The 71,910-nt window shown below is 36.3% G+C and overlaps 5 protein-coding genes across 8 annotated transcripts; 2 read left to right on the forward strand and 3 right to left on the reverse strand.

Moving 5' to 3' along the window:
• Window positions 1-5,694: 5,694 nt before the first annotated feature.
• LOC306884826 (putative histone deacetylase 1-B) lies at window positions 5,695-11,251 on the forward strand. 2 transcript variants are annotated; one of them, XM_079441041.1, is made up of 14 exons: window positions 5,695-5,818; window positions 6,636-6,748; window positions 6,835-6,952; window positions 7,111-7,185; window positions 7,314-7,452; window positions 8,089-8,230; window positions 8,316-8,408; window positions 8,500-8,608; window positions 8,690-8,830; window positions 8,917-9,025; window positions 9,306-9,433; window positions 9,592-9,750; window positions 9,905-9,953; window positions 10,533-11,250. In XM_079441041.1, exons 1-14 carry the CDS (start codon window positions 5,767-5,769, stop codon window positions 10,558-10,560), a joined length of 1,455 nt encoding a protein of 484 aa, XP_079297167.1. In that variant the 5' UTR covers window positions 5,695-5,766; the 3' UTR covers window positions 10,561-11,250. The 2 variants fall into 2 exon arrangements, with proteins under 2 accessions (XP_079297167.1, XP_079297168.1); XM_079441042.1 differs by having other exon boundaries at window positions 5,721-5,818; window positions 9,592-9,738; window positions 10,533-11,251.
• Window positions 11,252-11,660: 409 nt separating this feature from the next.
• LOC306885026 (eukaryotic translation initiation factor 3 subunit I-like) lies at window positions 11,661-17,206 on the reverse strand. Its single transcript, XM_079441337.1, has 11 exons — window positions 17,064-17,206; window positions 16,752-16,844; window positions 16,582-16,669; window positions 16,365-16,430; window positions 15,045-15,194; window positions 14,839-14,966; window positions 13,975-14,085; window positions 13,804-13,893; window positions 13,624-13,697; window positions 13,434-13,526; window positions 11,661-13,335 (listed from the first exon to the last, which is right to left on the reverse strand). Exons 1-11 carry the CDS (start codon window positions 17,064-17,066, stop codon window positions 13,254-13,256), a joined length of 978 nt encoding a protein of 325 aa, XP_079297463.1. The 5' UTR covers window positions 17,067-17,206; the 3' UTR covers window positions 11,661-13,253.
• Window positions 17,207-17,423: 217 nt separating this feature from the next.
• LOC306885763 (alpha-taxilin-like) lies at window positions 17,424-25,955 on the reverse strand. 3 transcript variants are annotated; one of them, XM_079442550.1, is made up of 11 exons: window positions 25,505-25,955; window positions 24,771-24,941; window positions 24,425-24,694; window positions 22,809-22,900; window positions 22,298-22,468; window positions 21,832-22,026; window positions 21,318-21,437; window positions 21,051-21,125; window positions 19,685-19,777; window positions 19,408-19,503; window positions 17,424-19,330 (listed from the first exon to the last, which is right to left on the reverse strand). In XM_079442550.1, exons 2-11 carry the CDS (start codon window positions 24,919-24,921, stop codon window positions 19,025-19,027), a joined length of 1,569 nt encoding a protein of 522 aa, XP_079298676.1. In that variant the 5' UTR covers window positions 24,922-24,941; window positions 25,505-25,955; the 3' UTR covers window positions 17,424-19,024. The 3 variants fall into 3 exon arrangements, with proteins under 3 accessions (XP_079298676.1, XP_079298677.1, XP_079298678.1); XM_079442551.1 differs by having other exon boundaries at window positions 25,453-25,514; XM_079442552.1 differs by having other exon boundaries at window positions 25,438-25,514.
• Window positions 25,544-27,915, forward strand: LOC306885765 (THAP domain-containing protein 6-like). The gene is made up of 4 exons (XM_079442554.1): window positions 25,544-26,063; window positions 26,851-27,043; window positions 27,121-27,222; window positions 27,316-27,915. Exons 1-4 carry the CDS (start codon window positions 25,984-25,986, stop codon window positions 27,541-27,543), a joined length of 603 nt encoding a protein of 200 aa, XP_079298680.1. The 5' UTR covers window positions 25,544-25,983; the 3' UTR covers window positions 27,544-27,915.
• Window positions 27,916-31,884: 3,969 nt separating this feature from the next.
• Window positions 31,885-45,888, reverse strand: LOC306885762 (importin subunit alpha-7). Its single transcript, XM_079442549.1, has 14 exons — window positions 45,771-45,888; window positions 41,389-41,522; window positions 41,049-41,144; window positions 40,738-40,837; window positions 40,565-40,659; window positions 40,353-40,484; window positions 40,164-40,252; window positions 39,909-40,008; window positions 38,254-38,417; window positions 37,050-37,128; window positions 36,824-36,949; window positions 36,484-36,611; window positions 33,564-33,742; window positions 31,885-32,884 (listed from the first exon to the last, which is right to left on the reverse strand). The coding sequence occupies exons 1-14, from the start codon at window positions 45,772-45,774 to the stop codon at window positions 32,697-32,699; spliced, it is 1,614 nt and encodes a 537-aa protein (XP_079298675.1). The 5' UTR covers window positions 45,775-45,888; the 3' UTR covers window positions 31,885-32,696.
• Window positions 45,889-71,910: the final 26,022 nt, after the last annotated feature.

The raw sequence follows: 71,910 nt of genomic DNA on the forward strand, positions 1-71,910 counted from the left end.
GAGGCACCAATACTAATAAATGTTTATCACCCTGTTGATTTGTGCAGATGGTCTTATTTAAGCACTAAATTACAATATATAACCCCGTGTCTGTACTTTTTGGGACTTTCTTCCTTGACTCTTTATCTTCTTTCTTCTCTGTATGAATAAGTTAATAAGTTTATAGGCCTATGCATCATCTGGCTGAATTCATTCTAAAATAATTGGATTAAATACATGGGGAAAACCATAACTGAGAGTGTACTGATTTGTCTATGTTCAAATTACTCAAAACCTACCATTTAGGGTTGCTTTTAATGTGATTAATGTGGTGTGCTATTGGTTTTATTATATTGCTTTTGTTATTTTTATGCGTTTGTTTTACTGGTTTTGTGATTTTTATCTTTCGTGAGTATACTTTAAAAAGAGCTCTAAGTAAAACTGTATTATTATTTAAATTTCAGATGCTTTCAGATAGATTATATCACAACAATAACTTTGATAGGTAAACTGCAAGCACTGCAAAAAAAAAACAGACAAACAAAAAACTTTCTTTAATTGAGATGTAAAATATTGATAGAGATCTGTATTACATAACCAGGCTCCAAAAATAAGTATCTGTAATTAGATTATTAGATTATATTACATTTTGAAATGCTCATAAGAGTTACTTTATTTATTACATGTTGTGCACAAAAAATGTTATATATTTATTACATGTTATGCATAAAAATGTATTGATTTCTAGCCACACGCTATAGCAACTGACAGGTGACCACTGGATTTACAGAAATTGTTTCACTTCGAAGGAGACACATGGCAAATACATTACAGAATAAACTTTGCTTGTGCATCTCTATCAACTGCATAAGGTTTTATATTAAGCCTTAAAAAAATAAATAAATAAACATTTAGTATCATTGATATCTCAAAATTGTATATCTAATCAACCCCTGACAAACATATGAATTATTATTTGCATTAGCAGTCAATGAGTCATTTAACCATGCGTGTTTGGAAGGCTTTTGTCTTTTAAACACATTACAATGCACAAAATCAGTATAATCCACACATGCATGCCACAGCAACTGCATGAGTGTAGTAAAGTTTTTTTTTTTGTTTTGGTGAATTGGTAGTGTATTCTGCTTCAAAAATGTACAAAAATGCACTTTTGTGATATCTTTTTTAGACAGCAATCCATGCTTCTGAATTTTGGGACAAAATTACCATCAAAGTAATCAAAAATAGTTTGAATACATTACCTTAAATGCCTTAAATGGGGAAGTTGTGGCCTAATGGTTAGAGAGTCAGACTTGTAATCCAAAGGTTGCGGGTTCGAGTCTCGGGCCGGTAGGGATTGTAGGTGGGGGGAGTGAATGTCCAGCGCTCTCTCCACCCTCAATACCACGACTGAGGTGCCCTTGAGCAAGACACTGAACCCCCAACTGCTCCCCGGGCGCCGCAGCATTGGCTGCCCACTGCTCCGGGTGTGTGTTCACGGTGTGTGTGTGTGTGTTCACTGCTGCGTGTGTGCACTTTGGATGGGCACAAATTCTGAGTATGGGTTAGGCCGTATGTCACTTTCACTTTTATGTTATAGGATAGATTACGTTACTAACTACAATTTTCATCATGTAATTTAAAAATTACGTTTGGACTACAATTTGTAAGTAATCTACCCATTGCTGGGTAGTAATTGATGCTAATCAAATTACAGTTACTTTTATTGATTACCTGATTACATATTATTCACACAATAGTAGTAATTAATATATGCAACAGAATAGAGAATGGCCATGCAGCTGAATGTGATTTACATTAATTTGCGATCCAGGCTTCTGAATTTCAAGTATGCCATGTCTGAAATGAATAATTATGCAAATTAAACTAAACACTGCTGATGTATAACTGCAAATATTTAAAACCTGGAAGACCGTGACCACGTCTTTGCTATTTTCATGTTCATTAAAGGTGGGGTAACCGATTTCTAGAAGCCAATGTTGATATTTGAAATCACCAAAACAAACACTCCCCTATTTTGATAGCTCCGCCCCACACATACGTAGCCTACGCAACCCAGGCAACGATTAGTTCTGTGAAACAAAGTAAAACCAATGTTACACCGTGTCTACACCAGACGCGAGCAGCGCGACAAAACACTATATGAGTCATTATAATGATTTTTTTTATTTTTTATTTTACCTTTATTTTACCAGGAAAGTCCCATTGAGATACAAAATCTCTTCTTCCAGGGAGTCCTGGCCAAAAATGGCAGCACAAAAAGTTTCACAATAAAACAATTTCAAAAACATAAAACAAACAAAATCATATGCCCTATATCCAGATGATTACAAATATGTAATTTACTTATAGCAAGTACATGTTTCCTTCAGAGTAGACCATAAAAGGTTTTTTAAAATATTTACAGAAGGAAGTGATTCCAGCATAATAATACTCTGCAGTTCGTTCCATAACGAAGGAGCAAAATAAGAGAAGGCAGTTTTGCCTAACTCAGAATGTACTCTTGGAACATTTAAAAGAAGTTTAGCAGAGGATCTAGTACTGTAGTTACAAGTGTAAAAAGATAAAAGACTGCAAATATAAGTAGGTAATTTTCCCAACAATGCCTTAACAATAAACAGCAACATGTGCACTTTCCTTCTTTGAAACAAAGAGGACCATCCCACCAGTTCATACAATATACAATGATGGGTGCGTGAAGAGGCACTCGTCACAAAACGTAAAGCAGCATGATATACATAGTCCAACTTTTTAAGTGAAGATAAACTTGCATGCATATAGATCACATCACCATAATCTAATACTGAAAGGAAACAACTCTGTATAATTCTCTTTCTTGCTTTAAAAGGAAAACATTTCTTTAAACGAAAAAGAAAACCCAACTTTAATCTAAGCTTTTTTAAAAGTTTTTCGATATGTATCTGAAATCCTAGTTTGTCATCCAACCATATACCCAAGTATTTATAACAATTTACTCTTTCAATAGATTCTCCTAGTAAAGTTAAAATAGGACGAACTGTTTCAGTGCGACGAGTGAAAAGCATGTATTTTGTTTTCTTTGAGTTTAAAACCAGTTTTAAGTTGGATAATGATAATTGCAATAACTGAAAAGATTCTTGCAAGAGCTCAATGGCTTGATTCACCGAATGTGCTACTGTATATATAATTGTGTCATCAGCATATAAATGAATTCTAGCTGAGGTTATCCCACAACCAATGTCATTAATATAAATAGAAAATAAAACTGGGGCTAAAATCGAACCCTGTGGAACACCTTTTATTATTTTTAATTCATTTGAAATAAAGTTTTCGACTGAGACACATTGAGATCTTTCTGTTAGATAATTATTGAACCAATTTAGAGTCATTTCACTAAAACCTATACAACTTAATCTCTGTAATAAAAGTTTATGATCTACAGAGTCAAATGCTTTAGAAAGATCTACAAATAATGCTGCACAATGTTGTTTACTATCTAGATATTTAACAATATCATTTGTAACCAGCATAGCTGCTTTAATAGTACTATGACCTGATCTAAAGCCTGACTGAAATTCATTTAATATTTTATTTTCGGTTAGAAACGATTTCATTTGATCATTGACAAAAGATTCAAATACTTTTGCCAACACCGATAACCTACTAATTGGCCGATAATTATCCAAAACTGATGGATCACCAGCTTTTAACAAGGGTAAGACTGATGCGGATTTCCATGCACGAGGAATAACATTTGAGGTTAAACTCAAGTTAAAAATAGATGTAATGGGCTCTGTTATAAGATGTGCAGAAATTAAAAAAAAAATAAGGTTCTATTTGATCCGGCCCTGCTGATTTTTTTATATCCAAATTAGATAGAACTTTATGAACTTGAGTAGCTAAAATAGGAATAAAATTAAACTGCTGGCTCTGAGTAATATAACATGAAGTGACTTCCACATTTTCTTGTTTCCTTAAATTACTACAATTGTGGGTCTCTCCCCCCGAAATAAAATGTTTATTAAAAGCATTTACAATATTCTCTTTATCCTTAATTATACTCTCATTTAATTTTAAATAATCAGGTAGACTGGTAAAAGTTTTTTGACCAGAAACTGATTTAGTCAGTTTCCAGAAAGAAGATGGATCATTAATATTCTCATTTATCATATTTAAATAATAATCACACTTAGATCTTTTTACTAATTTTGTGCAATTATTTCTTAGTGTTCTATAATTTATCCAGTCCATTTGACTATTAGTTTTCTTTGCTTTAGCCCATGCAGCATCTCTCTTTTTTATAAGTGAAGATATGGCTTCTTTAAACCAGGGATTATCTCTATTTCGCACTCTAAATCTTTTAAAAGGTGCATGTTTATCACTTATAGTCAAAAAAGTACTTTTAAAAAAATCCCAGGTGCTTTGTACACTGAATGCTGTGCGGTGCAACAAATCCCCGACAGAAAACTGCTGCTGCGTTCTGTTTATGTCGTGCCGACAAATTTCAAATGATTTTCAACGGTTGCTTTATCTCGTCCAGTGTAGGCAGACTTTAGCTGTTGCGGCGCATCCGGTGTAGACACGGTGTTACTCACCTATCGAGAAGAAACAAAGCAACCTCAGCGTCTGATCGCAGGCCTTCCGCTCCTTGAGTTCTCTCCAGCGCTGGAAAGCTGATCCGATATTTACACGGGTCCTACTTCTTGCCTTATCATCCCGCAGACGTGTTCCTCTTTTGTTTTTTATCTGCCATCTCTATCTTTCTGTCACTCGGCTCGTCTGTTCACTGAGCGCTCTCTCTCCTCCACATCATGAGTAGACACGTCCCTTACTGCTGATTGGCTACAAGTTTTGGTACTCGGCCCCGACTCAGTTTTCTAAAGCGTTTTTGACAAATTGCATACCCCACCTTTAATGTTTGTTTAGGTGATGCAGGGATTCCCAAACGTGTCAGTCAAACCATTTGACCTAAAACTTACTTGAAGACCCCTTGAGATTTAAAGTTAATATTTCAATAATTTAATACATTTGCATATTCACAATTCTCTGAAGCTGGTTAATGGTCACACTGTCATGCAGGTACAAAAATACTACTATTATTACTACTACTACTACTACTAATAAAAAATCTTATGTTTCACATGCATTTCATGTTGTTGATAACAAAGAATGGAATATATTCATTTTTTTCTCTTTTATAACAATACATTTATTCAAATATATACACAAATTAGATTAAAAGTAATCTAATGTAATCCAAAAGTAGTCCAAATGCATGGCCTAAAATGAGTATAGATTGCATTACTGACTACAGTTTTTATCAGGTAATTTGTAATCAGTAATAGAGTACAATTTGTAAGTAATCTACCCAACACTTTCTATCAGTTATCATTGTTGAGGAAAAAGGCCTGATTTGCCTACGTACAGACTTAATTTCTGTCTTTTTTGAGGTAAAAACAAGATAAGAAAATTTAATAAGTAAACTATTAAAAACATTCCGTGATTGGTGTATATATATATATATATATATATATATATATATATATATATATATATATATATATATATATATTAGCGGACGTTTAAACAGTTGTGAAGTATACAGAACTAAACCTAAATACATGATTAAGACAGAAAGAGAAATGATTGGCGGAGACACGCAAGAGCAACGCCCTCTGTGATGGAATCTGAAGTGTGATTGGCTCAAAGCTCCCCGAGACAAGTTGCTATTGAAGTTCCTCAGTACGCGGAAAGCCCGGTAGGCGCAGGCTGTAATTGGAGGGTAAAATGGCGCTGACTTCTCAAGGAACAAAGAAGAAAGTTTGCTATTATTATGACGGTAAGAATTGCATTTTTACCGGCGATATATCGAGCTGTTATTGTCAGAGAAATTAAACGCAGCGTGTGCTTTGGATAAATTCTGCATAACGCTAAAGTGCAACCTAATTGTTAGCCGGGTTTAGCCGCACGGCGCTAATGCTAGTGTTAGCTTAGCGTGCTAGCTGCTCTTCATCCTGTTGTTCTTCATCACTGTTAGCATCAAGACCACAGCATGGAGTTAATGCTAGCACAATGCAATAAGTGCAGTATATCAGTGTACACTTTACCACATTTATTCTTTATTTTCCGCAAATAGCGCCGATAAATGTATCTTTACGTTAAGGACTGTAAGAGTTGAGATGAATTGAGCTCGCTGCTTTTATTCATGTCTTCACTGCTAGCAGCAGTATCACTCCGAGCGTGTCTGAATGATGCTCTACTTTATAGTGCAAGCTGTTTTGTCTTCGTTTCCCCCTGTTTTTGCTCTCATCTGCACTTCTAGTCACGGATGAACGTTATGTTTAGGTTTGTGATGTGGTAATGATCATTTTGAACCGTGCAGCTGGCGTTGTGTCTAGTTCAAGGCCTGTTGCAAAAATTGATTAACGTTAGTCCATAAAGTCAGTAATAATTCTGATTTTTTTTAAAGAGCATATTTTCATAAAACAAATTGACTTTTGATGGATCATCTTTTTAGAGTATGTAGTAATATTTTGTCTTTTTATTTTTGTTCATATATATATATATATATATATATATATATATATACACACATGCATACACGCATACACACACACACATACTTTATTTTTATTTATTTTTTCCTTCTATCCCAGGGGATGTTGGGAATTACTACTATGGCCAGGGCCACCCTATGAAACCCCACAGAATCCGAATGACCCACAACCTCCTGCTCAACTATGGGCTGTATAGGAAAATGGAAATTTATGTAAGAGAAATTAATCACTACTTTTTATGCTTTATTATTATAATTATTTTGTCAAGGCTGATTTCTTCACTTGTTTGCATGTTCAGCGGCCACATAAAGCCAATGGTGAAGAAATGACCAAATATCACAGTGATGATTACATCAAGTTCCTCCGTTCCATCCGCCCAGACAACATGTCTGAGTACAGCAAGCAGATGCAGAGATGTAAGTTACTGTTTTGTTTTCCTTGCTCAAGCTGTTCAAATGTGAGGTCTTGTATACAAAAAGACCTCTGGAGGGTTTAACTGTGATGCAAGTTGCTTCGCTTTGGACTTGTTTCCGTGTCTTGGATGTACAGTGAACATGCTTTATCATCTCTGCAGTTAATGTAGGGGAGGATTGTCCTGTCTTTGACGGCTTATTTGAGTTCTGTCAGCTCTCAACAGGTGGATCTGTTGGTAAGTGTGCATCTTTTTTTCTTTTTTTTTTTTTTTTTCTCTCATTTTAAAGTTTACAGAATCTTTTCAGTTTGGGACAGTTAAATGTGTTTTTTTTTTCCTAACCATATATCCTAATAATCTTTTAGCTGGGGCTGTGAAACTCAACAAACAGCAGACAGACATTGCCATTAACTGGGCAGGAGGCCTTCATCATGCCAAGAAATCTGAGGCGTCTGGATTCTGCTATGTCAATGACATCGTACTCGCCATTCTGGAGCTGCTCAAGTATGCCCTTTAAAAGAAACTACTACAGATAACTTGTTACCTCATTTTTATTTATGCACACACACACTATCGGTCAAAAGTTTGGGATAATTAAAAGGTTTTAATGTTAAAACAAAAAAAAAAGTCTTATGTTCACCCCTGCTGCCTTTATTTGAGCAAAAATACAGTAAATCAGGAATATCTGTTAAAATGTGATTTTATTCCTGTGATGCAAAGCTGAATTTTCAGCATCATTGCTCCAGTCTTAAGTGTCTCACATATTGTTCGACGTTGAAAATAGTTTTTGCTGCTTAATATTTTGTGAAAACTGACTTCTCCCCCAGATTTCTTTGATTAGAAAGTTCAGTATAGCATGTTTGAAAAATGTTTTGTAACTTTATTCATCTTTACTGTCATAAATCTTTCTTACTCAAATTTTATGGTAGTGTATCATGGTTAGATCAAGCAGTAAAAGCAGTTTTCAACTTTAATAGAAAGTTTCATTAAAAACATTTATAAGTTGTAATTATTCAGACTTTTGACTGGTAATGTCTATATTTCATGACGTTTTTCAGTGAGCTCTTAAAGAAACATTTGTGATTACTTAAAAAAAATAAAGACTGCCATTTCAACCAAAGGCCTTATAAATCGTTCTAGGTACCATCAAAGAGTGCTTTACATCGACATTGACATTCATCACGGCGATGGAGTTGAGGAAGCCTTCTACACAACAGACCGTGTCATGACTGTGTCCTTCCACAAGTATGGAGAGTATTTCCCAGGCACTGGAGACCTCAGAGTAAGTACTTTCGAGTTAAATAAATACTTCCTGGTTAAAAAGGAGTGCCAAGCTAAATATTAACCCCCCCCCCTCTTATTATCAGGATATTGGTGCAGGGAAGGGAAAATACTATGCAGTGAATTACCCACTCCGAGATGGTATAGATGATGAGTCCTACGAAGCCATATTCAAACCTGTAAGTCTGTAAACCTTCTCAGGTGTAAAAAAAATGCTTGTCTTAATTAGCAGTGAAATTTGAAAATCTCCCGTTTCTGAATGCCCTGCAGATCATGGCCAAAGTGATGGAGATGTACCAGCCCAGTGCTGTGGTGCTCCAGTGTGGTGCCGACTCTCTGTCTGGAGATAGATTGGGCTGCTTTAACCTCACCATCAAAGGTATCAAACGTAATCAATCCACACATGCATCTCTAAAGTGACTGGTATTGGTGTCTAACCAAACCCTTGTGGGTTCCTCAGGTCATGCAAAGTGTGTGGAGTACATGAAGAGCTTTAACCTGCCCCTGCTCATGCTGGGAGGTGGAGGCTACACCATCAGAAACGTGGCCCGCTGCTGGACCTATGAGACGGCTGTAGCGCTGGACAGCACCATTCCCAACGGTGAGACACTCTGATTGTGTTAGACTTTCACATGTTTTGTTCTCTCTGCAGTGAACACCATTTAACTTGCTCTTTCGTTTTAACAGAGCTCCCATACAATGACTACTTTGAGTATTTTGGACCTGATTTCAAGCTTCACATCAGTCCCTCCAACATGACCAATCAAAATACAAATGACTATCTGGAAAAGATCAAGTAAGTGTGATGAAGGGCCATACATGCTCCATTCATAAAGTAAGTTTGAATGATTGAAAACGGATCTGCCGCCATACTTAAGACCATTTAGACATGTTGTTTGGACTGGGTTTGTAAATTTTGGATTCTGTGGGATGTTTTGTGCGTGTACAAAAAATAAACAAATTATTTTACTCTGAAATGCTAATTTTTACATGTAAAAAGGTAATTATTGTACATCCATGAGGTGTACTTATCTCCCTCTAACTGTTTTGTATCTGTCTCTTATTTTTCTTTACAGACAGCGTCTGTTTGAGAATCTGCGGATGTTGCCTCACGCTCCAGGGGTTCAGATGCAGGCGATCCCAGAGGATGCTGTTCAGGAGGACAGCGGAGATGAGGAGGAAGAGCCTGACAAACGCATCTCGAGTGAGTACCACCTTTACTCATTTGTTGTCCGCATGCTCCTGAACATGGAAACTTCTTGACTTGTCATTGTGGACCTTTTAATGCGTACTGATGCTGACAAATATAAGTCTGTGGTCTGAGTTCTGCAGAGCATGAGTGCTTGTTTTTCTCATCTTTAGTCCGTGCCCACGACAAGCGGATAGCTTGCGACGAAGAGTTCTCAGACTCTGAGGACGAAGGACAGGGCGGCCGGAGAAATGCAGCCAATTACAAGAAGCCTAAACGAGTGAAGACTGAAGAAGAGAAGGATGGAGAAGAGAAGAAAGGTGAGCCAACAGGTACAGCCGGTTTCTTTCATTTCAGGCTCATTCACATTAGTAAGAACAGCAGTTATACTTGTGTGAGGTTGGGCTGTTCACATACTGTATAAAAGCATTGTATTCTAGTTAAGAGGTGTCAGATTGACACACTGTCCCTCTCGTTTGATACCAGATGTCAAAGAAGAAGAGAAAGCTTCAGAAGAAAAAATGGACACAAAGGGGTAAGTTATCTCTCACATCATGGATTATGAAATGTTTGCTCACTCTAAATTGCAGGGGTTTCTTTATTCATTTTTAAAAATCCACTCAATAGGCTTAATTTATTTTTAAAAGGGTTTCTTCAGCCTGACAGCGGTTTTCTAAACTTTTAGTTGATTTTGAACGTATATAACAGTACCATTTCACCTTTTTTTTTTTTTATAGAAACTTTAGTTTTTTAATTGGTCAAAAGTGACAAAACATTGTTACAAGATATTTCTATTTCAAATCAATGCTGTTCTTTTGAACTTTCTACTCAAATAATTATGAAAAGTGTTTCATGGTTTCTGTAAAATTAAGTAACACAACTGCTTGTTTCTTGAGCAGCAAATCAGTATATTAGAATGATTTCTGAAGGATCATGTGCCACTGAAGACTGGAGTAATGATGCTGAAAATTCAGCTTTGACATAAATGATTTTTTTAAATGCAAAAGTTTTTCTATTGTAATTTTTTTTTTTTTTTTTTTTTCTCTCTCTTTTTGATTAAATTTAGCTTGATTTTGCTGTAATGTTTCTAAAACTTTTTTTTTATTATTTACAGGCCAAAAGAGGAATTAAAAACAGTCTGAGAAAAGGACGTGGTCCTCATGGATGCATGAACTTGTCATACACCCTCATCCTCTCAAACGTCAAACCCACATACACATCCTAGGTGTTAGCTCTAGTCCTGAGCTAAGGACTGTAAATTATTTTGTAAGACTCATTTTACTATTTGTAATCTAATGAAGCGGTATAAAAGTTTTTACATTTACAAGTGTGACATGACCGATGTTTCTCTTTCTTTATTTTCTTGTGCTTCTGAAACCATGTTTTTTTTTTGCCCCCCACCGGTAATCCTTTTGTTACTGTTTACCGACGATAGCACCTCAAACAGGACCAGGATAGCGCACATCCTTTTTTTTTTTTTTTTTTTTTTTTTTTAAATCATGGATTGACACACTTATTGGCCGCTCTTATTTAGTTTTCTCTGCGGATGCTGTTTGCAAACGATATCCTTTACCTCTGTTTTTAAGCGTTAAATGTTTTTTATTATTAAGATGTCTGCCTTGATGGCTCTGTATTGAACTTTTCCCTGTCTGGTGGGGCATGGCAAAGGCTTGCTGTATTGCTGTTAGATTCCAGATTCTTTTCTGTTGTGGTTACGCTAGCATGTCAGTCACCCGGCTGACCGGATATAGCCGTTTGGAGTTCCAGAGTTCAGTGGTTGTGAAATGTCCTTATTATAACAATGACTTTGGTAAATAAAAGAAATTCAGATATATTGTGGTTTTTAATTAATCTTACACAAACACGATTTGTGTTCACAACTTGTCTAGTGACAGCTTTATAGTAAGTATACATGATTATCATTGCTCAAATTAGGTGGTATATTTGCAAATGAAACCATTCAATCAAACACTGGTAACACTTTACACTAAGGTTCAGTTGATTCACGCTGGTTAGTGCAGTAGGTATGACAGCATTTCATGTTCATTTCTACTATGCTAAATTAACGTGTGATAAATACTGATAATAGTAATTAATTGTATTTAAATACCTCTGCAGAGCTGGGTAGTAACTGATTACATGTACTTTTAATCAGACTACAGTTACTTTTTTACTGATTGCATATTCACACAATTGTAATAAATTATTCATAATTTATCAATTCTTTTTTTTTTTTTTCTTTCTAAAACGACATACTGCTTAAGATAGACATTCAAAAAGTCAGTAACAGAATAAGGTTCCATTTATTAACTAACATGAACAAACAATGAACAATGCATTTATTACACTATTAAAGTTAATGAAAATAGTTGTTCATTGTTTACTCATGTTAGTTCAGAACTACATTAATGTTAACAAACACAACTTGTGAATTTAATAATGCATCAGTAAATGCTGAAATTAAGATTAATAAATGCAGTAGAAGTATTGTTCATGTTAACTAATGTTAATAAATGCAACCTTATTCTAAAGTGTTACCAAAAAGTCTTCCAGTTTAGTAAACATTTCAAACAAAGCCCAGTCATTAGTCAGGTGGTTACACAGCATTTGACCACTAGATTTACAAATGCCACTTCAGGTTTAAGTATTTGAACATTGCTTTAACTAATGATGAGCACATTAATTTTTATTGTAATTATCACACAGTAGATTATTAAACGTATTACTACTATGGAAGGCTCTTGTCTTCCACATTAAAATGCACAAATATACATTAACTTTTTTATCATCTGAACATATTTCACTTAACATGTTTACTTGAAGGATCTTAGATTTTAAAATATTCTAATAAGCATCACATTTGTATGTTCACGGTTCTCTGTTGGTAAATGGTCACATGACATGCAGGTAAATATTTATTTTTATTTTGCTTGGATGTCATTTTAAAATGACTACATATATGGACGTCGCTCAGGAAGTCCCATTTTCAGGAGACAAAATTTTAAATATAGTCTTGCGTTAGATCTTTATCAGAAAGGGTTTAAACTATGTTTTTCATACTTGTTCAATGAACCGTAAACTATTCTTACACATACACCTGTGAAACCGTTCTTAAAAGACTTACGGTTTACAGACGGCAGGCTGTTATAATAACTTAATATTTTAAGATATCTTTCTACTGATTAAAAAAAAAACCACACCAGAAGATGCCCAAGGGTTCCTGATCACTTGCATGAACATCCCATAGTCCTGCTGCAGAGACATGAAGACGGCAGATGTGACCAGAACAATAAACTGCAATTAAAAATATCTGTAATGTAAGATACCCAAGACAGTGCTACAGGCGGACAGCGTGTAAACTATATAATGTACATGTTATATAGCTATATATATCAGGTGGGTGTGTATGTATACTGTATATATGACGATGTATATATGACTTTTCCTTTTATGGAACAAAAGTGCTTTGAACTTTTGGTTGGTTACTAAACTTCCTCTGAAACACATGCAGGTGAGTTAATGAGATCATTTCCATTTTTGGATGAACTACATTAGTTAAACCAAACATATCCATTTCAGTATTTCTGATGGAACCAACATGTAAAAAGACAAGCAGTAACCAAACAGGCCACTTTATATCTCAAACCCAGTTTAATTAGAATGTTCAATGTATTAAATACACATCGCACGAAATGCTTTAAATGCAATATTTGTATGCAGGTGACCGTATAAAACGCAATCTCCATTTTCAGCCTCGTGATTTCGATCAGGTGTTACTGCTGTGATCAAATGGCGATCTGTCCTGGATGTTGGGAACGCTGACGTTCACTGGTTATTACGCCTCAAGCTCAAAATCAAAATACGGGGAATCAAAGTAATGAATTCTGACATAACCATCCTCTCCTCCACTGCTGTAACTGTGGGTGCAAGGGTGAAATCATGAAGGATAAATATAGTAAACTAATGACTGATAAATCAAAGTAAATGTTATAAGAGAACAAATGCAGGAACTAACCTTTTCCCATCCGGGTGGAAGGCCACACAGTTGATGGGGCCGAAGTGTCCCTTCACACGACCAAACTCCTCTTCATAAGCCGCATGGAAAAACCTACAAGTTTTTTTTATTTTAAATCAATGCATTTTCATGATCACATTTAAAAGTTCCTAATTATTTTCCACAGAATCACAGCCATGACAGCACTAACCTGGCCTCGAATTTGCCGATCCTAGTAGAAGTGGTTGTGACTTCCATGGCCTCCTGACCACCTCCCATCACCACCTGAGCAACACAGAACATCTCTGCTATTGACAATGTAGAAAAGGATTTGCTTGCAGTTCAATTAACTGTAGCATGGGACAAACTACAGTAGATTTCAGAAACTTACATGGTCCATGATGGGCGAGATGGCAGCGGAGTTAACAGGTCGTTCTGTCTTGAAGGTTTTGATGTGATCAAGGTTTGTGGAGTCAAACAACTGCACAATGAAGGAAGCCGTATGTGAGTACGACTAACCCAGCATCATTCCTGACAGTATCATTTAGTTTTCAACACAAACCTTGGCAGTACAGTCTTTGGAGGCAGTGATGACCGTCGTAAGATCCACAGACGTCTGGATGTCGTTGATCTGTTTGGTGTGTTCCTTCGCCTTCTTCAGAATCTCCCCTGTCTGAAGAATCACACATTAGATAACTAACATCTCTTAAATCGGTAAGATTTCGACCCCCGCTTTCACAGACCAGGCTTAAGCCTAGTCCTAGACTAAAATGTAAATCTGAGCTGTTTCAACTGAAAGAAACTTGCACTGATTGATCTTAAAACATGTCAGCGCTTTTGTTTTGTCTTAAGATGCACACCAGTAATGCTTTTTTCAACAGCATGTTTATAAAAATTACTTAAATGTCCTAATTAAACTATATCCCAATCCTGGTTTAGGCTAAGCCTTGTCTATGAAACCAGGTCCTAATGTTTTTGAAGCCTCTTTTGCCCACCAAGGCTGCAATTTTTTGGTCAAAAATACAGTAATACTCTAAAATATTACCATTTTAAATAGCCGTTTTCTTTTTAAATATATTTTCAAAAGTAATTTATTCCTGTGATGCAACCGTCGTTACTTCAGTCTTCGGTGTCACATGATCCTTCAGAAATCATTCTAATACGCTGAGAGAAACATTTCTTATTATCATCATGTTAAAAACAGTTGTTCTGCATAATAGTTTTGTGAAAACGTGATAAAAGATTCTTTGATGAATAGAAAGTTCAAAAGAACAGTATATATTTGAAGTAAAAATGAACAATGTACAGTCACTTTTGGTCAATTTAATGCATCCTTGCTGAATAAAAGCATTTATTTAAAAAAAAAAAAAATCTTACTAACCCCAAATTTCTGAATGGTAGTGTAAGAGAAAGAAAAGGCACAAACCTTAGCACTGAACTGGTTAATTTCTCCATTTTCATGGCCGGCAATCACAAACTCTCCCAGCGGACCCCACACAGCACTGGTGATCTTTGACTCATTGCAGGGAACAGACATATATGGCTGATTGTCCTCTGTAGGAGAGAAACTAAATATTATATATTTTGATAGAAAGCATCACCAGTATTGCTTTAATCACCAGTGGTACCAACCGATTTGTTGGGGGTCTCGCAGGTCGAAATAGTTGAGAAAGCATTGGTAGCCCATCTGCTTGTCTGTGGAAAACATTATGATGTTCCCACTGAAGTCAAAGCCGCACGTCCTCACCGCCGAGCTCGTCTCCAGCAGCGCCAGCTGCTTTCCTGAGGAAGTCAACACACAAAGCTCATTCAACAAGACTAAAGCTGTGTGTTCTGCTCGTTGACAAAGCATTGAAACTGATGTTAAATCAGTTTTTATTCATTTATATTCATGTTTTTGGGCTAAGTGGTTTGTGAAAGAAAGCTCAACTTACAACAATGTACAAATACAATAAAGACATGATGCTAAACTTCATACTAAAAACCCTCTTTTTTGATGAACATTTCTATTTCTTAATTTATTTAACAGGGTTTGAATTTTAATGTGCATGTTTTTTTGGAGATTGTATAATTAATATATTGTATAAATTATATTAATATTTTTAAAACAATTGTAAAAATGGTGAAATTGAGGAAATGCAGAACTATATTAATATTTTAAAAATAATATGCAGGTGGTATGACTGAAGAATGTAAAAAAAAAATATTAAAAGGCTGAAATTATTGGGAAAAATAATATGAGACTACAGTTTATAATTATTATTAATAACAACAACAACAAGCCTCTGTGATTTAAATTTAAGATTATTATTTGAAAGCAGAAAAAAAATATGCATGTGGTTTGAATGTCGGGAGATTGTATAAAAAAAATGTAAAAGGCTTGAATTATTGAGAAAATTAAAAACTAAATTATTATTTATTGTTATTATAATAAAAACAATATGTAGATGCTGTGACCATCTAAAGATGGCCTAAAAGGCTGAAATTGAGAAAATCAATCATTTAGTTTAATGATTATTATTATTATTATTTAATGATTATTTATATTTTATTTAAAAAAAAACATTTCAAACAAAAATCTTCAACTGGAAATTATATATATAAGATTAAGCATTTTAAATAATTTTAAATTGTTTTCAAATAAGAAGTGGAAGAAGAATGGAATGCTATTTAAGTTTTATTTTAAAATATTAATATCTAAAATAACTATTTAAATTTAGGATATCATTTAAAAAAATAAGACTATTTAACATTATTGTGTATTCATAAAAAAGAATGCTATGGAAGAACAAGGCTCAAATTCTTGACACAATTTAAATAGTTGTTTAAATAAGTTAATTGCAATTTTATTTTTGAAATATTAAAATACATTTGTCCTTTTATTAGATTTTTTGTCACGTGTCAAGAAAAAGAAAACAGAGAGGTATTAGTGTAACTGATATTGTACTAAACCTGTCTCACAGTCCCAGAGCCTGCAGCTGTTATCAGCAGATCCCGTCAATACGTTCTTAGTGTCCCCTTAGAAACATGTCAAGAAAAACTGACTCGTAGGAAAGAACCGTGCAGGTGAAATATTCATCTATATCCAAATGATTTTAGTAAAATCAGAAGTGAATGAGCCTGATCTAGCATTGCTCCAACAGTAGAGCAGATCTTTTAGAAAGGATACAGTCAACATCCACACACCAGACGGCCCCTGTGTGTCCATTGTAAGTGCCAAGCCTCTCTCCATTCACAGAGTACCACGCATTCGCAATCTACAATGACAACATACATGTAAAACATAATAATCCCCGAAAAACAAGATTGTGATGTTTCCCATTGTAGTTAATCACTTACTGGATCCTTGGCTACTGAGAACAAGATATCTCCTTCTCTGTTGTATTTGATCTGAGTGATGGACCTCTCGTGGCCCTGGAGAAGAATGGGTTTCTATGCGAAATATAAAGCATGAGTGAGTTAATGTTCATTTAATAAGCGATTATGTCAGTCACTGTAATTACACAAGACTGTATGCATTAATGTCTTTAAATGAGGTCTCAATCATATAAAGGATCTCATATTTGGCCAAATCTAATACCTAGCATCTGTTAGCTAAGCGGACTTCCGGCGTGTCCGCGATTCATTTAACATGCATAGATCCAGGCTTACCATTATCTCCGGTTTTGTATCGACAGAATATAACCGAAATGATATGTAAACCCGCGGTACGCGTGCTCAACTGCGCCCGGTTACAAACGGAAGAGACGGACTTCACTTCCTGTACAGACAAAAAGAGGTCCCCGCTGAACAACAAACAATTCTAACGGTCCGGTCTTTAATAACAACAAAAGAATATGATACATTAAATATCTTTAGTTTTTCTCATAACCAGCATGCCAGTTTTATTAGAATGGCCAATTAATGAAGCGTTCATTGTTTTGTGTCTTGGACGCTGTTAAATCAAGAGTACAAACAAATTCACACTTACGCAGTCTTGAGTTTTACTAATACAAATAAATAACACTCATATATACTTACTAATTTAATACTTAATTTACACAATACAAACGCTTATTTTCACTCAATTCGTAATATTTGGAAACAAGTTAAAAATTGTGTTTCTCAGGTAAAGTTATTAGTTTACGTTATTATCATGTCTAATATATCAGTTTATCAAACAATGAATACAGAAATCACACTTTAATTTTTTTTAGTATTTTAATTAGCAAATAAATGTATACAGGGTGTGTGGGGGGGACTAATCAAAAAAATATCTTTGGTACCTCCTTATATAATGGGAATGTCAAATTTGAGTGACCAACAAATAAAATCTAATTCATTTCACACACATACCAGTTCACAAACGTTTTGAAACCAAATCTAAACCTTGACTGACTGGAATTAAATATGGAGGGGTCTACATGGCCAACCGATGACTTGACGCACATTAAGCTCAACACTTTACCAATACTTTTGTACTTCACTCACCAAGAGTACTGAAGGGGCACAAAAACGACAAGTTCTCAAAGTATTGGAGGGAACAAAAAAATTCAAGAGTGCTGAAATTTACTGACATCACAAAACTAAATCACTTTGTGTGGAACGTACATTCATTTCTCAGCTTGACACCGAGATGACATGAACAGAGCTAGAACTGCATAGTGTCCTTGAATCTTCCCATTTAATCTGATGTAACTGGGCTTTTTGTTTACAATTTGAATATGTTAAACACATTTAGTAAGCCACAAACACAAACAGTCATGTGATCAGCATCTGAAATCACACACTGAATGAGAACTCCTCATTGGTCATCACATCATTTAGGTGCACATTCCTAATTAGAAGTTTGAGGAATGTTAAAGGAATGCATCTACAATGCTGGATATATTAAATTAAAGAAGCTAGTGGTGTTTAAAGATGGTGTAAACTTGAGTTAAAAGATACATGTGACAAATTCAAGTGTTGTGCAAAAGCATAAAAGAAAATCTGGGTTCAGATTACACGAACCTTAAACTCAGAAAACAATGTTAGTCTTAACTCTACATTTACAATTCTAAACTCCGAGTAGTGAAGATGAATAACAAATCGTACATTCTTTGTTTGGTGCAAATTATGATTTATGGGAGTTAAACCGAAGAAAGAGGGTGGCTGGAAAGTGTACAAGCAGATTTTACCTGATACAACAATTTAAGGCGAGAAATTAAATAAAAACACCCAAAGAAATAGCATCGCATTACAACTGCTGTTTCACGGGAAAGAACTTTTCACCGATTTCTGCAATCTGCCTGTTAAGATTCTATACGTTTTATCAGCCAAACAGAAAGGAGACAAGCATTTAGTGGACAAACACTGAGCATTCCGACACAGCAGCAACATCCATGCCCCTCTAAATTTTCTCGGGAATAGGGTGGGATAAAGCAAGCCACATAAAAACCAAAGATTATAAACGCAGCATAGGAATCATGTTGAAGGCACAATCTTCCCTGACACAATGAAACCCCCCAGGAGCAGCCAAGTCAGCGGTTCCGTTGTGGAAAACAACAGCCGCTGACTGCCAATGGAGGGTCGGGGGTCTGGTAGAGGCGGGAAGGATTGTGTGTGTCCTGGCCGCCAAGCAGCAGCAGCAAGACTCAATCCTGGGCTGAGCAAACCTCTCTGTGAGTCTCGGCCTCTAGATCTGGAGCGCAGTGGCATGCCGGGCTACAAGCGGTTTGTGGAGTCTCTGCGCTGTTCTGATGGACAGGGCTGCCCTCCTCCGAGTCTGTGGCTTCTGATGGTGACCCCGCCTCTGTTTCTGGCTTACTCTCAACGCCTGTGGAGACTCCCTGAACCTTCTTACTCAGCTCGTTGCGTTCTATCTGTAATGCACGACAGAGCTTTTCCAGCCGCTGCACCTTCACCTGCAGGCTTTCAAAATCCTTGTCTCGTAACGTTTTCTACAGTGGACACAGAGAGAAAACTTTTAACTGAGAGCTTTAACTGTCAAGTATGAACTTGCGAAGACAACAATCACCTCCTCTGCCATTTCCAGCAGGGCTTTGTTACTACTTTCCCATCGTGATCTGTACATGGTGGTTTCCTTCTCCAGCTTCTTAATCTTCTTTGTCATCTGTGGGACAATACAAATTCAGATTAAATCACCTTCACATAAAGGCTTTAAAGATTTATGTTTTATGTTGGGAAATATGTAGCAACGCCGAAGATGACCTACATTCTATGCATGAACACAGACTAATAGTTTCTTTGCAGGGACGTGAAGTCCACAGCATAATTATTCAACAGTCATTTACCTTTTCCATCTCTTGTTTGAATGTTGTGAACACCTCGTTGCTTTTGGAAAGTGTGTTTTGAAACTCTTCAAACTTCTCTGTGTACAATGAGAGCTGTAAAAGACAACATAAAAACATTTCAGCCTCAGATTTACTTCAGTTGAACACATGAAACAGTAACACGTTTCTAAATGCCGCTTGACTGAGTAAAAACCACCATCACAATGCAAGAGAGTTTTGGGTAGATCCTGGATTCAATGTAAATCCATGGAATGCATAGTGATATATACACTACTTTTTTGGGGGTTGGCAAGATTTCTTAAAGGGATGGATCACCCAAAAATGAAAATTCTGTCATTAATTACTCACCCTCATGTAGTTACGGAACTACCATGTTTAGGGCTCAGAAAGGTAGTAAGGACATCATTAAAATAATCCTAAATGTGGTGTTTAACAATAAATTTTATGAAGCTACCAAAATACTTTTTTTTTTTTTTTAGAAAACAAACAAAAACGTTCAACAATTTTTTCTGTTCCGTGTCAGAATTCGGCCCCACAGCACATGCGTGTGGTGCTGCTGATGCAGGAGCCAGAAGAGAAGAACTGTTGTATAAAGTTGTTATTTTTGTTATCTTTAAACACAAAAAAATATTCTCGTAGTTTCATAAAATTACGTTTGAACCACTGATGTCACATGGAGTATTTTAACAATGTCCTTACTACTTTTCTGGGCCTTGAACGTGGTAGTTCCATTGTATAGGATTAAAATATCTTAATTATGTTATGAATGGTCAGAAAGCTCTCAGATTTGATCAAAAATATCTTAATTTGTGTTCTGAAGATGAACAAAGGTGTTACGGGTTTGGAACGACATGAGGGTGAGTAATTAATGACAGAATTTTCATTTTTGGGAACACTATCCCTTTAATGTTTTTGAAAGTAGTCTATTTTGCTCACAAAGACACAGTAAAATAGTAATATTGTGATAACTGTTACAATTTAAAAGAACTGTTTTTATTGTAATATATTTTAAAATGTAATTTCTGCCTGTGATGCAAAGCTGAATTTTCAGCATCATTACTCCAGTCTTCAGTGTTACATTATCCTTTAGAAATCATTCTAATATGCTGATTTGGTGCTTAAGAAGCATTTCTTATTATAAATGTAGAAAACATGTGCTGCTTAATATTTTCATGGAAACCACAATAAATGTTTTTCAAGATTCTTTGATAGAATTTATTTAAATTGTTTTGTAACAAATGTTTTTACTGTTACTTTTGAATGCATCTTGCTGAATAAAAAAGTATTAATTTATTTGATAAAACAACAACAACAAAAAATAATTGGAGCTGTCCTGTAGGTGCATGATCTATCCTATGTTTCTCACCTGCTGTTTCAGATGGACTTCCTGCTGTTTCATAAGCTCATACATCCTCTGGGACTCAGCTGCTTCTTTCAGGAGCTGAAAAAGAAAGAAATGGATTGCCATATAAATCTTAATTATTGACTGGAGGCGCCACACCGGTGGATATATATAGTGCAAGTCTCACAGTAAAGTTTTGGTACATTCATCCCCTCAATTAGTAAATGTTTTCTTCTGTAACCTCAGCTGACTGCATGTTTGCAGTACAGTTTTAAGGATGCAGAAACTCACAAAGTCTTTCTCCTTCTGATGCCTATCCTCGGAGTTCTTGAGCAGTGCCTGTGCCTGATGAAGCTTCGCATCTACCAGCTGTTGCTGCAGATCTTTCTGCTTGAACACCTTGTCAATATGCTGAGAGAGAGAAAACAACTCTTAGGTACAGTGGCTCCAAAACAACACAACATTTAAAGTTCAGTCAAACTTAAATGTCATTGCATTATATAAAATATAAAACCAAGTGTCATCTGCAAACAAATTGTTACAAATTATGCTTGTTTTAGTTGGTGTACACACATTAATGTTGACCAGTCACATTAATATGAACATCAATCAACATTTGAAAAGTGTCCAAATACTTTATCTTCATTTTGAACAGCACTGTAAATTGTCTATTGTTTTTCATTTAAAGCTTAACAAATAGTAGCACAGCTGGTATTGATTTAGACAACTTCCGTTAAAATTACAAATTTATTTTCCCTTCTAGAAGTGCCCTTCTCTCTTCATCCTTTATTTTCATATCTCTCACCTCCTCTCTGAGCTCATACTGCTCAATAAGCTTCTTCAGTTTGTCAGCCAGCTCCATGTTCTCCTGCCTTAGGTTTGCATTACGCTCGTTGTGCTGCTCCATCTGAACTTGGATGTCGTTCAGAGTCACCTGGAAATGTGAAGTCACCTCCTTCCTTTTCTCCTCCTCCAATCGGGCACGTTGCACACCATCCTCCTGCCAAGAACAACAAACATCAATCCATTTATCTCATTATGGAAAATATAAGGCAACAAGCCTCTGGTTATGTGAAAAGAGGAGTTGGAGCAGATGAAACAATACTTTGAGCAGCAGGGAGGGGAAACTGCCGAGGCATATCTCTGCTCTGATTACCTCTGAATTTAAATTCTGCATGAGGCAGGCACCACACACATGATGAATTACACAAAACCCTCTGAGCGCTAATAACGGATATCATGTTATTTGCATTCATATCAAGTTAGTGTACCTTAAGTGTGCGGTTGTGTCTCTGCAGTTCTCGACAGAGACTCTCCAGCTTGCTGCGTGCCAGGATGGCTTTGCTGTGCTCGTTTCTTAAGTGGTCCTTCTCCTGGATCAGCTGCGTCTGCTTCTTCTGCAGAACCCGCATCTGTTTCTGAGCATTACGGTGCTCCTCTAACTAAAAGAAACAAAGCAGGACAGGTGCATTATTATAATTTGTTATATTACTATATTATTTTAATCACAAAAAAATACTATTAAAGGGCATCAAAATGGCATGTATTGTTTGAATTGTGATAAAATGGAGTTTTTTTTTTTTAGAGCGAATTTGAGAGCTGAAACTTTGTTTCTTATCACAAGTAACGAAGCTCTTTGTGAATAATGGACTTGCTTTCATCAGCCGATTTAGATTACAGGCCAAAATTTCAGCGTATCCCAGGAAATTATAGTGGTGGTGGTGATATTTTCTATTTATGCAACACATAACCTGAGATGTTGACATTTTTGATATGTCTTACCAGCTCAGCATACTTCTTACAGAGACCACCCAGCTTCTCTTCTGGAGTGCTCAATGTGTTGAGGGTCTGCATAAGAAGGGTGATCTCCTTGCCTAAAATACACAAGCAGAAAACAGATTTCAGGTTAAGAATAGGGCTGGCGATTGACACAGATTTCACGATTTTGATTTGTTTCCAAAATCATAAGCCCTCGATTAAATTTGATTTAGACCATGATCAGGAATATTTCAGGCAAATCAAAATTACATAGTACACGACTATAATATTAATGGTTAAATTGCCAAGAAAGCCCAATTCAATTTCTATTGTTTTTAGATATTATAATCAACACTCAAAAAAAAAAATGACAGTTTACATTTAAATTGCTAATTGAAATTTTCTGATCATATAATTATGTTTCTGCTCCAATTCACCATTGAACTTCATCACTGAAATATAAACACATGAACGGTCACTTGTTTGTTTTGGGAGACAATCTTCAAATAATGTTTGGTGAAGCTTTATTCACACATCAACTGAAAACAGCAAATACTAGAACTGATCTTGGAATTTTTGTTAAAATTATTATTGAAATCAGGTAATCAATATTTTCAGCAAAGCTCTTAAAAAAAAAAAAAAAAAAAAACACGTAATTGGATGATTTGACGTATTTGGCATTATCACAATACTCCATTGTGAATGGAGGTAGAAGAACGTATTCTGAATGCCCAACTGTATTCAGATCAAGTGTGTGGGTTCACTTTGAATTGCACAGAATCACAGTGAAAAGGGCTTGATATGAACTGTCCTTTTCTAAGTGATGCCATATTACTGTAATAAAACTGGACATATTGTACCAAACACGAACCACTGTGAAACTTAAGATATTCTTTTAGTAACATTTTATTGTGTGTTATATACACTACCATTCAAAAGTTGGTGTCAGTAAGAAATAAGTTGTTTATGATCTCTTTAAATGTGGTCGTATTAGTGAACTTAGAAGTTGCAGCAAAATTTGAGCAAAAATAGTCTCCTCTCAATAGCGTCATCTCAATAGAGATGCAAGAAGCACCACTCATACAGAAGTCACTGTAAAGGTTTTTTTGCTCAACGCAGAGAATTCATACGGCCAACTTAAAAATTAGCAACCTTGCACGGGGACGTGTTTCACCCTTACATGAAACTCCCAATCGCCTGGATTCCTATAGGAATGACTGGGTTTCATACACAAAATTTTGCAGAGCAACAAAGTGACCAAATTTATTTGGTCTAAAAATACAGTAAAAACTGCTAAATTCTAAAATATCACTACAATTTAAAATTGCTGTTGTCTATTTCAATATATTGTGAAATGTAATTTATTCCTGTGGTGTAAAGCTAAATTTTCAGCATCATTACTCCAGTCTTCAGTGTCACGTGATCCTTCAGAAATCATTCTAATATGACGATTTGCTGCTCAAGAAACATTTCTTATTGTCCATGTTCAATATTTTTGTGGAAAAAAAAAATCAGGATTCTTTGATGAAAAGAAAGTTAAAATAGAAATCTTTCATTACTGTTTAACTGTGCCAGATGTAAAGAGCATTAAGAGTGAGGCAAAGGTAGGTGGTGTTGCATGTTCAAACACATTGACTCACCAAGTCCCTTCACTTTCTTCTTGTCCTGCAGCTTTTTCTGGTCCTTCTCAGTGCATCCATTGCCATTTAGTTTGGTCTCCTCCTGCTTGCCGTCCTCCTTCTCAGACAGCCCGTTCACTTCCACACCATCAGGCTGGCCACTGGTCACCGCCGCATCCTCACCGCCAACACCACCATCCTCATGACAATAGGTGTTGAGGATGTCTTCCAGCTGTCTGCTCAGTTCCTCAGCCATGTCACGGGAGGCAGAATTCGCTCCAGCCTCTGCCACTGAACACAAGAAACATGGAAGACGAGTGAGTAGAAATACAGCAATGAATAACTGGACACACTGGGATACACTTACAGCCTTCCTCTGCCTGAGAACTGGTTGGTGTGCCATCCGGCTGTGTTACGGCTTCTTTAGGGCTGTTGGTCATCTCAGATGCAGCGGTGCTCTCCTCTGTATCATCTGCACTGGTATCAGCTACTGGATCCTCCATCTCACTCCTCTGCATTGCTGATCTATAAACGAATACTAAAAGACACACCAACACACAGGTAAACGACTAAGGTTACAAGCCTTCATATTGCATCTAATAGCTTGAACAGTTTCGGTTTCAGTTCAGTTGCAAATTTACAAAGAATCTGCTGTGTGAGACTGACAAAACAAACGAAGATGACTGGTTAACTCACTATACATACAATATCATACCACGCTAATCACTAAACACCGACTTATCACACTTAGGACATTCAATCGATTGTCAATTAGAAAATTCTTCGTGCAAGTTTCAGTCAACAAATGACAAAGAACACGTGTTACTTTTAACTGACGGTTTATAACTGTAGATCAACATAGAAGTGTAACTGAGAGCTGTTGCTGTGTAACATCTCGCTCGACTAGTTTAGCAGTCATGGCTAACCAAACGCTCAGTTTAACATCTGCTAACTGACTTGACGCGCTGTACCGTTTTACAGTTTCACAAAACAAATACACTAACGTTAAATACAGGTGTACTGTCAGCTAATACCGTTTAAATTAATACCAGTGTTTTATTTTGGTCCAAAAAAACACTTCTGGTGTTTGTCACCACTCACCTTTCCCACTAGCCGCTTCCAACTGCCACAGGAAATGCCAGGGAAACAATCGCAGACGATTGGTCGAACATTTTCAAACTTCCGGTGTATAAATGCCGTGCTTTATTATTTATTTTTCGTTGTTTTTTTATTAGCTTTGAATTAATATTTCTAAAAATATATATATCTCAATAACGCCGAATTGGGCGATGGTAATGGCAAACCGAAGCTTTTCGAAGCTTTGAACCAATTCGAAACACCGCAAACTAGTTGAACCTGCTAGTCAAAAGCTAAAAATAAAAATTAATAAATAAAATATAATAAAAAAAACAAGTATAAACATGAAACCAGAATCCTAATTTTTCTGAAATCACAAGTTCCGAACCACTGATTCAGAACAAAAGATTCGAAGCTTCTTGTTTCCGATCAGCGTCGTGGGTCGGTGTCGCCGCCATATTGGGCCGGGCAGCTCTTTGTCAGAAAACTGGTCTGGAGAAATTATGCCTGATTCGTGTGCTGCTTGGGGCTGTAAAAACCGCCGCACAACCCAAAGCAGATACCGGGGAATTACTTTTCACAAGTAAGACTGTTGATTCTAGTTGTATCAGGTGATTTTTACAGTAACAGAGCCAGACTAGTAATTGCTAACGATAACAGTCGCTAACTGTGAAAGCTGAGACTGGATAAGACATCTTAGAGGTGAAGTTCTTATAAAGTCTCAGGCTATATTATAGTTTATATAGGGATTCATTATAGTGGTCCAATCAGCATGACCCATTTCGCTTTTGAGCAGCGCCACCAAGCCACTTTGCTGTGTACCTAAATCTTTAGCTAATACACATTACAGAAATGAAATGAAGCTAAGAGGAGCTTTGTGCGTTTGTCTGATATGACTCACGTTTCAGGTCAAATTACAAATTTGTGACAAGTTAACTTTCCTTATTTCAGCTGATAACACAATAACAAGGTACACACAGACTTGTCATTGTTTATTACTTACATTATTAGTTATCAGAAGTTTTTACTCTTATTCAAAATAGTATAGTATGCATCAAATGCTAAAAAGGCGTTTGCTTCATTCACTTCACTGAAAACTTAGAAATGTCTAATTACTCTTCCAAAAACTTCATAGCTGTACTAAATACTGACACCGTGCAAGTTATTACTGTTTGGACCTTTGTTAGGAAGAAATTGTATACAATGAAGCTGTTGAAACTTGGAGTACCCCTGGTTTATATTGCAAACCAAATTGCCCAAAACTTTTTATCTATATTGGCGTTTTTCTATAAACTGACTTTAATGACAAGCAATTTGTTTTAGGTGAGTGACTGACATATTGTGCATCTAACTTTTCACACACTTTGAAGGTTTCCTAGGGAGAAAGCATTGAGGAGGCAGTGGGAATTAGCTACAAGAAGGAAAGGTTTTTCCGCCAGCGACTGCACTGTGCTCTGCAGTGAGCACTTTAAGCCACAAGATGTGGACAGAACAGGTCAAATTGTCAGGCTTCGAGAAGGAGCTAAACCATCTGTCTTCAATTTCCCAGCTCATCTACAAAGAGTAGGTTTACCATTATATCATACGATTTTGATAACTTGTTTTTAGGATCAGTTTTATATTTTTTTCTTCAACTTTAGCCAGTGGCATCCAGGAAAACAAGAACATCAAGGAAAGCTGAAGAGAGGCCACCAGTGAACACTTCTCAGCAGTTACAAGAGACTAAACCTCTGCCTAATGTAGTGAGTATTTTCTGTGAATTATGCACCAAGAAGCTATGTTGTGAGTGATGTATTATAACATGGCATAAAAATGGTCATCTTCCTTTCTTCTAGGACCATTCCTATGCATTGCCTGCAGATCCTACTGATCTAAAGGCCAGACTCAGTGAAGCCTTGGCTAGAGTGGAGAGTCTGGAGCGAGATATGAGGAATGTGAAGAAACGAGAACAGAGGGCAAAGAACATGGTGCTAGCTCTTCTAGAGGACCTGAATGGAAAGAACTTTATAAATGACGAGTTGAAACACAAGCTCAATTTCTACTCGGGGAAAATGAAAAGTTGAACTGTATGGCAGATGAGTTCCATTGATGCCAAGCCTGGCGATAAAATTGTGTTAGATATGTTGATATGTATATTTGATTTGTCTAGAGTTCCAGTGCAGTGGTTTGGTGGGAAAAGACTTCATTCTTGTGTAATATTAATTTATTTTGTGACAATTTGTCAGCCGTAGCCTGGTCATGCTTTTTTGTGTATTTTTAAATATTGTGCATACAGGAATGGATATGAAAAAAATGATATTGTAAATTTTTTTACAATACTGTCTAATATAAAATATTTAAAGTGTGCAGTAAAAAAAAAAATATTGTAATGCACTTCACATTAAAGTTAAATTCAGGAACTGTTGTGGTATCTTTGATTAAAAAAAAATTGTGACATGTCTTGTGTAATTGATGGGTTTTTGAGTTTAGATATGGGGGTTATAATTTTGTAATTCTGGGAAGAAGGCAGGCTGACAGAGGCAGTGTTATGCTCTGGGAAATGTCCTGCTGAGAAACCTTGTGGATGTTATTTTGACATGTACCACCTACCTAAAAACTATTGCAGAACACCAACACCCCATCATGGCAGTGTGGCCTCTTTCAGCAGGATAATGCATCCTGCTACACTGCACAACATGATGAAGAGTTCAAGGTGTTGCTTTGGCCTCCGAATTCTCCATATCTCAATCCAATTGAGAATCTATGAGATGTGCTGGACCAACAAATCTGATCCAAAGAGGTCCCACATCCGAACTTGGAGCAGGGTTGTCCAATCTTGCTCCTGGAGGGCCAAAGTCCTGCAGAATTTAGCTTCAACCATCTCCAACACACTTGCCTGGACGTTTCTAGTCAGTCTGAAGACCTTGATTAGCTGGTTCAGGGCAGTGGCCATGGACACCCATCATCTAGAGCAGTGGTTTTCAAACCTGTCCTGTAAGCACCCCCGCCCTGCACATTTTGTATGTCTCCCTTATCAGACACACCCAATTCAGGTCTTGCAGTCTCTACTAACGAGCTGATGAGTTGAATCAGGTGTGTCTGTGATAAGGGAGACATACAAAATGTGCAGGGCAGGGGTGCTTGCAGGACGGGTTTGAAAACCACTGCTCTAGAGGATGTGCTGCATATGTCTTGGTGCCAAAAGTTTTTTTTTTGTATATTCATGGTAATCATTAAACCAATGGGGTCAGTTAGAAAGTAGCTTAAAACATGGTAATAAACCTTTTCAAAGTAGCATTCAAACAATGACATCTTGACACCTTGAAGTTCATTCTGTACAGATCAGAAAATTGGGTGTTTGTTCATCTTCAGCATCTGAACTAAGTCAGCCTGTTACATCCACTATTTGAGAACAGCATAAATGCTCGTGTGCTATATTAATACGGACTTGCAACTCTGAAACAACTGCAACTTAAACTTGGAAATGAATAAACTTACAAAGGATTTCAAATATAAGCACTGCTTCACATTTCCCTTTTTATTTATTTATTTTTAAATCGCTGTTGACCATGTTGTATCTGCACTCCATACAGGCCTTTACAACTGCATGTGTTTTACCAGAGAAAAAGTGGGAAAAGCGAAGACCATTTAAAGCAATACAGGTCTACATAAAGCCACTTGAGAAAACTCACAAATGTCATAAAACATGTTTCTTTTCTTCTTAAACATCTGTATTAATCACTCCTATATATTGACAGAAGTACATTTACAACCCAGAAAGGTGTTTTATCCTTTTATTTGTATCTGGACAAAAAAAAAGAAAGAAAAAAAAAACATTTGTTCAGAATTGTTAATGTATATGTTTGTGTGACATGTTCAGTTTGTGTGTCCGTCACTCATTCATATCGTCGGTAAAGTCAAGTCAGTCACAGTATGGGCAATTGTAGGCAGAGGAGGGAAAAAAAAAAAGAAAGAAGAAGATTTAAATATAAATACATTTAAAAGGAAAGAAATGACCAAACCAGGATACAATATCCACCTGGGCAAGTCTTAATATTGTGTATGAAAAGTACTTAAACATGTAGCATTGTAAACACAGGTGAGTCAGCATTACTAGACACAGCCATATGCATCAGCTCCAGGTTTGGAAGAGACAAAAATCTCCAAATGTCAACATCTACAAGATCTAGGACGGAAGACCATAAAGACCCAATTTTACATATTTGTGGCCTTTTGTAAATATTTTTGTTTTCTGCACTTCTCAGAAGTTATTTTAAGGAGTAAAGTGCAATGCAAGGACTACAACTTTAAACTGTGCCAATAGAACAATAACCGCTAAATTTCTGGTTTAATTGTAGTTCACAGAGATACACGGATCATATGACACCCAGTTTTGTTTTTTAAAAAAAAAAAGAACTTTTGGCTTCTTAAAGTGAATGTCCTTAAATGAGAACAAAACTTCTATGGCCTGAAGTGATTTGGATTTGCTGTAATTGTGCGACGGTTAGTTACACAGGGAAGTTAGACTTGAAACAACATTGGGTCTACATGGTCAGCTCGTACGCCCATAAACAAGATAAACACGCACACAAAAAAAAAGAAAACACTCAAGGGCAATAAATGAATTTACAGAGTTTCTCCTTCAATCGTTAGCAATTTTCTCACTTCCTCTATGCCAACAGAACATCCAAAAGGAACACAAGCTAAGCAAACAGTACACATGGAGACAGTATTTCAACATTGCATTGGCCATGGTTAAAAGTATTAATTAATCCAGCACAACAAATTATGCATTTTTATATTTATACCTTTGAGTTTACCAATTTGGTGTACACATAGCAGACCATCACATCTCTACTGAAACTGTGGCAGAAAATGTAACCTCTAATTTGTAAGATAAGAAAATAGAGCAGCAATATTTGCACAACATGTGCGCACATTCAAGTACATAAATTGGCACAAAAAAAAATATCAAAGACACTGTCAGCCTCTTGTCTTTGTTGGTCTGATTGGCACTTTTGTGAATAGGAGTGCATTTCCATTAAGAGATCATTTCTTTGCGTTTTTTGATCAACACACCTGTGGTCTTGCAGACCATTAGATATATTTTGACAAGCATGGTTTACTTCCCTTCCCCCTAATCATTTCAGTCTATTTTCCCATTTCTCTGATGTGTATAGAAATCTGTATGACTGCAGCATCCTCATTCTGAGATGGACTTCCTGTAAATGCAGCAAATCTTTTCTAATATCACACAGAACTAGGATTTGAACCGATTTAAAGTTGATACTGTTGTCAAAGAACATCAGATCGTGGAGAGGTATATTTTCAAAGAGATAAATTCAAGTCTCGATTTCAAAAAGGTTCTTGAACCAGAATTAGTATGGAAACCTCCTTTCGGTTATCAGTTCTGATCAGGAATCGCATCAGATTGACATTTATAGAAGGAAAAGGCTTCTAGATACTAGTCAACCAAACACAGGATGCTGATATAACACATCATCCGTCAGTCAACGTCTCGCTATGTTTTCATAAATATAGGCCCGTCCTAAATCAAATGACCCCCTAGTATTCACTCAGAGAAGCACCCTTCAGTCAGTGTACTAAGGAGGTAGAGGAAAAATGCTTCCATAATGACATGAAGAGTTTACTCACAGTTTTTAAAGTAAACCACAGTAAGTTTCGTAGGGGGCGAGAGGTTAATATTCAAACTTTTCATTCAATCCACAGCAGTCCAACATCTAACCCAGGTGTGTTTAACTTTTAGTGCATCAACTCAAAAAGTGCCAAATGGTGGAACAAATCAAAGTGAACGCACTTGCATACGCAGAAGGAAAAAAAAATAAAAATAAAGTATTTGGGAGATTATGGAAGTAATTTCCCCTCAGTTTTATGCCAATCTGTTTGTGTGCATGTTTATGAAGTGTATGCTGGTCTTGTATGCATGTGTGCAAGGTGTGTGCAAATAGAACATATCATCTATATATATTTATTTTTTTCCCCCATATATTTCATTATTTAAATAAGTATTCCTTGCCATACCTACAGCACCTGCAAAACTACAGAAACCTGAACTACTCCATCTAATGAGTGCAAGCTAATTGTTGAATGAAGATCTGGCAAGGGACACAAAATGATCGTTGAACACCATGCAAAACCCCAACATGCACATACTGAGGGCTGCGCTGAACAAACACCTTGAACCACCCAGAATTACTATCCGCCAATTAATGACGAGAAAAACAGAGCAGAATTAAGACTCCATCATGTGCATCAATCCGGCCCTCAGATGTGTGTATTTCCACCAGATCACATTTCAAAGTTAAAGCCTTTTGATCAAAATAAGAGATATTCATAACACTGCACACCACGAACATCCTACAACTAGATATTTCACCTCTGACTTTTTTTTTTTTTTTTTTTTTAAAAAGAAAGAAAAGAAAACTGGGCATTATCTTTACTAAATGGGCTCTCTGGGCCCCACTTTTCCAGTCATTGTCTTTAAACAGTAATGACTTTTTTTTTTTTAATGTTAGGATACTCTTTTACTAAAATACCTGGATTATTTCAACACCACCCACCACCATCACGTCAAATAGACTCTAAATAAACTCCACACCCAGCATGGTCTGAAATGATGAATACTAATACTAAGAGAAATGAAAGCGCTTCACAAAGGCTTTGAAGAGTGCTTAAATCCTCATGAAACGCATCTGCAGATATTACGGTAGAGTTTTGTTTATAAAGCACGGCCATATCAAACACAACCAGGCTTGTCTAATTACCAGGATATGAATAATGAACAAAAAAAGGAATTCTATAACCGCAAAACAAAACACAAACCAGGATCAAAACAAATAAGTTGAAGATCCAAATTTTCTGATTTTAAATAAATGAGAAACCAATTCTCTCATCTTTCAGTGAAAGGGGAGAACTATAGCATACCTCCCCTTAAAAAAAACACAGCGCCACGATTTCTACCTGAGGGGGGTGATTATATAGCTGCATCACATGGGGGGGGAGTGAAAGAAACTAAAATCCAGCTCTCTTGTGTGTGACGGGGCAGTGAATATGTTCCCCCATGTGAAGGACACCTCAGTGTCCAACTAAATAAGTCTGGGTCATGGGTCGAAATTTGGTTCACTCAGATTTCAGTGGTTGAGCGTTTCCGACGTATGTTTTAGTACCGGCATTGGGTGTAATGGTAAAGGGCGGCCGGGAAGAGTCAGAAGGCTGGTTATAACTGGAAGCCCTCCATGGGGGCCTCCTGCTGCGGGAAAAGAAACTGCTGCTGGTTCTCATCCACCTGTGGTACCAGACTGGCATCCTCTTCCTCTACTCCAAAGTAGTGCTCGATGAGGTCAAAGGCTTTCTGGTAGATCTCCTGATTTTCATGACTCTGTAGGAACTCAATTTTGTCCAACCCTGACAGAGAGAGAGAGAAAGAGAGTGAAAGTTTACATATTAAAATAATAATAAAAAATAAAAAAACTTATTCACACTAAATTGATCAAAAGTTTACATTGATTAATAGCAGGTTCAAAAGAACAGCATTTATTTGAAATAGATTTTTTTTAAAGTACCCAGAAAAAAAATTAATCCAAAATTTTTTTTTTCTTTTTTAAATTTGTGAAAAGCTTATATAATTTACAAACTTTTGTTTATAAAGTTTTGACATCTGCCTACTTAAACCTGAAATATACATTGAATTTCAGTTCATTCATTTTTTTTTTTTTGAAGAAAAACTGTATGATGCAAAGTTTTATTATTAATTTTGAACTCCGCAGATGCAGGGGCTGTGTAATAAATGATTCGTCAGCAGCAAATCAGCATATTAGAATGTTTTCTGAAAGATCATGTGACACTAGCCCGATCTCACTGCAATTCTGCAATTTTAAAATATATTAGCATAGAAAATGTTTATTTTAAACTGTAATATTTATAGTATAAGAAATCCCCCCCAAAAATGCAACCCCAAACTTAACTGACCCATCTACAACAGGCTGATTTTTTGCCATTTCTCATCATATTTTTGATATGATGTCTTTGAATACATACATGCAATTGTAGCATAAAATTGATGGTTTGATGAATATAATGTTACCATAGGCTTCCTCTATCAGACTGCAGTAAGGGTTAAGGCCGCTGCCGTTCTGTTTGGCCTCCTGCTCGCCCAGTCTGAGAATATTCTCCAGACCATTCAGAGCCACCAGAACGATCTTGGAGTCCATCACAGTCAACAGATCACAGAGAGGTTTGATGCAGCCCAAATTCACCAGATACCTACAGGAAAAAAACAGGGAGGGATTTAATAAACAGGAACATGCGTGTCATCATATTCTGTCTTAATTCAATAGGAAAAACCACAATCAAATAACATTGTGCTTGGAATACTGCCCTCGAAAATTAAGTCCAATGGCTGCTTTATTTTTGGCACAGAAAATCATGTATTCCCCGTTCTGCTGCTTTGTGTTATTCGTGGAATGAATCAATTTGTAAAACTAGACACGCACCAGTACGACTGGGACAATATTTGTCCTTCAGCACTTAATTTCTCTGAAAATAAACATCATCATTTAATTTCCCACAATACAAATAACTGAAGATGAGGGAATTTATATTTGGCAAGCCATACCCATCAAATCACTGTGTATTAGAATCTGCATTTCAGATTTAGACAATGATGCCATGAGCACAAGCCAAACATCCCAAGGTCAGCAAGTGAACATCAACATTAGCTAGCAACTGCCACCAGTTTCCTTTCTTGTTCACGGATTCTAGAAAACATTTAAATAATGTGAAACGTGAAAGGACAGGAAAGCAAAATCATTTTCTATTACAGCCAAAATTATCTTTCAGTCTAAAAGTAGACTAAGAAACAAAGGATCAAGTAAAATTCCTTGAGCACAATCCAAAAGTAAAGCATACTCATAACACATCAATAATAACACCACACTTATGTAACACTCGAGTTAAAAATGTCTCGTACATTATAAATATGATTAGATGAGATCTTAGATGGTAGGTTGTTGCTACACTTACGCCAAAGGAAGCACTCTTTAAGTACACATTATAGGCTGATATATTTAATGAAGCAATGTTTTGGCTGCTGCAAAATACCATAAGTGTACGTCTGATAAAAACTGAAGCCATTTGCTGTAAGTGTGCATAGCAATAAACACTTTAAGCACACTGCTACTTCCAGACGGTGTGATCTCACTAGATGGCATGAAAACCATACTGCAATTCAATCTGGATAAACGCATCACAAATGCTCCCTGGTGATCAAGACAGCTACTCCAATATTAGCGCTTGAGTTGTGCCATGCTAATAGCCTTCTGAGAAGGCCCAAGTTGGCCAGACGAGGATTGGGGGAGCACTTTAAATGGGCTGTCATGCTAAACTTAAACTATCTTGAGAATTTGTTTCTGAGGTCAGCTCAGAATCAGCGTAAAGCATTATTTCCCATCAACCAATGGTATCATGTGACTTGGCTGTCTGTCTCAAAAACCCAGACATATTGACAATCAGCATATTATGTGAGCATTGTGTATGATTCTTGGTCAAAATAAGCAACACAGACAAAAAGAGGCTGTAAAGAGGGTAAAGTTGACTGGCCACCAGTCAGAACCAGACTTTGTTTTTGCTCCAAACACACAATTGATGCATGTTTTATTTTGTCCAATCTCTGTTCCAGACTTGCACATCAACTGCATTGGAATAATTTCCCAGAGTTTGTAATAGAAATATTACAAAGTCTGTAAACAGGATGTTAACAGAGAGACGGGACAAACTGAAGACGGACATGAATACGAGAGCACAGAAATACTGTAGCAGGCAGAGCAAGAAAATTCTAAATATTGAATTGGGGGTGGAGGTTTATATGAATGCATCTCTGAAAGTAAATGACTGTCCAGAAAATTTTAGATGGCATTTACCTGCATGCAATGCCTAATAAAGTTGTATTTATAAGCTCAGCGACTTTGTGTTCAGCTTTAACCAAGGAAAAGCTATTGATTCCGTTCCATATGTGCCACCTACTGTTAGAGAGGGATTCATTTAGCCCATCTGCTGTGTTTTTTTTTTTTTTGTGCAGTTGTTTTATGTAACAATTTCACAACGCTAAAATCAGACTATTCAGACATTCGTAAAAACAACTGCTCATACTACATGCATGTAGCATCTTTGTTTGGATCATGGTTAGAATGCAATGTTTGCTTCTAATTTCAAATGGCTTCAGATATTTTTCTTTAAGGCCAATTTGGCGTGTAATAGAGCAATAATTATAGTTCATGTACACTTTTGTTCTTTGTTGTCTCTTGCTTAGCAATTGGTATCAGCCCATTCACAAATAAAAAATGAATAAATAAAAATAATAGCAAATCAGGATTAACCATAAAAAAAAAAAAAAAAAAAAAAAAAAAAAAAAAAAGTTATGACCCATAGTAAATATGAATGCAAAGCCAAATGTAGGCTTACAATTAGGTCCATGACAAATAAGTGTGTAAATAAAGAAAAGATAACATCTACTTTAAAAGTATTCAAATTTTTTAGATCAGTTTTGAAAAATGTTTATACCATTTATCAAATATTTAAACTGAATTACTCTTAAATGTCATGTGGTATAACCATTAAGTAAAAAGTAACAACATATTTTCCTTACTGAATATTGATACACAAAGGTACTTTTAATAATTCTCTGGGAAGTCGCACCACATGACATTTCACCGACTGAGCTAACCTGGCCTTGTCATAAAGTCAAATTATCTCATTTTAGGTGATTAATTAACCTTGACACACAGTGATACGGGTCTGCAGGGGTCCCCTCCATGATATCGGTTCATATACTGCTATTGGATCTGCATGTTTTGGCATTTAACTCGCAAAAAATGAGCTCCATGTCAATGACCTGATTCACAAAGTGATGGCAAATGATGCGGCAGTCTTTGTGACAATTTATTCAGAAGTCTGAATGCTTAAGATGTTTAAAACAAGGCGTTTGAAAGCCCATGCTTAGAGCTCACCTGATTTGCTCGGGTGTGCCACCTGACGTGGCATTAGTGATTGCCCACGCCCCCTCCTTCCTGGTGCGGAATTCAGCTTTCTGTAGGATATCTATCAAGACTGGGAAGATGTTTGCATCTATTACGGCCTGAAGAAGACGACGATGACAGGTGAGAAAAAGAACAGAAGATTAAAGTCATCCTTAAATCCAAAAATAAATCCTAAGCAGACACTACAAACAAACAAATTCACTCCTTTGAAGGTTTGAGGCCGCAGCCGTGTAATCCTGCCGCAGATGATAAATAAGCTGTGCAGAGTGTGCCTCTGGGTAGCAGATGTGGAGTGTGGGTCATGGTGTACCTGAATCTGCGCTCTGTTTCCCGCTGTGATGTTGGAGATGGTCCAGCAGGCCTCCTTCCTGATGGATTCCTTGGCGCTACTGAGCAGGTGCAGGAGGCAGGGGAGAGCCGAGCAGTTCAATACCACCTAGGGCAGAAAGAATAGGAGCATAAGGAGACCATCAATCTTCTGTTCGAAACCAGAGATAATCATACATGAAGACGAATAAACATCTGCTCAAACACACCTGTGTCTGAATGTCATCTCCTGTAACAATGTTTCCAACGGCCCTCAGAGCAGGAGAGGCCACCTTGTAATCGGTGTGCCTGCAAGAAAAGAGGAAACTGGTCATCTATCAAGACCAGTCCTTCTCAACCTTTATGACACAAAAGGTCCTCTGTTGTCCAACACAATATTTCAAAGGCCCCCCTGATATAGACCTTAGTCAGGGTAGAGCCATATTTAATTTTTGACAGGAATGAAAACGAGACTGTGAGGGATAGAAGTACAGAGTGTTCAATAGATTGCACTGTTGTTTCAGCTGAAAAAAAACCTCCTTTCTGAAAAACCTTCAAGTAGACAAAAACTCCATAAAACAGTTTTGAAAGTTGTGAAAATTGCACGATTTTATACAATGCATGCCGCTGTAAAAACTGGTCCGTCCCTCACAGGTTCATTTTCATTTATTTTAAATTAAATATGGCATGTAACCTGATTAATGTTTATAGATATTTTCTGTATTGCTGCCAATTTCAGACATATAAAATGAATGAACCATGAATCATTTTGTGATTCAAGCAGTTTGAAGAATATTTTTCTCAATAAAAACAATAATTATTTGTAAGCAAAATAAAATTCAGTATAATCTTGATTTTATCTGTTGTTTTGTTTAGCACTTTAACTCAGAGTAGTGTTTGATTATTTTAGTACATTATTAATAATAATTAATAATAATAATAATAATAATAATAATATAGCCTGCGGACCCCTTGGATGTTTTCTGAGAAAAACTGATTAGGTAAAGCTCAAATAAATAATTTTAAAAAATCTGTCGATACATATTCTGCAATCTGAGTTTTAAAAAACAATTTAAATCAAAACAGATCCTATTTAAAGTTTGTAATTATTAGGATTTGGAATATTGCACGCCACAGAAGTCATTTATTGTTTTGGTCTCTTTCGAGCTTGATTGCTACTAGTCACAAAAATGCTTTTGCTGTATGGATAATGAATAGCATGAATCATGTTTTTTGTTTGAGTTTCCCAGAAGTAGTCTTGTCATACTTTCCCTTTTCATTATACAGTCAAATGTGGAGGATTTAGACAAGTCCACATTTTATTTATGTCCTGCTGAATATTCAGTTTCACTTTGAAATATGCCATTATGGAACTTAAATGTTCCATTAAACCACTTTCAATATGACCTAGAAATGACAATGTAGCTGACTCACATGAGCAGCTCCACCAGCCTCCTGCAGACCCCTGAATCAATAACCGCCTGGATCTTCTCATTGGGCCCATCGGAGAGATAGGACAAAGCCCAACAGGCATCAGCCAGCAGGTCTGAATCACTGCTGAACAAGAGACGGGACAGCACAGGCAGGCATGGAGACACCTACAAGAGCAAAAGACAGCTTTCAATATGAAGTTTGTGGAATATGTCAATGGACTTTATGTCTAGAATGATGTATAAAAAATACAAAATAAAAAAACAAATACTGCACAATGACATGACTGAGTCATGTGTGTAAACACACTCCTTTCATCTGATAAGTAATATTTGAAATATTTCTTAAAATGTACTCTACTATTTCAAAGCTTGAGCTTGGTAAGATTTTTTAAATGATTTTCAAAGGTTTATTTTTAATAAAAAGCAGAGCACAAATTATTTGATAAAAAATATAGTAAAAACAATAATATTGGGAAATATTATTAAAATTTAAAACCAATGTTTTCTATTTGAACAATCTTTTTGATCTTTTTAATTTGCAGCTTATTCCTGCAATGACAAAGCTAAATTTTCAGCAGCCATTACTCCAGTCTTCATTGTCATATGAGACACTGAGACTCATGACACACGAAGACCTTCAGAAATCATTCAAATATACGTTGTACTGCTTATTATTTGGGGATGCCTTTTTTCCAGGACAATGTAGTGAATAGAAAGTTATTTATTTATTTAATATATATATTACTCTTACTTTGTAGCTCAAGTTAAACAAGCTCACCCTAAACCTATAGGATATACAGCAGATTAGAGCTGCACGATAAACCGAAATTAAATCACAATCGCAATTAGACAGAAGCTGCGATTGTCATGCGTATCTTTCAGTGAAGCACAGTTCTGTGATCAGCAGTATTATCTCCAGCCGAAGGCCAGAGGGTGCTCTCGCGCGGAAACACCAAATATGCCCTGCAGAAGAAACCCAGGAAATGCATACAGCCGTTGCTGAATAAACAGAAGATTTAACTGTTTTCATTGATTCAACGTGACTAAAACACACAACTACAACAATACATGTTTTATCCGAGTTCTTATTATTGTAATTTTCATTATAATAAAGTATATTCATAATGCAATGCCTTTATCACTGCTTAGAATACTATGACATATGTTGTGTGCCTTATTCTGTGTAAGAAGCCACATCATCTCACAAAGTGATTTATTTCAAACAGTCGACTGACGTTATGAAGTGAGTTTGGAGTAAAAACATGTTGTTATTAAATGTGGTATTTTCACATGCTTTCAAACAGAGCAGCATTTACTACACAGAGCCTTAATTCACTGAGAAGCTACGCAAACAGCTGTCATTATTGCGAATTGTGCAATAATATCGTCTGCGATTTTTTTTTGCATGATGGAAGCAGGTGATGGAGATTTACTGCTGATTACAGAACTAGCTTACTGACAAAATGTGCAGGGAACTCACATTTGATTTAATCGTGCAGCCCTACTGCAGATACTGTATAAAGAGTGGCATTGCTGTACTTTGATACCCAATTTGCTTGTACCGGTGACATCTCTATCATCATGTAAAGCGTAAAGTGCCTTCTTAAACATAAGGAAAATAAAAGTGTTGTCAAGGGACAGATAAGCATTACAGACCTTCTCAAAGTCTGGGGGTGGACTTTTGCCTCTGCAGAGGTTGGACAAGGCCCACACAGCATTCCTGGTCATTGTGAGACGAGTTGATTTGGTCAGCAGCCTGGGGATGAAAAAGTATCATTAAGGAAACAATCAAACCTTATCTTCAGCAAAAAAGTTTGTTTCTTCTGCAAAATATGTTAAATTCACTGCTATGTAAGATAACTACCAGTAACATGGCCACATGTAAGGTGAACAGAAAAACCGAGCACTCACATTAGTAGAGGAGGAAGGATATTACAGTTTAGCACATAATCTCTGCACACAGCGCTGTCTCCCGCAATGTTCCCCAAAGCCCAAACAGCCTGTCACATGAAGATTCATTAACATACCCACATGGGATTTATACTCGTTTAACACAAACAAAACAAGGTGACTTATCCCTTGCAGCTTTATAACTTGTACCTGCTCCTGCACATCTTCAAACTCTGAGTTGAGAAGCTCGATAAAGACAGGTACGGCACCGGCCTCGATCACAAACTTCGTCTGCTGAGATGTTCCAGATGCGATGTTGGTCAATGCCCAAGCGGCCTCAAACTGAGGGGGGAAAAAAAAAAAACTTTCAAGGATCTGACTTTAGAACTGGAGAAAGTAGTTCAGCTTTCATCATATCTCACCTGTAATGTGCAATTTGTACTTTTCTGAAGGAACTCAACGAATCTATTCACAACTCCTGGTGTGCTTATCACCTCGTCAATAGGAGGGTTTGGTTCTGAACACCACAAATAATGAATTATTAAAACTCATCCACACTTCTAGGCAGCTCCAGAAATGTGTTTGTGTCAGATACCTTTGGAAAGTAGTTTTCTGAACCTCTGTGTTGTGACCAGTTGTAGTTCAGGATCTTCAGAGAAAAGCATTTCAACCATGTCTCTTGCAATTACTCCATCCTAAAAAAAAAAAACACATAGGACAAACTTGGTCTAGATCAATGACCGTAATTTGTTTTCGGCCCAGGATTGCTTCTCTGCGAAGTACAAATCAATAGTGCTTATTGAATTAAGGGGTCATAATGCACTACTAACAACAGTCCCAGTGTTACCTCTGCCTTTAAGTGACATAATGGGAGAAGGCAAACTAAGCATTTGGGTTTGAACTCACTGGGGCTGTGGTGGAGGAGATGTAGGAATCCATAAGTGGACTGTCAAACATCCCCCCTTCTTCACCAAGCAGCTCCACATTTCTCCTCTTAAACAGCTGTCAAAAGAAAGAGAGAGAATCAATTGATGAGACAGTTAAAGTTAACATGAAACAGCATTCAGAGACCATTTAACTTCTTTAACAGAATGCAGTTTAAACTGCAACAGGAGAGTCAATAAGAAAAGGATGTAGTATGGGATAATATTACAAAATATTTCTATTGCAAATAAATTGGGTTTATTATATTTTCAGGTTACCTTTATAGGACAGCACATGAAAAGAAAGAAAAGTGGAGAGTCACCTGTTGCTCTCGTTTCTGTTTCCTCAGCTGAATGCCTTCCTCCTCCCTTCTCCGACGCATCTCCTCCAGGTTGAGTGCTTTGTTCTTGTAGCGGTTCATCCTGAAATTATCCTTCGCAGGACTTCCTGAAGGCTCTGCAGAACAGAACAAATCAGTAACGGTTTATAGACATCTCGGATAATTAATAGTCTGCTTTGATCCTAGATAAATCATGATAATCAACCTCCCATCCACCCTCTTGCTGTATACTACCTATCCTAAATAATATGCACTATTAGCATTAGTATTTTTCAAATCTCCGGTCTCACTGATAAAACACGAGCAGTACAATCCAATGAAACAGAAACAGAAAAAGATTTATTTTGTCTACTTTAGATTGTGTGACATCATAACTTGGATATAAGAGTTTCTCAAGAGCACTTAAAGACAGTGTGCAGCTGAAATCGCCAAACCTTTTAATTAGAAGCAGGTGTCCACATAATCTTGGCCATGCAGTATATTTTTTATTGCATAAAACTATTTATTCATTAAAGAATGCCAAGTAAAAATGTATCAAGGTTTCCACAAAAACATGAAGCAGTGGAACTGCTTTAAACATTGACAATAGTAAGAAATGTTTCTTGAGCAGCAAACCAGCATATTAGGATAATTTCTGAAGGATCATGTGACACTGAAGACTGAAGTAATGATGCTGAAAATTCAGCTTTACCATCACAGGAATAAACTACATTTTAATATATATTAATTTCATTTATTAAAGCAGAAAATAGTTATTGTAAATTGTAACAATTTCACTATTACTATTTTTGATCAAATAAATGCAGCCTTGATGAACATGAGACTTAAACATTTTAAGTTTTACTTTTGATGCAGAGCCTGTTTTCAATACTTTTGATGCAGAGCCTGTTTTCAAACGGCCAATGAAAACTGCATAGTTCATATTTCTGTCAATGAGTTGCTAGTGAGGAAAAGACGAGTGCAAGACCTGCACAAACTGTCCACGGTGGACAAATATGCTCATGTATTTGAGCATATTGAGAGGAAAAACAAAACAGCTGTGACAATTTCAATTGGTGTGCCATCTGCAAGAGCGCACATGTCGTCAGTAATGAGAATATAGAAGTGCATAGCTTATTAAACCCTTCCCTTCAAAACATAACAATGAATGTTGGAGAAATTGTTCAGCAATCTCAGCACCTATCTCCACCTTCATTACTCACTTTGGTCTGTTTGTGCTGAGCACAACACACTTGAAAAGAACCACCCGGAGTCAGTGAGCAAAACCACTTTTAGTGAGGGTGTCTAAACGCTGTTTGCATGAGCAAGCAGCTAAAGCAGCCTGTCTCAGCATCCTGTGCGGCACTGAGAGCAGAGGAGGCTACAAATGATAACTGGCTAATGCTACCGAATGCACATCAGGGCACTAACAGACAAAGTGCCTGAGGGTACAGTTTCTTATCTTGGATCCACTCCCATTCTCTCTGTATGATCTTATTGTACAGTGTCTCAAAGGAGGAGAATAACCCAAAATCAGCATTGGCACCATGTGAAGGCCTCCATAACCTTCAGCCAGTAAAGATCTGCAATTCTGGGGCAGAGAACAACCACAAGTTTCAGCTTGACTGTTAGAAATCAGGCTTCCTGATGGGTGAGATGGGTGAGGCCTTCCTCTTAACTTATGGAAGGCTACATTCCAAATGATCTGCTCATGAACAATATTATAGGCCATGGCTTAAAGGAGCCACGATCACAGATCGCCCAAAAATGACATTTGTCACCATTTACTGTTGTTCCAAACCCATATGGGAATAATATTTGAATAATCTACCCTCAAAAGATTGAAGTCTGTAAGATTTATTAATGTTTTTGAAAATAAGTCCTATGCTCAAAGCTGCATTCATTTGATCAAAAATAAGTAAAATTACTAATATTGTGAAGCTATTACAATTTTATACATTTTAAAATGTATTCCTGTGATGCAAAGCTAAATTTTCACCATAAGCCATATTTATATATTGAAATTATTACAATTTAAAATAACTGCTTTCTATTTTTATACATTTTTAATTTATTTCCGATGCAAAGCTGAATTATTACCATAATTACTCGTTTTCAGTGTCATATGATCCTTCAGAAATCATTCTACTGTGCTGATTTAAGAAACATTTATTATTAATATCAATGTTGAAAACAGTTTTGCTGTTTTATATTTTTGTGGTAACTGTGATACCTTTTCTTTTTCAGGATTATCTGATGTTCAAAAGAACAATTTATCTGAAATAAAATCTCTTGTCACATTATAAAAGTCTTTTCTGTAACCTTAATTAAACTGTAAGATTAATTTAACCTTTACCGAATAAAAATATTTCATTCATTTATTTAAAAAAAAAATCTAAAAAGCAAAACCTCAATTTATGAATTATAGAGTAACTGGTTGCTGTTTTCCATGAAACTAAAATAAATAGGGAGTGGGAATTGGCGCTTTCAAGGGGACACAAAATCAAAACCATATTTTTGCATCATGAGGTAAACTTGAGAACTCAGTGTTTTCATAAATTGGACATCCTAAGTAAAGCAATGACAGATGTCAAGATTTTCAGTGAACAACTTATTCTTTGCAATTCTGGAGTATGACAGCCCCAGTTCACTTTCATTACATTAGGTTAAGTTCTCCATAGAAGAAAGACAGTCATAAGGATCTGGAACAACATAAGGATGAGTAGGATGTTCATTTACGGATTAACTGTTCCTTTAAGAAGAGAAAGAACATCATAATGACTCTGTTCTACAAATTTAGATGGGATGACAACTTGACAAGTAAGCTGTGGCTCGCCCGACTCAAGCGCTCCATTACATAGTTGCCCATCACATGGGCCTCACAAATAGCAGTGTGGGCAGGGCCCCTGTCGCAGAACTATTTTAAAGTAGTGCGTTTGCTATGGCTTAAAGACGGAGCACCAGGGACAAACAGTAGACTATTCAAAATTCAACCTGCAAAAATCACTCACTGCTCTTAATAGCTTTAGAGATAGCTTTAATAAGGATCTATTTATAATTTACACAGTACTAGTGCTTTTGCATTCAATTTCTGTAGTATTTCTCACCTGAATACTATTGTTATATGCATTATGTACCATTGTATGTATTTGTACTTGTAATTTGTTTATTTGCTCTTACTTTATTGCTGACTGTTTACTTGTCTTATATAATGTTTGAACTTTATATTAGATAAGCTAGTAGTTTTTGCTGTGGTACTGAAATTTAGATTCAAGAAATTCACTATTATCTGAACTTTGGGTGTTGTAACAACCTTAAAGAACAAACAAAAATAACTTTTTTGTGTGGCAGGGCCAATGACAATGATTATTTTGGAACAGCAAATAAAAATCTAAAATATTGGCCTGTCTAGGAACAAAAATTTTTTTTTTTAAATAAATAAAATCCATTGCATTGAGTAGAGTGTAAAAGAAACAGATCTTCTCGGTATCAAATTTGCACCATGGAAAGTGATAAAAAGTCAAACTTGCAGCCTAAACTGACCCATACTCAGATTGCAAACTGAAGTGCCACAATTGTCATGGAAAAGCTGTCAGATATCACATTAATTTCCACTGTGATGATTCGCTGAAATAGTAGCCCATAAGACCGGAAAGACCAAGTCAGCAGCAGTCAGATTCTGACACCCTATCTGACCGTCCTGTCCCAACCTCTTCCTCCCTTCAATAGTACTCTCTCTAAAGCCGAGGGTCCAAGTAATAGGCCTATTTAACAGACATGTACCATGACTGAGGTTTTATTACTCCTCCTGACAACATAACATTACTACATTCGATGTGGTAAACACATACGGATTTAAAACAGAAACTACCTAGCTCTCAGCGTTGGTCACATGCTACAGCTGACTGGTGAACTCACTGACACTAGAGCCAAGTAATTGTTTAGCCTTTCTAAATCCAGTCAGGTGTCCACCTAAACAGCATTTATGGCCATCGTTTATGTAGACAATAGTAGTTCACTAGGTTCTTCAACGTGTAATGTCAGAGCAGTTCCTCTTCATCCACCGTGTAGACTCAAACATGAGACGATTTCACAATCTGTGACTTGACCAAGCGTTTAACCGGCAAAGACTCAAAACCTCCTTCCACCTCAGTCAACACCCAATAAATCCCACACGCGCCTGTTATAAAAGCGTTTTCGCATCAAATATCTGTTCTGAGGCTCACTGGTAAACACATATATCGAGTACAGGGATGTGCTAAGCTAACTGGCCCTTCAACTGACATGATGCAGCTTCTCTCGGCTTTTCCGCTACAGAGTTGTTCCCTAAAGACCGCAAATAACAAAACTAACGCGTCCAAAAACAGTATAGGTTGAATACTTACCCATCGTGCTTTCTTTACTGATATACGATTTGATGACTGGTTATATCAACGCTGTAATCTTAACACTCTCCTCGTCTTCCAGAATTTGCTCCTCACAAACAATATGTCGGTGATCTACGGAGAGCCGAAGGAGACAAACTTAACGACAGCGTTTCCAATTTGTGTTCTACGAGCAAACGAGCAAAACGCGAGCCTAAAGTCATCAGTGTGCCAGTTAAACGGACACAATACTATATCGCTGTTATATCGTTGAGTGATTTGCTACATAATTACAAATTAGGAAAATAATAAATAATATATGATAAATGTACTAGGCTATAATAATATTTATCCCTGAAATATTCCATGGATTAGGTTATTTTGCTAAATACGCTTGTCAGTAGGCTACACAATATACACTGTCAACAAAAATTGGCTGAAGCATATTGTGCATATTCACACAAACAATACTTAGTAGGCTACTAAGAAACGTAAACAGAAAAAGGTAAACAGAAAAAAAAAAACTATAACAAAATCTATGTAATCTATAATGAAAATTAGGCTATTGAAACACATATTCTAACTTGTAATTAAAACGTATTTATTAATGATTAAAAATTCATCATAAGATGTTCTCCAAGCTTGCATACAAAATAAGCCTGATTCAACAGGCCTAATCGAATAGCTTTATAATTCAGTCCAGTCAGAAAATGAGTGGATAATGCAAGTCTATTTTGATAAGTCTATAGTCTAAATTCGAACTTAGTCTTTCTTTGTTTATTTTTTTCCTTTCTTTTCTGCATCAGACCCTTTAAATTTACTCTGCCCTGAATGTAGCAATATATAGCTCACAGTGGATTGTCTTTGCAGCCTTGTGACTCCATTAATGCGCTTGGCTCGGCACAAATTGAATGTGACGCAATAACAGAGTGTGCCGCACCTGCACTCAATTCTCTGTGAGCAGGTAGCGATAAATTATCATACAGCTCCAGTGTTTGGGCCCCTGATGGCATTGCTTTCAATGAACACTTGGGGGCAACATTGGATTAACTCAAGTGAGGGCCCCAAAGGAGACGCGCCACACCAAGACATTTTCATCGTGCTCCTGAGACACTGTGGTTTACATTTACATGCATTGAAAAATAGCAACTAAGCTTAGTTTAGTGTGATGTGAAGTAATGAAATGAATAAGGTCTTTACATATGCAACCCTTCCAGCGCTACTGATGTCAGTTTTCCTGCAGTGGTTTACAGTTTTCCACCAATTCCTAATTTAAGGACCATTAAACCTGATCATGTGTAGCTAGGCAGTTTAAAAGAATGGGAAAATAATACAGGATCATTTATCAGTGCCAAGTTTCAAAAGGTAAGCCGTGACCCCACGAAATTCCTATATCCGGCATAAGCAATAAGTTTCAGTAACTATGCGGCCACACAGCTCTTATTGTTTACACAAAAATGAGTTTTTCTGTATTTATCGGACCCTGCAGTTGCCGTTTCTACGAATAGAAAGATTTAAATCTTGTATTCTGATCAAATTTGCATTTCTAGCCTAATAGTGATTTTTGAGAGCCATAAAGTCAAGGAAGGAAGGAAGGCTTTAGGAATATTTATAGAAATATGAATTGTTCTCCTGCATATTTATTTAAGCCTGCCAGCACTCTCGTACATCTAATCAATAACCAGTCCTACATAATTGTGGTTATACGCACACATTTACACTTGACAGTACCGCTGTGGCGTCTAGCATTAGAGAGCCAACTAGTAATTAAGATTTAATACAGATTAAGTTCCCTTTAGACTTCATTTAATTATACCATGCCGGCTGTTCTCATTTTCTATTGTATGTGCATGTTTGTTGATGAAAGCAACCTCGTAGACCACGTAGTTTGCTTGTTAATTTTGGCTAATCAAGCCTTAAATGTATAATTTGCAAAATAACAAGATAACCATCGAAAGCACTTTGGAAGGCACGTCAGTGAATGCGGTTTCTAATTTGCTGATTCAATTATATGGCATATGCTAATGACCAGCCTCTAACGTACTCCAGAATGAGAGTTGACTGCTTGTCACACAGACGTCTATCTTTGGATCCCTTGCAAGCAGGGCTTTGTGTCTTCCTAATAAAGAGAGATCCAGATAGCAGAAGGGGGAGGTGCAGCTACTCAACAGAGGTATGTGGGCACAGAGAACGTGATACGTCTTTATTAATAAACCATAAAATTAAATTCACACCGTTCCTCGCTCCCCACCTTCCTCTTTATCTGTCTCTCTTCATGTGAAGCCAGCAAGGTGGCACAAGAGATAGCACACTGTAAGCGTATAGTTGAGAAATATGACAGCGAGAGATGGTCCAGCTGTGCCAGATATCACAAAAGCACGGTGCTAGTTTTGCTAGTTATGAGAGTCACTCGCAACCACCAGGCACCCAGATATGACAACGTGAGCCATCATTTTGAGTGACAGACCTTGATACTATAATTGGGTGTTTTTAGAGGAACTTCCAGGGCTTAGATTTAAAGGGATAGTTCACCCAAAAAATGAAGGTTTTGTCATGCTGTTCTAAACCTGTGTGCTGTTGTTTTGTTTCTGTGGAACACAAAAGGTGAATTGTTGAAGAATCTAAAAATTCACTTTTGCATTCAAGGACCGTTCATATAGGCACCATGTCTTACAAGACATCCTCTTGTGAAAAAGAAGTACACTTCAGCATACTTTTAAAAAGAGTACTTACTACAGAAATTATATAGGCTCCTTTAAAACAATAGTGCAAACTGAATGGAATGTTTTCGGACACTTAATTGCATGTTAATTGCAATTAAATGAAAATGTATTATGTTAAATGTATATTAAAAGCAATTATCTGAACTTTAGAGTGCTTTTTGACCGACTAATGTAGGACTTTATATGTAATTTCATATTTATATTCTGAATATTTACATACTGACAAGCTTTTTTTATTTCTACACTAAAAAGCTTGGTGTAGAAATAAATTTCCCCCAGAAACTGCTAGTAAATTTCACAAAGAGGCAGCAAGTAACACACTAAATTAATTGCACAATTTTGAAGTAGAAAACTGAAATCTACTAGTCATTTTTATTTCATTTACAACTTTTTTTTTTTTTTTTTTTTTTTACAATGTATTGAAACTTTTATGTCATGTATTTAAATGTATTTGCAGTTACACTTTTTAATCGTGCTTTAATATGTTAATCAAATAAGTTCATTTCTTTAAAACACAACAGAAGATTATTTTTAAGTAAATCTTTTAATTTGACTTTAATATAAAGTACACTCTTTAAAAGTATGTTAAGAAACAGTCATTATTTCATCAATGTTATATTATCTTCAAGTACAGTTTTTCAAAAACATACTTTTAAGATTTAAAGTACACAATGCACTTTCAATACAATTAAGTGTGCTTATTTTTTTACAAGGTCTATACAATTTAAAACACAAATATTACAACTTGTGTGCTATATCTCACATCTTCAATAGTGAGATATAACACTCAGAGAACTTTATGAGAACTTTATGTGAGGAACAGACTGAAACTTCATTATTAAGTCATTATTAAATGATAATCTTCCCTGTTTTGATCAAAAAATGATGCATCGATACGTCATTTCAGATGTTCAGTGATAAACAACTTAAATTAAGTCACACATATTGATAAGAACTGAAATATAATAAAAATACAATGGATTTTTATAACAAACTTTTTTCAGAGATCCCAGGGACTTATATAAATATATAATGCATATTATTTCTTTGACCAAGAATAGAAGCATTGATTTTCATTTTATTGCCATGATTAAAATGCACAGGGAAAGAAAACTTTCTCCTCAGGCTACATTGTCAAAGCTCACTGTAAATAGCACTTTATGCAGCAGGATGCGACAAAGTGAGGGGTTTACATTGGAAAACACTTAGCTATGTTAACTGTCTCAGATCAATGCAGCCCAATTATTGTACACAAATGAAAATTCATAAAGATACTTAAGGAAGTATCAACGCTTTGCTGGCGTCTACAACATTATTATACAAGGACCAGGCAATTTCAATAAATCACAATTTATCAAATTACAGTTTATATTTCCTCTCATAAAAACTGAGCATATTTATTCAGTTGAAAGAAACTCAGCCAATATGACATACTTTATTGATAAAATGAGAAATAAACACAGAGATGCATTAAGTCAGATTGCATTGACTGAAAGAATAAAGCGAGTGCGTATCAGAGGATTGGCTTTAGGCAATAAACATGCTAATTTGTCAAGAGATAGCAAGAGAGAATCTATTTGGAGGTCCGCTCAAGCCAAACACATAGAAAGAGAGATGTGTGTAAAGAGAAGAGTGCTAGCTGCGGCCCCTGAAGGTGATCTCATTATTACACTGAACTGCACTAGTCATGCGGCTGTGCACATAAATCCTCATAGTTATCCTGGATCAGTGGACATGAGAGACCAGGAGGCCTGGGGCCAACATCTCCTTCTCCCTCACTAAATCAGTCTCGCCCTGGACCAAACCCTGGACCTGCCTGATCACTAGACCCTTCGAGACAGACCAGTCCTCATAAATCCATACCGAGAATCCTTTGTCACAAGTTGCAGGGCTTTTTCAACATTATGAATCGTCAAATCTGAGACTCTGTGAGCCTGAGGATCAATGGGACTATAAATACTAATACTGTCAAAGTAAAAGGTCTTCTGATACCATAAACAAATCCCCTGAGAGCCCTATGTGGATGTTATTTATAGTTAAAGGAATCATTCGGACAGAAATGAAGATTGCGTCATTATTTACTTTCCCTCATGTCATTCTAAACTGTACAGCTTCTTTCTTTCGTGGAAAATAAAAGGATCATTTTGAAGAATGTGCTGGTTGTTTTATTATACACTTACAGTGAATGGGAGCTTTCAAGCATTAAAAGCAACACAAAAGTAGTTCATACTCATGCACTTTCGAGTCTTCTGAAATCATAGAATTGGTTAAGTTTTGTAATCATGGCATAAGTCATTTAAAGTTGATTCAGTCCATAAAACCAGTCATTAATCAGAATGATTCATAACTGATCCCGTGAGTTCAGCTGATCTGGTTGCAGCAGTTCATTGAATAACGAATTACATTTCAGTCTGTTTTTCACTCAAACGTTATTCAGGTAAACAGACTGATGACTGTAGAAGTATGGCTGTGGAAGATCTGATATAGTGAACAAGTTGCATATGGACCAATTTTAGAACAGTTTTATGATGCTTTTGTGTCCCTTCAGATGCATGTTCAGTCTCCATTAATTGTACTTGGATGGAAAAGAGTGACGAGGACGTTGTTTAAAATCTTGCTTTGTTCCAGGGGAAAAAAAGAAGTTAAGACTCATCCTGTCATCCTTCTTCTATATCGATAAGAAGACATTTTGAAGAATGTACTGCTGCTATGTTACATATAATTACAGTGAATGGGCACCAGAGTTTACACGCTTTAAAAGACACCCAAAACCACCATAAAAGTTCAGATGACTCATGCACTATATTTCAAAAATCATTTAAATGATTTGTGTGATGGAAAGATTTGTAATCACACTCTAAAAAAAAATGCTGGGTTAAATACATTTTTTTATAGGTAAAGAACGATGAGGATGTTCTTCAAAAATTACTCTTTTTTTTTTTCCCCCAAAGAAGAAAGTCAGGAGTAAGAAAATGAAGGTGAGTCAATTATTCAAATTTGTTTGTTTTTGGGTAAACTGTCTCTTTAAATGTAATTCTAGCTCATGTAGTTTGTAGTATCGTGATCTCTCAGGTCCCTTTATGTTATAATACAATGTCAGATGACTTTTCTTAATTTCCCTCCAGTTTCAGTCGAGCGACCTTCGTTGTGCTTCACTCAGCCAATTTATTACGTTTAATTGACAAACTAGATCAAATTGCTTTGGAAAAAAAAAACTAGTGTAAATTCCTCTTCTAATGAATCTCACTAAACAAATATTTCAATACCTGTGAGGTTTTCCAGACTGTTCTGTTCAGTATTTATCTTCATCTGACTTTTAATTGTTTTTCATCTTCTCGACTCCCCGCAGATTCTCTCACCATGTGCAATCTGTGCCGAGGTTTTTAATCATTAAAAGGTCTCTTTTTTTTACATGTTCCTATCATAATGGGTTTGAAACAGTCATAATGTTCTTGAGAGACACTGTTTTGTTGTGACAAAGACAACAGGTTTGTTTTGACAAAGAAAACAGACTGTTGATATTTACATGAGTTCAAATAACTCGAGTTCTGAAGTCACTGAACATCAACTCATTTGCATTAATTATTGTAGAACATAATACAAAAAAGATTAGTGTTTGATTCGAATTTTAAGTGTCCCAATGCATCAGAATATTTATTATATGCAAAACAGATGGACGCCATCACAGCCGGGAAATATTTTTCAAAAATATTTCATACTTTCCACCTAAGTTTATATTCAGTTTGCGCACAAGTCTGCACATATGAGAAAATAAAACTGCTTAAAAGTAAAGATAATCACTTTTTGGAAATATTATAAAAGCAAAAAAAAGGAGAAATAAACCCCCGATTACTTGAAAAGCCCACAGTCAGGTATATTCACTGTAATTACTGTGGAGTTTGAATATCTTTTCAGCTTACTGCTTTCTATTGCTGCTGACTCCGCGTTGTGAGCGAGGGGGTGTGTGTTTATGTGTGCGTTTCTTTGGGTGTGTGTGTGTGTGCATATCCAGGTATTAGAGGACTAAAACACAGTCCTCTCGTCCTCTGAAACACAGCTCAGTGATGGATTATGGGATGTGTGATTGATGAGTTGCTTGCGCTGGGCTGTTTGTCTCTTTCTGCTGTGGGGTGAGTGAATGCAGCTTCCCTCCCAGCACCCGGCCCTGCATGAGTCCCAGACACTGTCTCAGCCCAATGTCTGCCAGACACCTCCAAAAACAGTCACACCTCAGGTTAGGCTCAGCAGGACACACGGAGAAAGCAAGAATATCACACTGAGGTGAAAAATAACACCCCTCAATATTTCCTATCTGTGACTGTATATTTCACACATAAACAAAAGCAAAAAGATACATATGAATGTACATTTAGATATCACACATATGTGCTGTGAATCAACACTGAGAGCATGTCAATTTATGAATTAATTACAAATTGTACAGATATCACAAAACAACACGTTAATATATATATAATGCATATATTTATAATTAACTAAACTAAACTAAACAAAAATGCTGGTCAACCATTAGTTGTGATTAATTGCATCCAAAATAAAAGTATTTTTTATATATAATATATGTGTGTGTACTGTGTGTATTTATTATGTATATATAAATACACACACATACAGCATAGATTTTGAAAATATTTATTTATTTACATGTATATATTTATATTCGTATAATTTATATTATATATACACACACACACACACATATATATATATATATATATATATATATATACTGTATATATTTTTCTTAAATATATACAGTACATGCATGTGTGTGTGTTTATACATACATAATAAATATACACAATACACACACAAATATTATTTACACAAAACTTTTATTTTGAATGTGATTAATCGCAATTAATCGTTGCCCAAAAATAAAAAAGAAACAAAGATAAAGTTGATGAAATAGTTTGCTAGTTTTTTTGCTTTCTGGCCAAGTTAAGAAACTCCTCCTATATAAAAGTTGAATATATTCTGGTCTCTCTCTATATATATTTTATTTGGTGGATGATGACTGTAAGTACTGATCACCACTAATAAAATTAGCATTCGAAGAGGTAAAATCTCTTCAAATTCTACATTTAAAAAAAAAAATCTACATTTTTAAAAATAGCTAGCTTGGTATGTGTCCGCAATAATGGACTGTGCATGCATGCTATCCAGTGTAAACTCTAAAGGCTTTTCTGAGAAGTGTGATATGCATCAGAGATTCTATTATGGTCATGTACAGTATATGTGACTGCACATGCTGAGTATCCCCCTCTCCCCCTGCCAATACACGCTCTCTGAAGGCAATGGCAAATTAAATATTATGCTCTTCAGAAGCCACATGAGTGAGTTCTATAGAACGGAGAAAAAATGCCTCCCGCAGCAAGATCCGCCTGAGTAAAAGAGTGTTTCACTCTTTGATGGCTTAAATATTTGAACTGTTTATGTGCGTCTGAGTGCGGATTATCTGCAGCATCTGTCAGTAGATTTTGTATTTTTTTTTTGCTTTATCAGGCTTCGCTCTGAAGCACCACAGAAAAGGCACTGAAGCATGGGGCAGGGGTGTGGACATGCACTTCAAGCTACTTTACTCAAAAAGAAACTGCTTATTCTACTAAGTTTTATAATATTTCTAAGAAGAGCTTTGAACATCTCACTTATATAGACAGCACAAGTCATCTTTGCATTTTAAGCAACCCAGGCTCACTGGAAATAAAAAGGTGACCACTTTGTGGAGACATTTTCGAAGTGAAATGTAAAGTGAATGGCAATAAAAGTGTGTTCAGTTTTATCTGTAACAGATAAACGTGAATCAATATTGGTAATATTTCATTGTGTTGGTTGTTGTACATATTGTGGCAGTTCAGCAATCAAATGCCCAATAAGTAACGCTAAAAGGACAATTCTCTGTTGTGTTTGAAAATAATAAACTAAACCATACCCTGAACATAAGTGAGAGATAAACAAAACCAAACATGAGATAAATACACATTTGCTGAAACATCCATGCCATTTTAGCTTCCTTCTACAAGTCTTTGATCTGTTTTATCATGACTTGTGTTTCACAGGACTTGTACCTGAGCACTGCATAGCAAGTCAATGCTGTACCAGGTGAGCTACCGAGCAAGTTTACTACCCCAGAAAAGCCATACATATGGAGCTGGTTATGTGATACAAATGTAAAGATGTATTACATGTATGAATGTGTTTATAAATATGGTAAAAGTTTTTTTTGAGAACAAAATATAGTATTGTACAAGAAACAAGAAAAAACTTAATTAATCAATAATTTGTTGTTGATATTTTGTCATTTCAGCTGGAATCTGCAATTTCTTTCCAATATATTATACTAGGATACGAGAAAATATTTAAATCAAAAGAAAACATGTGTCATGAAGTAATGACCTCCTAGCACAAATGATTTTGGGTCATCTTTTTACCTTTTTTGAGGATGCAAAGATAAATTGTTTCCTGTCTGACTTTCACAATGTAGTCCATTCAGTTGGACCATTCATTCATTTGGACCGTCGCTCTGAGAGACAGCGGAAGTGTACAAAAAAAGAGGTCAAAAAGGAGAACCGAAGACGAAAGAGAAAGACTGAGTGACTCTAAGAGATGGAGGGAGACAGAGAACATCATCCTGCAGGGCATTTCCCTTATTTTCCTTAAGAGGAACACTGTGCTTTTTCTCGAACAAAGCTTCTGGCAAAAAGAAACAGTCAGGACACGCACACACAGACCTTGTGACATGTGTCTGTTCTCCTTGAGTCTCAATCTTTGGCTGAAGGGTGGAAAAATGGGAGGTTAGTGTGCTTTCGGCACACTGTTCCCCTCTTGTGTGTGTGTCTCTGGCAGTCAGAGCCCCGGTCTGGAGGGGTGGGAGCAGATGCGGGGCTGTGTGAGGGCAGGTGCACTCCGCTCTGCACCAGTGGCCACCAGAGAAACCCAGCGGCTGTTGCTGCTGCTACTGCAGTAAAAAAGGCAGCCCCAGGAGGAGAGCTTTTTATAGCAGATATCCAGCCTGAGATTAGAGAAAACACAGAGGATACTGATGTAGAGATGGGCATCATGAGGAACGTAATGATTCTCTCTCTGATTACAATTCAATGCAATGTTTCCTGGTCTTTTACGAATCCATTAATGAATCAATTCTAATTTTTGAGGGAGAAATATTTGCATTTAGTTAATGCACTTGTTGCCAAAAGAGATGATTTTAGATTTCAACAGTTATAACAAATTAGAATAGACAAAAATTGCAAAAAATAAATAAATAAACTAAAAAACGTTGCTGCCATTTACTGTATCACATGTTCTGGAATATTCAAACAGAAACTGAGTTTTATGGTAATGATGAAAAAAGGCTGGATAGATAGATCCAAGAAAGAAAGAAAGAAAGAAAGAAAGAAAGATGTTATATACACGACCATTCACAAGTTTGGGGTCAGTAAGATTTTTAATGTTAAAAAAGAAGACTCTTATGCTCACCCAGGATGGATTTATTTAATAAAAAATACAAAATAATAATGAATAATAATAATAAAAAAATTAAATTAAATAAAATAAATCAGTTGTAATTAAAAATGTTTATTAAAATATTTATATTAATATTGTTTTATATTACATTAATATTGTGAAATATTATTATCATTTAAAAATAACTGTTTCCTATTTTAATATATCTTAAAATTTAATTGATTTCTGTAATGCATAGCTGAATTTTCAGCAACATTACTCCAGTCACATGATACTTCAGAAATCATACTAATATGTTGATTTGTTACTCAAATAACATTTGTCATTATTGATAAAGTTTTAGTAAATGAGTGAGTAAGCCACAAAGTCAAAACAGAGAAATTCTAACTATTCTAAATGTAGCATTTCTAAACTAGGAAAAAAACAAGAGGAAATAATAATAATAATAATAATAATAAAACATTTAGGTATCACAATCTATCCATTAATATTAGTTGTTTTTTTTTGTTTGTTTTTTTACATTTTGCTATTTTTTTTCAGTAATGCTATGTTGATATAAACATTAAAAACTCCATTAATACTGCAGTTCTTATTCCTATACATTTTCTCTTCATTTCCAGGATGTTGGTGAGGAACTAATAACATAATTTAATAACATCACTACAGTCAAAAACCATGATTTGCTATTTGAGTTGTATTCAGGTGGTATTAGGAGGAAGGGCATTGTCCTTCTAGAGGGCATTCAACTGAACAATAATCCACTTAGCGCAACATGAGTCATCAATATTGCTGTTCAATAAATTTAGTTATGTTAGAATGTTAGAAGACAGAGTATCATACTACACTTTAAGTTCATCCTCAACAGTGCCAGAAGTCTACATCTATATCAAATTCTATACCAATCGCAGAATGAAAAACATTGGATCAGCAATGGTTTATGGTTGAATAATTTGTGTCTCGGTGGTACTCTGTCTGAACTGCACATGTTCATACTGAATGTTCAGGAATTACTATCTCATTTTCCCGACAGGCAAGGAAAACCCCTACTGCAGTGAAACTGTATCGAGACACACACATCTACACATCCCCTTCACTTCCTGTGCCCAGAGTGGGACGACATGGCAACTAATTAAGTGTGACACTGTCTAGAAGCAGTGTGCATCCAGGTCATCACTTCTCAAGGCTCCTGCTGGGAGAACCAAAGCCCAAGACTGGATTTGCTGACCCAGTAAAAAAAAAAAAAGTGGGAAATATGTAAAACAGTCATCCCTGTCTTACTGCCTCACACTGCAGCTGTTAATTCACTATATATGATTTCTTCTATACTGAAGAGGCCAGTGCAACCTTGCCAGGGCATTCAGAGAGTCCATTAAATGGTTCCGTTATTGCCAGCGATTTGGGATTCACTGAAGTTCATTGGCCCTGAAGTGTCGTCTACTGAAAGAGTTTGGTTTGACATCCGGACTGAAATAGTGTGCTTGCGATAATGGTTTCTCACTTAAAGGCTTGGCTTTTCGAGACTGCCAGCAACATTTGCTTGAAATGGCCTTGAGATTGTGCGTCTAAAGTGCTTGTAGGAAAATTTATTTGCATATTTAGAATTCTGAAACATCAGGAATGTTCGTGTTTGCGTGGTTATGAATAAACATGATTATGGCGCTTGTCTATCTGTTTGGCAAAATGACTCAGTGGAGATGTGAGAAGTCAATCCTAATCAAAGGGTTGCAGACGCAATGCTGGGATGGCAGTCAACGGGTGACCCTTCGCAATTAAAAAAAGCTGGCATTTTAGAATCCCTTTGGCTACGGAGTTAGTGTTTTTGATAGACTCACTCTCACACATGTGTAATTCGTGGTTGTAAACTAGCCTGAAGCCATTCGCAATCTGTTGAAAATAATTTGACCTATTTATACCCTATAGTTCAGAGGCCCAAAGGCATTTTTGGAGTTCTCATTTGACATAAATAATCTGGAACCTGATTCTGGAAGAGACTTTAACTCTCTAAAGCTGACATCATAGCAGGTATGGAATCAAATGTGGAGATAAGCAATATATTTATATAGCACACTATTGCCATCGACTGATGGATAAATTTACTGGGAAAGAAATGTAGAGGGCAAAAAACTCTGCGCTTAAAATATCATACTTCTTGGAGGGACGCTAATTGGGTCTTTGGGGGAAAAATGTGAGACACAGTGGATGCATTTTGCTACAGCAATATCTTGTTAATACTTGCCATCTCAAGTATACAAGCTCAGTGTCCAATAGAAATCTGTGGCAAGTGTTAGGGCAGTCATAAAGGACACATAAGGGAAACTTTTATAATGCACCATAATAATGTTACTCTTGTGATATTGTCACATTTCGGAGTTTTCAGAATATTTATTATATAAGTGTATGCATTATATTATATGTATTATAAAATATATGCATGGCATTATATACACCATTAAAATGTTGGGGTTGGTATGAATTATTTGAGTGGTTTTTAAGTTTACGGTTTACATGTTTACGGTTGTATTTATTTGATGAAAAATAAAGTAAAACACTAATATTGTAAAATATTACTGCAATTTAAAATAAATATTTTCTGTTTGAAAATCTTTTAACTTGTAGTTTATTCCTGTGATGTTAAAATTGAATTTTCATCAGCATTCCTCCAGTTTTCAGTGTCGCATGATACTCCAGAAATCATTTTAATATGCTAATTTGATGCTCAAGAAACATGCTTTATTATTATTAATAATGTTGAAAACAGTTGTGCTGCTTATGTGTGTGGAAACCATGACTCAAAATAGAAAGTTCATAAGAACAGCATTTATTTAAATCTTTTGTAACATTATATATCAATTTATTGTCACTTTTGACCAATTTAATGCATCCTTGATGAATTAAATAATTTATTGTAAAAACTCAAAATTTTGAATGGTAGTATAGAGATTCTTTAACTTTTCTGGTCCCACTTTATATTAGGTGGCCTTAACTATTATGTACTTACATTGAAATTAATCATTTGATACAATGCACTTATTGTTTACATACATGTTTTTACACTGTACTCATATATTTAAAAATACCTATATGTAATTACATCTATAATTATTTTCTGTAATTACGTTTATAATTACACTGTTGACCCATCCCTTACACCTTAACCTACCCTCAAACCTACCCATACCACCAAAGCTGTCACTAACCTTAACCATATCCCACCTCAATAGCAGCAAAAGTGATTTGAAATACAATATGACCACAATAAGTATATTGTACTTATTTTTGATGTACGTACATAGTAGTCAAGGCCACCTAATATAAAGTGTGATCACTTTTCCTCATAACCTTGCTTACAAGGTTAAAAAAAAAAAACTTGTAAAAAGGCTTAAAAATGTACCATCATGGTACATTTTATTTTAATTTCATGGTACTTTCCGTAACACTTTAGTATAGGGACCAACTCTCAATATTAACTGGTTGCTTATTATTAGTTTGTCTTATTAACATATGGGCTGTTTATTAGTAGCCTACTAATAAGCACATTCTACATGACCATATTCTACATCCATAATCCTACCCATACCTAAACGTAACAACTAACTTACTAACTATTAATAAGCAACAAATTAGGAGTTTACTGAAGAAAATGTTATAGTTAATGTTTTTTAATGGTGAGAATTGGACCTTAAAATAAAGTGTGACCATACTTTGATATATATATCATGGTGCTGAAAATTATGTACCATGGTCTTTATGGTATTTCAAGAGTACTGCTTTTGTACTGGATTTGGATGTTGGTTTTGGAGCAACATAAGGGTGATTAGTGACTGATTTTTCATTGTACCCCAAAAATGCTTTAGATAAGGTACAGAATGCACCACCAGAGTGGCATTTTAGTGTTGCAAGATACAAGTTGGTACACTTTCAGAAAAATAGGTATTTACCCCTAAAATATACATATTAGTACCTTAAAGGTACATAAGTATCCTTTGAAAAGATACCACCCCAGTGACAGTTTTGTAGTGTGATGTGTCCTTATGAGAGTGTGTCTCCTTGGCTTCACATGTCAAGATGTGTGTCCTTCTGTGGCTTGATTCTGCAGTTGTTCTCCAGTACTTCCCTCTCTCACGCAGCACTGACAGAGTTGATAAATGGCAGGTGCAGCTGGATTATCTGTGAATGTGCTGAAAAACCATCAGGGAGACAAGAGGGCTTCATAGCCTGTGGGCCGCCTGATGGCTCCTCACAATGACAACACCTATCAGAACCGATGCACAGCAGCCTGTGTCCCCAAAGAATCTGATGTAGCCCAGAATTTAGTTTATTGCCCCTAGTTAAATTTAGATATGCTTTTTAAAAGTTATGAGAAACTTAGAAAGTAGTAGGCCTACACTATACATGCAGAGCAACGTGAACATTGCCAAAGTCGCTGATAAAAAATAACCTTTAGCTTGCTTGCTAAGTAAAGCATCAGTCTAGACTATGGCTCTATGAACAACCTTTACTATTCATAGTCTTTATAGTGGAAAAATTCTTTAGATTATTAAAATAATGGTTATGAAAATAATGTTTGTTTTTAACTGTTGACTGAAAGGTTCTTTTGGGATCCAAAAGTGGTTTCTGTGAAATTTTCTGTGAATTTCTGTGAAAACTTGCTTTTGATACCTTTATTTTTATGAGTGTAACATCTTACAATAAAAACTACAAGGATATTTTAGACATGAAACCATGGTAGTACCATGAATATACCATGGTACATGAAAAAAGTGTCATTCCGTGTCAACTCAACCAGAGGTCCCCGGCTCAAATTTCTGATTTTGCTAATATGTTTTTCTGAGGAAAGATAAATATGTATAGTGATGAAAGAGTAATCCACTATTGTGTAGAGGGCCTTAAAATGAAGATGGCAAAAAGGAAGTTTGTTAAGGGCATTAAGATATCTTAATGTATAAGATATCTAAGATATACTTTTGAGTTACAGGCCAACAAACTTAGGAAAAAAAAAAAACTGGTTACCATTGGCACATAATGCAACAAAAATAGCTAAAGTCAACAAATTTTACTAACAGACCTACCAGTCTCTGTGTAAAAAAAACAAACAAAAAAAACATTAACATCAAAACATTATGATGTTGCCATTGTCAGTCCTCTGTCGTCTGTCCTTGTTTAGTATCATTATTAGTTCATTCTTGTCCAGCTGTGTTTGTCTCATTATCTATAATTACCTTGTGTATTAATAGTCCTGTCTATTCAGTTTGATGTGGTCTGGTCTACTCATTACTCCCCGGTGTTCCTGTCTGTGTCAGCCTTGCCTTGTCTGGAGTCATTAAAGACTATTATTTTGAGTTTACATCCTCGTCTGCGTGTTCCTGTATCCTCCTCGTGTGTGCACCGTGGCAGCCATCTTTCGGAAGTCATTTTTAACCCCCTGTAATTTGGCTCTGAATCTGTAACGGGGCGAACGATACATGAGGCGTGCGGATCCATGTGCAAGCTTTTATTAATAGACATGATCAAAAAATCAGGGTCGAACAAATGGCAAACAGATATATTGAGGGCAAGATAGATGAGTACTCAAGTAAACGGGCGTGGTCTTTGATCGGCGGACAATATCCAGTGGGCATGACGAGGGGTAATCAAGGTACACGAGCAATGGTCCAGGCAGGGGCAAACAGAGTCCAAATGGAAGGCAAAGGGTTAATCCAAGGTACAAGGCAGAAGATCAGGAACCAGACAACAAGGCAACACGAAAAGACTAGACTTAAACTAAAATAAGAAATGGAAACTAGGAATGGCTCCGTAAGGCAGCTAACACTCGGAGAATGATAAACGCAGAACAATACAGGAGACTGAACACAAAAACAAACACGGAAAGGCTTGGTAAGCAGCTAACACTAGGAGAGTGCTAAACGCTAGACAATACTCTGCAAGTAGATCAGGAACTGAATGTGTTTTATATGGTGTGTGTAATAGTTCTCAGGTGAGCGTGTGATTAGTGCAATCAGCTGTGTGTGTGTGTCGTCAGTTCAATAGATGATGGGAATTGTAGTCCGTGGGTGACGTGCAACAGCAGTGTAGTGCAAGAGTCAATTCGATCCACAGACAGGATTCGTGACAGAATCTCAGGTGAAAATTGACATTTTGACTCCCCTCTGCAAAATAGTTTATTACTCAGTAAATATTCATCCATGATATTTAATATTTTGGCTTTCATCACTTTACATGTTTAAAATCAAAAGTAAAATAAAAAAAAACCTGAGCTGGGGACACAGAATGACCCTATAATGGTATGTTTTTATAGCATGGTTGTTTGAAGATGTACACCATAAGGAAAATACGTAAAAATAGGGCAACATGTACTGCATTAATATGAATTTTTTGTATTGATTTTTTTACAGAATTTTGTACTTCATTACATTGTAGGATTAATCAAAATGTACAGTTATGTCCATATATATTTGGACACAGACACAATTTTTATTATTTTAGCTGCTGACCAAGACATATTAAAGTTACAGTTATATAATGAATATGGGGTTAAAGTGCTCACTCTTAGCTGTAATTTGAGGTTATTCTCATCAAATTTGGAGGAAAGATAAAGGAATTACAGCTCTTTAATATGTACTTCCCCCTTTTTCGAGGGACCATAAGTAATAGAACAGTTGACTCAAAAGCTGTTTCATAGACAGGCGTGGGCTATTCTTTCATTATTTCTAAATCAATTAAGCAGGTAAATGTTCCGGAGTTGATTCTAAGTGTGCCATTTGCATTTAGAAGCTGTTGCTATGAACCCACCTCATGCAGTCAAAGTATCTCCCCATACAAGTGAAACAGACAATTGTTAGGCTTCAAAACAAAGAAAATCCATCAGAGACATGACAGGAACATTACTCCCTGCAAAGGATCAGTGTCCGAATTGGGGGGCTGGGGTGGTCCCGGACCGCCCATAAGCATTTGTACCCCCTGTAACACCCAAAAAATATACTTTTAGGGTCCACTGGTTTTTCAATAAAACTATAATAGCCTAGGCCTACTTGAAACATAAAACTCGTGAAAGTGAAAATTAAATGAAAGGATTTGATTGCTGTATTACATTTAGACTAAACATAGCTTGTTACATTGTATTTTATTTTTAAGCGTTTGTCCAGCGTTGCTCATTATAACCAATCACACACGATTCTGTTGAATTTAGGAATGCAGAGGCCAATCAGAGGCGTTCAGATTAGTCATTGCTGAATTTTGTTTAGACTGAAACTCGCAAATTTCCCTCATCATAAGCAACAAGTGCAGATGTATGTACGATAAAAATAAGAGATTAATTTATCATACAGGTTATAAGAGAAGTTATGAGTGCTTAAACACTAACTAGACTGACTGTGCTCATTTAGAGTGCACTCTTTCACTGCATAATTCAGTCTAATATAATGCATTTAGAATGTTGCCAAAATTCAAGATATTGGGGCAGAAAATGTATATATTAGTGCTGTCAAACGATTAATCTCGATTAATCGCATCCAGAATAAACGTTTTTGTTTACATAATGTATGTATGCTGTTTACATTTATTATTTATATATAAATACACACACAAGTATATATTTTAGAAAAATATGTTATATATATAATATGTTTCATACTTTTTTTATATAAAAATTATGTTTATATATTAAATATATTTATTTATAATATTAATTTTATTAATATAAATATAAACATGTAAATACATGTGAATATTTTCAAAATATATACATGCATGTGTGTGTATTTATTTATGCATAATAAATATACACAGAACACACACATATATTATGCAAATAAAAACTTTTATTTTGGATGCGATTAATCGTGATTAATCGTTTGACAGCACTAGTATATATTTATATAATTTCATATACAGTTAATCTCACACGAAGGGTTGACTTTTTTTGTTGTTGCAAAAATCACAAATGTGATATTGATTTTAGCCTATACAACTGTTCAATAACCAAGTTAATATTAATAGACTTATGCTTTAAACACCATATTGCCTATTTTTGCTCTATTTCACGAAATTATGAAAATTGTGTCAGTGTCCAAATATATATGGACCTAAATGTATGTTAAATTAATGGACAATTTTCTGGCAGAAAATTACCATTGCTTATTCTTGGAAGTACCCTACATTTATTTTTCTATGAATTTCATTGGCAAAGTATCATTGTGTACATTGTACTGAAGCATTGTGCTGCCTCAGTTCTTTTCTGTTACCGTAATAATGGATCTCTCCCGGAAATGTTGAAGTCTGGGGTGGGAAAAAGGAGAAAAGGAGAGTTAGAGGTTGTTGTCAAATGAAAATATAATAGGTCTGCAGCCTCTAATGCACCGTAGAGCGTGTGAAGATGCATCTTCCTAGGAGAAGCCTTTGAAAAGTTAATGCTAATGCTAAATTAATTTAACTGGATGACTGCATGTTTTATTTTTGACTATGACTAAACAGCACTAGCAGACGGTGCTCTGGGATACCTGGAAAAACCCATGAGTTCTTCTGATGATTCTTTTCAGACAACACCCTTACTCTTACATGATGTTCAAAGATGCAAGAGACCAAAACATTAAAGTGACACAGCAGCTCTTATCCCCTGAGTACAGAATGTTTTACTGATTTTAGCTGCCAGAGTAAAAGGTTTGTATTTTTTTTATATTCAGCCGTGCTCTCAAGATTCATATGGGCCTACAAAGGTATACACTCATATAAATAAAGGTTCATAGATGACAAAAACAGCCTCACATCATAGAACCTTCCACAAAGAGCTTCTTATTATTGAGTTTGCTATAGAAAACCATCTATGTATTTGTTCTTCAAAGAAACCAGAAACCAAAAATGATCTGAAGAACCAACAATAAAAACGTTTTAATCTTCAAAGAATCATGTAACCCTATACAGTGAAAATGGGTCTTGATAAGAGCACACAATGCTAGAAAAGACAATTGAAGAAGCTTTTTAAAAGTGAAATATGGGCTTACTAAAATGAGTTTGTCAATTCATTAAACTAATTTATCATTTAAACAGCATCTTACAGAATTACTTAGGTTTTTGTATAAATTAATAAACAAAGATCAAATTTCAAAGGATATGGGAAGCTGAGCACCCGAATGCATAAAAAAGAAGAATAAAAAAACAAAAGAAAAAGAAAAACATCTGCTTATCTCAAGAAATTTAAGCTTATTGATGTCTCCAACCCAAATATGGGTTATATTTAATTTATTTCAACCCTTTGTAGTGTTTTGATGTCTTTTGAAGTTTATTTAAAATGTGAGATGTTAATTGTTTTGTTCAAATAAGATTATTTCATATTTCAACTTGAAAGATGAGAAAAATAAAAGAGAAAATATAGTTTGAGGAACAAAAAGAATGATGGTCAAAAAAGTTAATTAATCATTCATCCTTGAAAATTAAACTACTGAGATGTAAACAATAAAATAAAATACTTTTGAATATGTAATGTAACATGTCTTCAGTCTTCAGTCTTAAAGGGACAGTTCATCCAAAAATGAAAATAATTTACCCACTCTCATGTTGTCCAAACCTATGAATGAATGAATGAATGATGCATTTATATAGCGCTTTATTGTGTATTGCTGTATACCCAAAGCGCTTTACAATCGTGGGGGGGGGGGGGGGGGGGGGGCAACACAAGAGTGAATAAATGATGACAAAATTAGTAATTTTTGGGTGAAATATCCCTTTAAGGTAATGGCCAAACAGGTACTGATATTAACGGTTCTCGACTCAGCAAACAAAATGTGCTGCATTAGATTTTAGGACTTGCAAATAAAGTATGAAATAAAAAATAACAACAAAATAAATACAAGAGGGCATGAAGTAGTTCTAACAAGGAAATTATGGTCTGTTGATCACACCACAAACAACCTTAACACAGAATACAAACACATGCATGTGCACATCTGCAACAACACATTTGTTCACATAACAGGCACATGCATTCATCTTGGTCCGCCTCCACATACACACACACACACACACACACACACACACACACACACACACACACATGGTGGTGTGTTCTGGGTGGCAATTGGCTGCAGTGAAGGGTGCACACTCAGATAATGGGAGCGCACAAGGCCATAAATAATGCAACAGCGACAGCATTCAGTGAAAACTCTGCCCTCTCAGCACACCTCCCATACCTCCACAGGGACGGCAAAAAAAACTGTTTTAATCTCCTTCCCTCTGCACCTTCATCCCTCACTCACAACACAAAAAAGGGAGGGAGAGGGAAGAGGAGAAATCATCTTCAGAGGAAATAAATAAGTCACACTTTTACCACAGCTCCCACAAAGGACACATCCGACTGAATTAGTGTTTGGGTTTTCCTCTCACTGCATTTGTGCATGCTGGGGTGATTCTGTAGCTGTGTGAAGGTGTGTCTGGCCCATAATTCATTTCTGAAACAAAGGCGGAATAAACATAATTTATGGATGTGAAATTGTAAGATGGGAGGTGCAATATTCTTGCAGAAAAGTTAAGAGAGGATAAGCAATTTTACAGTGAATGGCAATCTTTTAAAGTTGAAAGCATGAAATAAAAATGTGTTTACTCTTTTAAATGTTCTTGGTCTTATTGAGAAAAGTTTATTTGTTATTTCAAACAAACAAAAATGTCATACAAGAACAGTTCAGCCAATCAAAAAGCTTTTAGCAACTTTTAGCTAGCTGCTAAAGTTCTTACCAGGTCAAAAATATTATTATAATTTACAATCACTGGCTACCTATTAAAACCGGTATAGATTACAAAGTATTGCTGCTTGCTTACAAGGATGAAGTGATTTAGCTCCCATGCATTTAACAAATCTTCTATCAAACTACAATCCACCATGCACTTTAGAGTCACAAAACTCTGGAAGTTTGGTAGTACCTAGATTACTTACAAATTGTAGTCTGTTACTGATTCCAAATTACATGACATTACATTGCATCAAGATTTCTTATTCATCTATCACAGCATCAAGTCGAGACAAAATAGAGTTGCCAAGGCCGTCTGCCAGCAACTACGAGACAGCATTTCCGAAGTCTACAACATCTCTGATTGCCTAATCTCAATCAAGATTGTTTCTGGCCCAACCATCACCAGAGTTGTCTCATGCTACGCCCCTCAAGTAGGCTGCACTGATCAGGAGAGGGACGAGTTCTGGGAGTGCCTCGGCATGCACCTCCAGATGGTCACCCCAGACAAGCACGTCCTGGTCGGAGGAGACCTTAATGGCCATGTTGGTAAAGAGCGCAATGAATACGAACAAGTTCATGGAGGCCAGGGACTAGGCACACGTAACGATGAGGGAAGCCGCATCCTGGATTGTGCCGAAGCCTGTGATCTCATCGTCGTTAACATCTTCTTCAGGAAGAGACCGAGCCACCTGGCCATCAGTGGCGGCCACACAACCCAGATCGACTACTTGATGATTCAACGGCGTGAGCTGAAGCTGGCACTCGATGCCAAGGTGATTCCATCAGATACCATCGGCCCCCAACATCGGCCACTCATCCTCGACCTCCAACTCAACCTCCATTGGCAAACCCGAATGAGAGTGACTGGCTCTGAGCACTTCAAGTGGTGGAGGCTACCCGAACACAAGCAACAACTCGAAGTGGCCCTTCAATCACGTAACATCAACCTCAATCAATCAGTCGACAGGCTCTGGGACGATATTACCTGCCGCATACAGGCCGCTGCCTTCTCGGCTCAACGAAGTCAGGGCGGCGATACATGGATAAGCAAGTCTGGTGGTGGGGTGAGGAGGTCCAGACTGCAATCAAGGCCAAGAAGCTGGCATACAAGCTATGGCATCGCACACGCCTGGACGCCCACCGCCAAAACTACCGTACACTCAAGTCGGCTGCGAAACGGGTAGTGGCCAAGGCAAAAGCTGAGTACTACATGACCTGTACGAGCAATTAGGCACACCCGAAGGGGAGAAAATTATCTATCAAATCGCAAACTCACGTCACAAATCGACCCAATCCATTGGTCAAGTGAAGTACATCAAGAGTGCTGAGAGGCTAGTATTGTGCGACCCTCCCACCATACTCACCCGTTGGAACGAGTATTTCACCACCATCTCAAACAAGGAATTCCTGCATCCACTGATTTACAGCCCCGACCCCATCCGTGGACACGTACCTCCAGTCACCACCGCCGAAGTCACGAAGGCTGTGAAGAGAATGAAGAATGGCAAAGCTACTGGGCCAGATGACATCCCAGTCAATGTCTGGAAGTTGATGGGGCATCGCGGAGCAGTGATCCTGGCTGCCCTGTTCAATAAGACCATCACAGAGAACAGTGCACCGCAGGCCTGGACGACCAGCACTACGAAAGGCAAGGGTGACGTCTCTGAATGTAAAAACTACCGCCCAATCACACCATGAGTCACACCATGAAGATCTTTGAATGTATCCTGGACAGCCGCTTACGTGGCATTATCAACATCAGCCCCAACCAATGCAGCTTCGTCAAGGGACACGGAACCACGGACGCTATTCACGCTGCCCGCCTGCTGATGGAAAAGCACCAGGAAAAGAACAAACCCATCCACATGGTCTTCCTGGACCTAGAGAAGGTTTTCGATCGTGTACCCCACAAACTCATCTGGGCCTCCCTCCGATCCCACTCTGTCCCCGAGGCCTACATTAACTGGGTCCAAATACTCTATCAAAACATTACAAGTGTTGTCCGCTGCCCTGTCAGGATATCACCACCGTTCGCCATCAATGTCGGAGTACACCAAGGATCGGCCCTTTTGCCACTGCTCTTCATCACCTGCATGGTCGCGGCAACTGCAGATCTGCAGGCACCACATCCCTGGACACTACTTTACACGGATGATAGACTCCTCGCTCTGATGCTGGGTAGCAACTGATTACAAGTAAACTGGATTATGTACGATTCCAAAAAATAAGTACTTGCATTACATTTTAAAATGCTCATAATCAGATTACAGTTACTTTTATGGATTACACAATTACATATTATTCAAACAATGTCAGTAAATTATTCAAAATTTATGGATTTTCCCTATCTACTTTTTGAATTTTTCTTTATAAAAATCTTACTGTGTGTCAGAACTTTTTTCAGCTAAACCCCTTTGACCTAAAATATTTAGGTCTGAGACTTTAAGTTATGTTTTGATTTAGATTTTATTTATTTTTTCAATACATTCCCATGCTCATATGATTTAATTATTCACTAGTTTTTCTTCAACTCATGAACGATGAACCATGACATGTCATTCCACAAAATGGGTTGTGAATGCCATTAGGAAAGGGGATCTAAAACTTTATCCTCAAGCTCATGAATATTAATTAGGTGAGGTAGAGTAAGTAGGCACAAGTCATTGCACAGCCTTTCCAAGGAAGTATCGAATACTATTCATTTTGTCCACTGTTGATGCTGAAAGATTCTTAGTTGTTGTTTTATAAAGCTGGCCATCTATATTTTGAATTTTTTCATTCACACAGTGAAACTAAACCCTTTAAATGCATTGATTAATTTATGTCCCACAAAGTGTGAGGTGAATTTACAGTAGGTATAGGGAGACAGTTGTAATGGTAACAAACATGCTTGCAGATCATATCCCTGCATGTAAAACCATGCAAAAAGAGCAAAGCAGAGCAGTGCTAAAACCACCAAGTGATTTCTCTGCATAACATAAAACCCAATTCACTGTGCAAACACCAGAAACCCCTGAGAAGAAAAAAAAAAAACTATTTTAAATAGTTTCCCTGTGGCACCAAATAACATTAGACTACAAAAAATATGTATGCATGTAAACTTCTAACATTCGCCTCATAATGAATGCCTGAGAGCAATGGGTCCTTTTGCGTTGTGCTTACGAAGCAATAACGCGACTAGCAATTTCATTCAGCACAAGGTAAAGGTGAGGGTCACCAATACCTGTTCTTTTTCTCTTTCAGTCAGACCTGCCACTGTAGAAACAGAAATATACCGGCCACAGTTGCCTGTTTCTCTTGATAAGCCACTCACTCAAACACCTTCACACAGCCAAGCATTCCAGAGAGCCGGGGAAGGGAAGAAACTCACTGCCAGATTAATCTGCTGAGATATATTTAGAGATGCAAACCTTTGACAGCCAAGCTTCACTTTCACATGTGTTCAATACATTTCTGTAGAATGGTTGCACATTCAGCATTGTGGAAAGAGGCCAAAAAGACAAGATTTTCTTGGGGGAGTTCTCAGAGGCCTGCCTCATTTATCTCCCTCATCTAACTTTGATCAAACCATACGGTGATTTTTCATCACATCTGCACTTATTCTGCCACTTTATGCACCAATTCATCCTCCAAGGAGTGAACTGGATACCATTCATAATTATGAAATTGAAAAATGATGTACTGCAATCCTTTCAGAGCTTATCTATGGTTGTTCCACTGAAAATAAAGGGAGTGTAAAGCCATTAAAACTAAAAACAAAGAGCTCTGACAGGGTCACGTCTTTGTGATTCAGGCTATTTTTGTTAACTAAAAGCAAAATGTCCATTTATTCGCATGACAGATGAAGTAGAGTGATGAGTGCATTTAAAATGTACAGGAAGGCAATTAATACAAAACTGCTACTCTCTGCATAAAGACCTGCAAGAAGTACAGGACTGCAAGTACAAGGTTTTCAATCTTTTAAATGCCATGAACCCTCAAATATGTTCATCCTCAAGTAAAGGACCCTGATGCTAATAATTAAAATGCAGTTATATATAGTCTATAAAGTACCAATAATTTATAATATATTATAAATATGCTTAAAATATTATTTAGAAACAATTATTACATTATTATACTTTATCTACCCATAGTACTGTAATGTTATAACTGTATTATTTATTAATTACATTTTTATTTTGTATGTTTTATTTATTTTAATCAATTCTTTATTTGATAACACTTTAGTATACAAATTCTCACTTTTAATTAGTTGCTTAATAGCATGCCTATTATTAAAATATTGGTTGTTTATTAGTACTTATAGTCATATTTTTTCAGTAAACATTTCCACAGTCTCCCTAGCACTCTCTTGCAGACCCCGATTTGAAAACTCCTGCTCTAATGCATAATATCAATATTCAAAATATTAACAGATTACAGATTACACTCACCTACCATCATACAGACATTTACACACAAATAAATAAATATGAAAATCCTCCACTGGGTAGTTAACAGCATAATTCACCAACAATTAGTGTGGGCATTATTTATTCACCCTCTTGTCATTTCATTATCATATACTATGCAATATGAGCAAGAGTGCTGTGATTTTGACCAACTGCACGGATGCTAGTTTAATAAAATATTAATACTGTGTAATTTCCATTTTAGGCACAACATTGTAAGTTAACAAAAGAGATTCTTGAAAATAAAGAATATTTATTCAGGTCTTTTCTATACAAGGACAGTTTAAGTTCTCTGAAAAATTGTAAAAAAGAAAAGAAAACAAAGCACCTTACAGTAGACAATATAAGTTTTGCTATATAGCTCCATGTAGATGAAAATGAGCCCTTGAGGGATAGACTACACTCTTTACAACGGCATGTACTCTAGATCCCTTTATATTCAAAACTCACAGAAGTTTCTGTCTGCAGAATGTTTTTTTTTTTTTTTTTTCCAGGTGAACAACTGGCCATTTGTTAAACTGCACAGTCCACTGAACACACTGTATTTCTATCTCTCACAGCCTTGTTTTCATTCCTGTTAAACATTACATATGCATGGCACTACACTGACTCAGGTCTATTGGTGAGAAAAGTTATCATAAGAGCTCAGAAAACTTGATATATGATGCATTTAAAAGTTTTTTGTAGCGCAATAGATGTGGATTTTACTCTTCTTTATTCTTCTCCTTTTGGATTCCATGCAAAAAAATAACAGAATATGAGACTGGCGCACAATCAGAGT

The sequence above is a fragment of the Barbus barbus genome (assembly GCF_936440315.1).
Source record: "Barbus barbus genome assembly, chromosome: 19".
NCBI classification, from domain to species: domain Eukaryota; kingdom Metazoa; phylum Chordata; class Actinopteri; order Cypriniformes; family Cyprinidae; genus Barbus; species Barbus barbus.

Bases quoted from the DNA above. Each gene is read 5' to 3' on its own strand.
- LOC306884826 (XM_079441041.1), top strand. From the start codon at position 5,767: ATGGCGCTGACTTCTCAAGGAACAAAGAAGAAAGTTTGCTATTATTAT. The intron at 5,819-6,635 runs GTAAGAATTGCA...CTTCTATCCCAG, and splicing joins AGTTTGCTATTATTATGACG to GGGATGTTGGGAATTACTAC. The intron at 9,751-9,904 runs GTACAGCCGGTT...GTTTGATACCAG, and splicing joins GAAGAAAGGTGAGCCAACAG to ATGTCAAAGAAGAAGAGAAA.
- LOC306885026 (XM_079441337.1), bottom strand. The intron at 15,195-16,364 runs GTTTAGTACAAT...TGACTTCCTCAG, and splicing joins GCTCTGGGACTGTGAGACAG to GAAAGCAGCTGGCGCTGCTG. The intron at 13,698-13,803 runs GTAAGTTTCTGA...TGTGTTGCTCAG, and splicing joins TCTCGCCCATCATGGACCAT to GTGGTGATGGGAGGTGGTCA.
- LOC306885763 (XM_079442550.1), bottom strand. From the start codon at position 24,921: ATGCAGAGGAGTGAGATGGAGGATCCAGTAGCTGATACCAGTGCAGAT. The intron at 24,695-24,770 runs GTAAGTGTATCC...TCTTGTGTTCAG, and splicing joins TTCTCAGGCAGAGGAAGGCT to TGGCAGAGGCTGGAGCGAAT. The intron at 21,438-21,831 runs GTGAGAGATATG...TCTCTCTCTCAG, and splicing joins AGTATGAGCTCAGAGAGGAG to CATATTGACAAGGTGTTCAA.
- LOC306885765 (XM_079442554.1), top strand. From the start codon at position 25,984: ATGCCTGATTCGTGTGCTGCTTGGGGCTGTAAAAACCGCCGCACAACC. The intron at 26,064-26,850 runs GTAAGACTGTTG...CACACTTTGAAG, and splicing joins CGGGGAATTACTTTTCACAA to GTTTCCTAGGGAGAAAGCAT. The intron at 27,223-27,315 runs GTGAGTATTTTC...CCTTTCTTCTAG, and splicing joins CTAAACCTCTGCCTAATGTA to GACCATTCCTATGCATTGCC.
- LOC306885762 (XM_079442549.1), bottom strand. The intron at 38,418-39,908 runs GTCTGTAATGCT...TTGCTCTTGTAG, and splicing joins CACCCCCAGACTTTGAGAAG to GTGTCTCCATGCCTGCCTGT. The intron at 36,950-37,049 runs GTGTGTTTGAGC...TTTCTGCCCTAG, and splicing joins GAGATGACATTCAGACACAG to GTGGTATTGAACTGCTCGGC.